This window comes from Vulpes vulpes, unplaced genomic scaffold (assembly GCF_048418805.1).
Source record: "Vulpes vulpes isolate BD-2025 unplaced genomic scaffold, VulVul3 Bu000000770, whole genome shotgun sequence".
NCBI lineage: Eukaryota > Metazoa > Chordata > Mammalia > Carnivora > Canidae > Vulpes > Vulpes vulpes.
The window spans coordinates 95-72,183 of record NW_027325721.1 but is presented as its reverse complement, the minus strand read 5'-3'; the positions used below and the strand labels follow the sequence as shown (position 1 = coordinate 72,183).

Genomic DNA, 72,089 nt, shown 5'->3' with positions numbered 1-72,089 from the left:
CTCCCTGCAGGGCGCCCAATGCAGGACTTGATCCCAGGACACTGGAATCGTGACCTGTGCCAAAGGCAGATGCTCAACCACTGAGCAACCCAGGTTCCCCTGATTTTTTTTTAATTTTGCAAAACAAAATGTGCTTTTCATCGACTCGTCCTCTATAAATCTCTTTGTTTTCTCTTCTCATTGAATAAAAAGATTTGTATGCTCCAGACATCAGGAGATGGAATAATAGACACACTGAAAGGTGGAAATGCCTCTCAGCACTCAGAAAAAAAGTTCACAAGGACCCAGCTCTTGGTAGACTCTTATCTAAACTTCGTGGGTGTGTGAATTTCAAGTCTCAAGCTTTGTGAGAACAGATTGAGGCACATTCTGGTATTCCTCCCCAGTGGGATCAGAAATACCCATGAAGAAAGTTTCTCATGTACTCTTTGCCAAACTATTTGCTCACTCTAAACTCCCACAATTTATTTTTCTGCAGTGAATTCTAATTTGCTTCAAAAGAAAAATCCAATACTAACATAGAAGAAAACTCCTTGCTGTTCAATGACACTGTCAGACAAAATCAAAATGATATTCAAAAATTAGTAGTCTGGAAGATAATCTCTTTGGCAATTTGATTCTTATTGGAGAATATAGCTTCTGTATAGAGGAAGGGTTGTTTTTTTTTTTTTTTTTTTTTTTTACTTTCCCACTGGATGCCTTCTGCAGGAATCTGTCACAGATTTTAGAGGCAACAGCTATCTTATTTCTAGAAAATGTAAATTCTGCTTCCTTTACATATATGCACAGAAAAGGAAGCATCCAAGCTTCCCATTCATCTATATATCCGGTAGTCCTGTGCTTGAAGACACAAATATACTAAATGACACTTATCCTTAAAATCTAAAAGAAGTTAGACCCAGCCCAATGGAAATCAGAGGCATCTCACAGGAATTCAATATACTATACTGATTATTTCGATGTACTTTTTGATATGATTTGGGGTGTATTAGATGAAAATTCTAAAAGAATTGTTGTAGTCACATGTTTATAATTTTTAGTCTATTAATATGAGGATTAAGGAGAAAAGGGGGGAAGGAGATATTAGATATTGTTGACAAGGTTAACGCAAAATTAAAAATAACAAACATAGCCAATTTTGCATTGTTTGTGATTTGGAAGGTATTTCCCCCAAAACAATAGGCTCTAGAGAACAGGATCAAATTGGTTAAGTGAGTCAAAGTGCAGTACAGATGCTGCTATCCAATCAGATATATTCCACCAATTGTCAGGACACTGGAAATGCCCTAAATCTCATCTTGTCTTCAATCAACCTAAGATTTCGATTGTGAAGAGGAGTTTTACTGTAAGCAACACCACACATCTCATCAGATTCTAAGAGTCCTGAAGAAATGGTATTAATGACAGGACAGGTCCGGTTCCCATCAGCATAGAACTTCCTTGTCCAGGAAAAATGGACCACGTGAGAGAGTGCCATAAGAGTGTTGGGGCATTGAACGTCTCAGTTGAATACAGAACTTATTTTAATTAACTGACTGAATCCCTTTCTTCATGATTTTTTTCCCATAAATCTAATAAAAACCTAGAAACTAACTTGGTTATTTTGTCCACAATTTATAATGAGTAGTGGACTGGCCAAGATACTTTTGGAAGAAATAAAACAAGCTAAAGAAAAAAAAACCCTATAAAATATATGAAGTGGAATGTTGGTCACCACATAGGTAAGTGAGGGCTATTTCCTTTTCCAAAAACTACTACTGTTGAATAACTCTCTCCAAAGTTGACTTTCAAGCATCTCAGAAATGATACCTTTCCTTAAAATTTCTATAGGAGGTAACCCTTGACAAGTTAGGTTTTCCAGAAGGACCAGCTGTTGCAGAATGCACCCAAATAGCAAGACTACTTGCCCAAAACGTTGAAAGACTTCTGCTTGCAAAAACGGGATGTGGCCTGCGCTGTCCATTCTCTTTCCATGTGAATGGTGTCTCTAATGCCAGATGTCATTTGGTTAGAACAAGGTCACTAAAGAACAAAATCAATGAGGTTTCTCTGAACATGCTGGCATATGGTGTCTGATTGAAAATGATGCTTGCTTTATACCAGCATCCACTGTCCAGACTGTGGTTGCTTAAAGGCCAAATCGATAATAAATTTGGGAGATTCCTGGACTATTTTCACATTTCCTGTGTTATCAAATGTCCTCTTTACTCCACTCCTTCACAGACATACCTATAAGTGTAGATGCTCTTAAAATGGGTCCAGCTAAAAGAAAACAACTCTTTTTAGAAATGACCCAGGTCAGGAGGCTTCCTGGTTTTTATTGCCACTTCAAAGCCAAACCAGATAAACTAGCTTAAGGTACTACTTTGACATTGAACGGAATTTGATACAGCTGTCTGAGTCACCCGAGTTTTGCGATCATAGGAATTTTGCTTAAAAGTCTCGCCTCTCGCCCATATATGGTAGGGTCCCCTGTGCTCTCAGTGAATTTATGTCAAGAATTTCTCTTCTATTCCCTGACCCATCAGAATTGGGACTTCTGGTGGTTCTAAGTGGTCCATCCCTCATCATTACAGAAAGTCACATGAGAGTTGTTAGCTCTGATACTCAATTTAAACTGTTTATGTTTCCTTTCCAGTATGCTCCGACCAGCAGCAGGGACCACAAGTGGAGCCTGGCAGTTGGAAAGTTGCAAATGCCTGGATGCCACGTTTTCCATCTCTTTTAGATATCCTTGACTCATACATCCTGTCTGGGCTAATGTTGGTTTTCTGATTGCAGTGTGTCTAGAGTCTTAACAAGTGCCCAAGCCACCCTCAAAGGGTCACTGCTTGTTTCAAGTAGCACTTGTGCTTCCCCTGACCTCTCCGTCCCTCTCTGATTCCACTTAGGAGTCTACGTAGACACATTTTTGTACCAGAAAAATCATCCTTTACTTCAAGCCACTCTGTCATGTTGGTTTGCCTAGTACTTCAAAGATAATTTGACTAGGAAACGTCTAAGCCTAGATACGAGCAGATGATTTTTCTGGATGAAACAAGCTATAGTAGAGCTTTAAAAGGAAAACTTCCATTTCTAAAGAGAATAGGAAACTCATTCATATTCTCCTCAGGAAATGACCTGAGATGAAAATAAATGTGACATGCAAAAGATATCCACTGGTGTTTCTGGTTGCATCTGCAGCTAATGTCTAAGACTTTCCATTTTTCTGTTCAACTTCAAAAATAAATAGAGGGCTCAAGAGTCATCTCCTGAGAATAGAGCAAGAGATCAGTTCAACTGAGAACATTAGGCAACAGCAAGGAGCTGGAAGAAATATATTGATCTTTTTCTTTTGGATGCCTACAATGTAATGCCAGGTTAAAAAAAATAGCTAGAGGCTGAACAAAAAAGATTATCACATCCAAATGTCAAAATATTTGGATGATACCGTCACTATTTTTTAAACTGGTCATTTATAGAAACAGTTTTGCTCACATTCAAACTGTCATCCCAAATTTTTCATCAAAATTTCTAGCATGGAAAGTGTACACCTATGACATGTTTTCAATTGATCTAATATTAACAAAATTATAATTTGAAAAGACTTATGGCTCCCTCCCAATAGAAGATTTATTTTCTTATGTGCAGGGGAATATTTTTAAGAAAGTTTGGTGCATATAAATAGTCTGCCCAATAACCAAAACTTGACATCAACTAAATATTTGCAAACATTCCAGAAATTCAGAGACATCATCATGTTTTGGTTTTTTTTTTTTTTCCTCCTATTTTTCCATCGGTTCCAGCACTTCCTGCCCCAAGTTGTGACAGGAAAAGAAACTATCAAAATACAACAGGAAAAGCAGTTACTATCCTATGATTTAATAATTCATCTAGAATATCAGGAGATATTAGCAACTTCATAGGCTCTCCTAATTGGAAAACATAAATGCTATCAAATGTTACACATGTAATAACCACCTCCCTTGAAGTTGGCTATAAGCAGTATTCAATCAAAAAGAAAAATAAACGTTTTAAAAGGGGTAATGAATTACAAGGACAGATGCTTATAGGGCAAGTTGATTTTGGTCACTATTAATTATAGAACCATGACAGTTATAATAGTTGGTTAGATTCTCCACCTCCATATGTAGATGGCCCACATAAGACATTAATCATGAATTAATAACTATAAATCAGGGTAGATTTTTCATTATTAACTTATAATTCATATTGAAGAATAATCTACTCTTTAAATAAATCTAGAGTACAGTAGTATGATTCATTCTTAAGGCTGAATTTAATCATCTAATTATTTGAACTTACACTATGTCAAAGACATTTCACCAATATGTCAATTTCCCTTAAAACTTTTAGGTATTTACTATTTTGTCTTTCCTTATTCTGCCATAACCTGAAGATATTCAAAAGAAACTCCTTCCAGAAAGACAAGCACATTTCCCAGGACTCACATATCTCTTCCAAGTTTGAATTTCCCCCTCTGATCTAAATGATGAAAACTGTATTAGAAAGGAAGCACTGTAGGCTCACACTTTAGAAATTAGGTTGTGCCATTATTAAGGTGTAAGCAGTAAGCCTTCTGTAAGCCAAATCACATCACCCTTTACTGCCTTTGGTCTCAAAGAAAATTTCAATAGATTTTTCAAAGGATGGAATATTTAAATTCACATGTTCATACTGCTCACAAAAGGAGACCATTTCAATTTTTCAACTAAAAAAAAAAAGCTTCCTATTAAGAAATGTCTGCATTAAACTAGAACTGAAAAAAAAATTACCTAACAGGAGATACATGATCATGTCACAAATGCTTTGAATCAAGCATTTTTTCCTGTTTCCTAAGTGACTCCTGATCATATTATTTTCTGACCTGTTCCCCTGAAATAATACTTCCATACCCATCTTACAGAACAAGCCATTGCTATGAGGGGTGATGGAGGATACATGTCAGAAAAAAAAAAAAAAAAACTACTATAACTTCCCCACTCATCTACTAGAGTATCTGAAATACCACCAGTTCAAAACCATTTCTTTCCGTTTCTTCCTTTAATGATCCTTCAGCAATTCCAGCAAATTAAAGTGACTCACACAAGTCCAAATCACATCTATTTTCCTGCCAGGACAGATCCAGAATTCTCTCAGAGATTCAAAGAAACTAATCCTGAATGGAGCTGAAACGGTACAGAGAAAGAAGTAAGAGCTGCTACAGAGAAAATGGTTAATGTTTTAGGGCAGAGCCTCTCTGCAATGATAAATTATGTCTTCTGCTCCTTAAATTCTCTCTACATTTGGGATCCCTGGGTGGCGCAGCGGTTTGGCGCCCGCCTTTGGCCCAGGGCGCGATCCGGGAGACCCTGGATCGAATCCCACATCAGGCTCCCGGTGCATGGAGCCTGCTTCTCCCTCTGCCTGTGTCTCTGCCTCTCTCTCTCTCTCTCTCTGTAACTATCATAAAATAAATAAATAAAAAAAAAATTAAAAAAAAAATTCTCTCTACATTTTATCTTTTCACTCTTCAATCTCTATGCCTAAACTGCTTGCCCTCAACTGTAATTGCTTCTATTGCTCCTTTATGAGTCATAGTAGATTTAGCTAGTCCACCTTGGAAAATTCTACTGGAAAGAGAACACCTGATAAAGTGATATCTCAGTGAATTACTGTTTCTCTTCCCAGCATTCCTATCCATATTTGGACTCTGTAGTCATGGCAGAGCCATTTTTCTTATATTAAGAACACAGTAAAATCTTTCATGTAATACAATTATTCTATGGTTAAATCATTCCTTTCTTAGAAAAATGTCTGCTTAGAAAATGATATATTCGATATACTACTTTGGAAAATTTAGGGGCTGTGAGAGATGATTAGCAGGCTTTTCCCTAGCTCATCATGAAAGTGAAGGGGGGAGGGGGAGAAAGAAACCCAATGAAAAAAATGTGCTTGGATGAAGAATTTAACATCCCAGTGGAAATTCTGTAAATCTCAAGACATTCTGAATGATGTTTAACAGGCCCCTACCTACCTCTGCTAAGGAAAAGAAAAGAGCGGGGGTGGGGGGGGGGGAAGGAAGCATGCACTTGATCTGTGATGCAATGCTTAAAAGTCTTTAAAAAAAAGGTCTTTCAAACCCTTTCACCTACAGTAGTTGAGCTCAGAGAGACAGCGCCTTTGTATCCTGTTCTTGCCCACTAAGTACATCAGGGACTCCAGGAAGCAGGAACTGGGTTCTGAGTCTAAGAAACTTAAGGAATCCAGTATATTCTGAATTGTACTGATCTCTTCTCTTGGCTAGAGTAGAAATGTTCCATTGCACTTTACACACATGCTCCTTTATTTATGTGATTTTAGGGAGCACTTTGGCTCACCTTAGAATATTATTTATGTTTTGCGTTTGCTCTGAGGGCAAGAACACTTTCACTCCTCCCAAACATGCTGCACTCTTCTTTCTTGTAGTTTTAGCAGGACTGCTGCCCAACAACAACAACAAAAAATCATCAGGTTTCAAACAAACAAACAAAAAATACAAATAGTGGACAAATATTCTCACATTAGCGAAAAGGGGAACCAGGAAAGAGTCCCTGTGGTATGAGATTACACTAGCCCAAGAAAGCACTGGCAATCAGGGAAGATAGCCCCCAAGATCACAGAACACCAGGAGTGATGACATTTACACATGCACATGTGTTAACATGGTGAGAGGTAGGCGTGAAGCAATTTTACCATTTCCTGTTTCACTTGATAAGCATTACATTCATCACTGGAAGCTGCCCAACATCTTTGAAATATAATATCCTTATATGTTGGATATTATGAGTCCACGTTATGAGTCCCTCCATCCCAAGGAAAAAAAGAGAGAAAAAAAAAAGAAACCACCCTCACATCTTTGGGCTTCTTTGCTGCACAGAAACTAAGCCTTCCAGTCAGACTTACCTAAGTGATGCTTGGATTCCTGAGTGAGACAGTACACAGAGATATTGATCTTCCAACAAGCATCTTTGGAGATATCCAGTTCTTCAGGGTCTTTGAGGGCACGGCTTCTCGTATCTGGACCCAACTATCATGAATGTAGCAGTAGTGTTTTCATTTGAGAAGCCTCTACATCCCAGTTGGATGTAATTTTTGAATTATACTCAACCAGGCTCTCTGGTCATCCTGCCAATAACCTCTAATAGACTTTTTTTTTCTGCTTAGATTATTCAGGATGAATTCTGGTGTTTGTAATAAGGACATCAAGTGACACATCACCCAGGATTTTTCCATTCCCCTTTAGCTGATTATTATTTGATTTTGGTTCAGTATATAAGCTTGCCCTGTCTGCCCCACCCCAGTTATGCCTTTCAATGCTTCATATTTATGGTGATAATAGAAGAAATCGCAAACTTCCTCCTTTAATAGAATCAATAAAGTTGTGGTAAGAGCTGTGCAAAGTGAGCCAACAGACCCAATTATTTCTCTATTGAAGATTACACCAAGAGACATAATGACAAAAGAATGATGGCAATTATATAAGCACCACTGGGTATGTGGCGGCTGTAAATTAATTTATAGACAGGGACATTTATGGGAATAGGTCTCAGGATGGAGGGATCTTCTCAAATGGCTCCCAATGACTCTCATCTCTTAGTAGTCACATCCTTCTAGACTTCCCTCCATTTGTGTGTGGGGTGACATCTAAGGAATAGAATACAACAAATGTGATGAACTGTCACTCCTGAGATTAGATTATAAAAGTCTATGACTTCTGTCTTGGTTGCACTTTATCTGTTCTCCTGTCTTTGCTCTGAGGAAGTAAGCTGGAAGTACACTGCTCTGTCAACTGTCCCAAAGAGAAAACCACTTAACAAGGGGCTAAGGGATGCCTAAGGCCAAAACCCAATAGGAACTGGAGATGCTGACTCCAACTGCCCTCAGGTGCCAGTAACCACCTAAGCAGGAATGGAGGTGGATCCTTTCCCAGTCAAACCTTAAGACAATAGCACTTCTACCTACACCTTTACTTTGGCCCTGTGGACACCCTGGTCACAGGGACCAGCTAAGCTATGTCCAGATTCCTGACCCCCAGAAAGTCTGGGCTGCTAAATGTTATTTTGAGGCACTAGCTTTTGGTATAATTTGTTGTGTGAAAACAGATAACTAAACAAAAATGAAAGCTATATCTCTTAAAAATATAAATTTGGGGAATTAAGGCCTTCAATAACATTCTTAAAAATGAGAAGCCTTGTTTGACTTTTCTTTAACTGAGTAGTACAGTTGAGGTCAGAGACTTGAACAACAGCATGATACATTATGGCTGAAATGGTGCAAGAGGCTTGCGAGGAAGAGGAGTCCCTGGGGTGGGTGGGGTCCTCTCACTGGGAGAGAAACTTTGAGTGGAAATGTTTAAAGGTGATTTGGGAGAGGATGGTTTTATAGGCAGCATGAAAGGTAAACCTCCTTTCCTCCCCATGAAATGTTCAGTAAACTCTACATTATTCTTTAAAGCATTTCAAGTTAAACTTTAGGAGAAAGTGAGATAATAAGACCTCTTTAGGAGTTTCTCAGACTTGGAAACTCAGGCTAAAATAAACTGAGAGCCTCCCTTTCATTAGGGAGTGATATTTCCATAAACTCAATGTCTAAGAAGTGAAAATGGGAAAGAATAATTAAGATCATTCTTTGAAAAATAAAATATATGTATATGTCGGTCATTACAATGTAATCAAGAGCATTTTAGTGGCCAAATGAATGAGATACATTAGTTTGTGCTTTCAGAAGGAATTATGAGGAAGGACAGGAATACTTTGGAGGACAGCCTGCTACCAGTTTAAAAGGGTAGGTCATCATATAATTCATATAACTCATCCATTTATTTTCATGGTTGGCAATTACTTCACCTGGCAATGAGGCAGTCTCAATTTTCATGCTAGGAGATCAATGTTCTAAAGAGGTAATAAATCTGGGATTATCTGAGAAAAGTAAAAAAGAGGATAGCAAATACTCTTTGGAAAACACAGCATAATATATGAATTATAAACCCTGTGTTCATATATTTACTCACAATAAGATGCTAATGGACTCAAGAGAACATCTAGTTTATTTCTCACTGTCTTGGATGAGAACATCCAATTAACCTTGATAGTTATCTATTAAAACCTCACATATCTCCATGAAAGGTAATTCGACAATATTTTTATTAGCCCATTTCAGAGGCAAGTATATCTGACAAACGTCGTAAGTATTTTTTATCACATTTCACGTCAGTTATTGGACACCTTACCATCCCAGGCTCAAAACTGATCCTAGAACTGTTAACTTGCCAGAGAAACCTTTCTAAGCCCTTCTCCTACTTAGTAATTCTGTTAATCCTTCTAGAACTTAAACATTTCCTTTCATTCTAACCCTGCTCCTATTAATCTCTAGCTAATCCCATTTTCTGGACTCGTCAGTTGCCTTCATTTTCCCATCAACTACTTACTGACTGCTCACTTTGTTGCAAGGACCCTTGAAACTGTTATGAATTACAGAAGGGAATGAAGTACAAGACTTATATAAGCAGTAAAAGATCCAATGCAATCAAATGCCGAAACGTCTAACTATGTAACAGTTTGGGGAAGGGGAATGGTCAGTGATGATAGAGTCCATCAAGATTACTTATATATACTTATACATACATGTACACATATGCCCCCTCCCCAGCATGTGGCCTGCAACAAATTCCATCAAGAAGCATAAAACCTGATGGTGGAGGGGGGGAGGACATTCCCCAGAGTAACACTGAGATACCATACTCCATCATGAGAAAGAAACAATCAATCTGAAGACCAAAAGTCAATGAATCTTTTCCACTGCCTCTAACAAAAACAGCTCCCCTGCTGAGGCCCATGCTAGTTGGCCATTCTGTTGGCTATTCTTTCCTCTCATATTCTAAGTTTCTCTTTCACAAGGGACTTTGTCCCTGCCTCAAATTAAATTTTACCCCAATGAAAAAACTTCAGCATCCATCCATCACTCACTGAGCCATGCAGCTCTCCTGACTGCAACAACCTCTACTCCTACTTGAGAACACTCTCTGGAAGCTGTGCCTCGGGCATTACCATTATCAGGGGTACTCTGGCACCAAAGGTTTAAATCTTTCTATCTCAGAACAGCCACATGGAACATTCAGCTCAAAAATCACCTCTTCCTGGATGGCCTCCCTCAACCCTTAGACTGCACTGACTTCCCTCCTCTGAGATCCCACATCAACTATAGCCACACATTAATATAACCTGTGTCACCTGATAGTTATGCAGGATCTAGAACCTAGAGATGACTTGAGAAATATTTATTAAACTAAACCCATTTTTCTCTAACACTCCAGTGTTTTCATTACATGTACTCAACCTCCAAAATTTCTCATCAGACCTAAAGCTCTCTCCTAGCAATCTGTCCTTACTTCTCTCTCTTATTGTAAGGCGCATCACCCACTCTCTTTCTGTTCCCTCAATGATACTCCACACGCAGTTTGGTATAGAAATCTCAATTTCTGCTATGGTCCCGACATTAGCCAATGATCATTCCTAGCTATTAGTCATGTGCTCCTCTCTGCAAGAGGTTATTCCAACTCATTCTTACTTTCTTCGGTGCTTCTGTCCAAACTGAGTTCTATTACTTTCAGTGTATGCATAAACTTTTTCCTTCTTCTACAACACAAAGAAAAGAGAAACTCTTTCGATTTCCTGTATTTCAACCCTCCTTCTATAAATATTGCAACATTTAAGCTCATCCTTTACAAATGGTGTAGGTGTCTGTCTTTTCTGAGGCTATAAACCCTTAGTAATGGGGTGATAATAAGGGCAATGACTATGACTTATTCATAATTGTACATGAGTGTAAAACAGTGCTTGGGACATACTATTAATAAAGACTTCTAAAATCTTTTTTTTTTTTTTCATTTAGAGAAGGAAGTAAAGAGGAGAAAAACAACCAGGAAGACAGTTAAATTTGATTTAATATTAATATGAATTAGCTACTGATTTAAATGGTTTTCCTTTATAACATGTGGATACAATTAACTTCTCCTATTAACAAAGGAGACCATACGATTTGGGGGTGTTCTATAATCATTATCCAGCTCCCAAGCAGCAGGGCTGGGATTGATCTCAGGTACCTCGGTGGCAGGGACCTTATCAGCATTTATTGAATGCTTCCCAAGAAAGCATAGGATGCTAGCACTTCACATGTATGATATGAAAAGCTTCAAGCAGGAGTAGGAGGGGAGAACACAGGAACAATGAAACCAGCAGATTTTACTAATTGTAGCAAATCATCTCTGTTGAAGAGGAGAAAAAAGTTAAATGAAAGAGGTGATTTCAAATGGCTATGAAGAATGAAATACATTTCATTGGCAGTGGAGTACCACAGGGAAATATAAATTCAAAAACTCAATCAAACATATTTCATATCTGGAATATTCCAGGATTATGATAAAAATTATGGAAAGAGAGCTGATTGAAATACATAAAACCTTAAGAACTAGGACTCTGTAGGGAAGATATATCTGAATCAGAAGTATCTGTAATACAAGATAGAATATGATTAATGTAAAAACAAATTTATTTATTTATTCATTCGTTCATTCAAATTCATTAATTAATTCATTATACTAGATATTTTTCTTATCTCCATTCTACAGATAGGGAAATTGAGATAGAGAAAGGCAAATGATTTGCCCAAGGTCAGACAACCTAGCAAGTGGCAGAATGGGGATTTGGCCCTTTCTCCACATCTTACCAACACCTGTTGTTTCTTGTGTTGTTGACTTTAGCCATTCTGACAGTGCAAGATAATATCTTTGTTTTTTAAGATGTTATTTATTTATTCATGAGAGACACAGCAAGAGAGAGAGGCAGAGACACAGGCAGAGGGAGAAGCAGGCTCCATGCAGGGAGCCTGATGTGGGACTCGATCCCAGGTCTCCAGGATCACACCCTGGGCTGAAGGTGGCGCTAAGCCACTGAGCCACCCAGGCTGTCCTAGTGCGAGGTAGTATCGTAATATCTCATTGTATTTTTGGTTTGCATTTCCCTGATGATGAGCGACTTTGAGCATGGTCCCATGTATCTATCAGCCATCTATATGTGTTCATTGGAGAAATGTCTGTTTGTGTCTTCTGCCCATTTTTAATCAGATTATTTGTTTTTTTGGTGTTATCTAAGTTCTTTATATATTTTGGATACTAATCCTTTATCAGATATGTCATTTGCAAATATCTTCTCCAATTCCTTAGGTTGCTTTTTAGTTTTGTTTGTTATTCCTTTCACTGTACAGAAGTTTTTTATTTGTATGTAGTCCCAATAGTTAATTTGGGGAAAAAAAAGAAATTTTTAAAGATGATAGAGAGACACTTTATGAAAAGTAATGTTTTATAGACATTAGAAGAAAAAAGAAAAGACCTGGAGCTAGAAGAAAGTTAATTCCAGGTGGAAGACACAGCTCAGCAGAAGGGTTGAGGTGGGAAAGCATTGGCAAAAATAAAGAGTACGCAATCTATAAGGGCAGTAGTGAAGACACTTAAAAAGCTCTGGGCTCTCTCTCCTTTGCAAACGCCCTTTATGCATCAGATAACGGGATGCACTCCATGTTTGTTAGCTGGAAAATCATATTATCATAACTGTGATTGAAAAGACTAATCTGACAGTGCTGTGTGGTGTGAAATAGAAACATGATGACTTGATAGAAGGTGTTCATGAATAAAGTAAAATTGATGGAGCATAACACCTAACTGGATTTATCAGATAAAGGAGAGGAGAAAATAAAAGTCAAAAGATATTTCAACATTCCAGTAGTCTAGTAAAAGATCTTCTGTTTTAGGAAGATTAAATGGGAGGAAGGGTCAAAACAAAATGACCATAAGAGCCTAGCAAGGAAGATAGCAAAATGAATCAATAGAGAGATGCTAATGAATGCATGACTTGATAAAAATTCTGAATAAGTAAGTGGCAATAGGAAGAGAAACGAGGAGCTAGAATATATTGCCAAAGAAGAATTAATAGAAATTAGCATTATGATGAATACAATGAATAGAATTCACAGAATCAGGTCGAATCTAAGATTTTTAAGCTGGGGAAATTTGCAGTCCATTGACCGCAGTGAGGAATTTACTATAAGGAAAAGTTAGTTTGAAAATGGGGAGAGATAAATTTAAATGTGGGCATGTCGAGTTGTATAATGCAGTCACAATTAACCTCAATCAAGCATTCCTAAAGTTATTTACGCTCACTCATACACTTTCTTTTTCAAGACTGTACTATATAAGAAGACACATGGAGCTTTCTATTTCAGATTTTCAGCTTCTGGAAACTCTCCAGACATTTGATACCTCTAAATATGTTGAGTAACCATTAGCTTATGTTTTTAGTCTCATGACATACTACTATAGCAGAAGTAGAGAGAATGGAAAAAACTGTTGGTTTAATTTTTCTATGCTTTAACTCTGATTATGTAGGAACCAGAAAATGTAGTCACAAATGAAATGGATCCTCACATCTGTCCATGATGTCCTACTTATCCATTGGTATGAAGGCCCAGCAATAATGAATCTAAAAACATTTTTATGTATATAAAAGTTACTTACTTCAAGAAAAATTGTCAGATGACTTTCATCTTCCTGTTTGGGGATATGAAGCATACAGTCGTATAAAGGGCTGACCGATTAAGGTTGCTTAATTAATAAACCAAATAAAACTATCAAATCCCATTTTATTAGAAAAATGATCAGAAAGAGTGATAGAGTTAATATAAGTGGGAAAAAAATGTCCTGCACATTTTTAAAGTAGGTTCATTCAATTATTAAGCCATAGTTAAATGGCCCCCAAAATGTTTGAAACTATTATCTACTCTATATCCCACCCCAAAAAGGAAACCGTTTCTCAACACATGAAGACTGATGCTGTTCAACAGAATAACTTGCTCATAGAAATCGTAAAGTAGCAATATCCCGGTGATATGACCTGATGTAATAAAGAACGTGGATAAGCAGTCAGTGTTCAGAAGATCAAGAAATAAACATCCCCCTTACCTAGATATTCCCGCACACTATAGTCACTTGTCGGTGACCCCTGCCAATCATATCTCATGTTGAAAGACGTCTTCATCTAGACAAAATGTCTCACCCATAAATAAGGTTAGCAATGTTTCTTTCCTTAACAGAGACCCTAAAATTAAGATGTTTCAGTATTTTCAATGATATTTATATCCAGCTCACCTATTATAATCTTTATATTCAAAAATTTAAAGACAATTTGTTTTAAATTGGTGGGTTCTGCATTATGTATTTATCAACGATTAAAATGATAAATAACAGAACAGACATAAAGAGATTGGTTAATTTGCGTCAAAAATAGTTCATCAGAAATAATATTTTTTCAATAAATAAGAGTGCTTTGCCTGTGTCAACTCAATAAATCCCTATATTAAGGTTGTGTGTGTGTGTGTGTGTGTGTGTGTGTGTGTGCGTATGTGAATATGAGCCCTGAGCTAACTATTTGAAATCTCTTCACTAGGAGAGAGATTTAGCTTGAGATCGGTATAGCAATTCAAACTGTGGAGAAGAAACCAAGAAACTTAACCAGGGTTTCATTCATTTGAGAGATCTCTTCACAATCTGCCTACAGGGTTGAAACAGACTCTGCTGAATGTGGCAGAGGTCTCTGTCCCCAGACATCCCCTTCTCGAGTTACAGAGCAACTGCTGTAGCCTTCACCACAAAAACAGAGCACACCGAAATGCACTGTGAAGGACAACCTGCTCGCATTCCTTCTTGATTGAACAATATGTTTCTGCATCTGACCAAATGAATATTTCTGATAACATCAGCCCCCAAATTCAAAAACTTTCTGCAGCCAGACATTTAGTTCAAAATCTCCCCTAATTGTTGCCAACACGGCAGCTGCCAGCAGCTCAAACCTGACCAGCAGAGCATTTTCCATTCTCCTACCACTAAGAGGGTGAGGAAAGGAGATCTTCCCTGGCCATGACTATCTGATCTGGCACAGATTGGGGCAAAAGTTGGGGGAAGGGGAAAGGGAAAAGGTGAAAATAGTTGGCTCTGCTAGGATAATGAGAAAGTCCCAAAATAGCCTCTGAGCTCTAAGCGACTTTGCATCTTTGTTGGGGATAACAGAAATACCAGAATATGTGCAATCTTATTTTTAGTCTAATTCTTTGGAAATAGTTGTATTTCACCAACTTCAACAAGTTCAGTGAAAGGATAAAGAATAAATGTACAGCTCATGAGCATGCTGTTCTGCTTATTAGATGAAATGAATTGGATGAAACGGATGATTTATTTCCCACTTTTCTAAAAGGAAAGGGAAAATATGAAACATTGAAATCCATCTAGGCAAACAAACAGATTACATTTAAGCCGTGACTACCCAAATAATCCAGACTGGTGTGTGCCAGTGGGATTCCCCTTTTTATTCTCTTTTGATTTGTTGAATAAAGGAAAGGCAGGGATTATGGTGGTTAGAACATTTTCAGAAATATTCTAGTCAAAATCTCTAGCTCATGGGTGGCTGGATTAACACTGAGCAGTTCTAAAGGTCTGGGCCTCACAAAACTATAATAGCCTCTGTACAGAAGGACTTCGCGGAAATCCAAAAATCCTTCAGCTCTGCAGAGAGATTTTTGCCAGGACACAGGTCATTGCCAATAAGTCCCAGAGGAAAGAGAAATTCCACAGTAGAGACATGAACCTTACTTAGTAGCTGTTTAGCAACGAGGAGCTACCATTTGCTAAACAGTGTGGTAGGCCCTAGATAATCTCCATCTTCTGGGTAATTGTTGCCAAATTGGATCTTTAACGATGGAGTGTCATGTAATAAGCACTATAAGTGACAGATCCACAACATTTTGGGGGAATTGAAATGAAAACCAATTCATTCAGCCTGAAGAAGTCAAGTCTTGAATTATGAAAACAAGATTACATGGAGATTTACCCGGAAAGACTAAGGAGAGATAGTAATTTAGAAGTGAAAATACTCACACCAGTGAGAATGGGGAAAATTAACAAGGCAGGAAACAACAAATGTTGGAGATGATGCGGAGAAAAGGGAACCCTCTTACACTGTTGGTGGGAATGTGAACTGGTGCAGCCACTCTGGAAAACTGTGTGGAGGTTCCTCAAAGAGTTAAAAATAGACCTGCCCTACAACCAATGCAATGAAACGTCGGGACACCTGCACCCCGATGTTTCTATCAGCAATGGCCACAATAGCCAAACTGTGGAAGGAGCCTCGGTGTCCATCGAAAGATGAATGGATAAAGAAGATGTGGTTTATGTATACAATGGAATATTACTCAGCAATTAGAAACAACAAATACCCACCATTTGCTTCAACGTGGATGGAACTGGAGGGTATTATGCTGAGTGAAATAAGTCAATTGGAGAAGGACAAACAGTGTATGTTCTCATTCATTTGGGGAATATGAATAATAGTGAAAGGGAATATAAAGGAAGGGAAAAGAAATGCTGGGAAATATCAGGAAGGGAGACAGAACATAAAGACTCCTAACTCGGGGAAACGACCTAGGGGTGGTGGAAGGGGAGGAGGGCGGGTGTTGGAGGGGAATGGGTGATGGGCACTAAGGTGGACACTTGACGGGATGAGCACTGGGTGTTTTTCTGTATGTTGGTAAATTGAACACCAATCAAAGTTAATTAAAAAAAAAAAAAAAGAAGTGAAAATAGCAGGCTCAAAGGCATAGAAGCGTCAAAGGGAGTTTATTCAAAATTCTGGGAGTCAAATGAAATAAACCAAAAATGTTATAGGCTGGGAAGGGAGATTACAGAACAGGCTGCAACTTCTTCCATCATTGTCTGTGCACCCAACTGCAATGGGACTTGGCAAGAGGTAGATTCTCATTCTTCACTCATTGCATCCGGATTTAGCCGTGTGACTTGTTTTGGCCACCAGACCTCATCAAAGATGACACAGACAGAAGTTTGAAAAGCACTTACACTTTTTACAGGGGAACGAACCAAAAGGCCTACTATAAGCACATGCCTGCACCACACCCATCACTTGCCCACAGCGCTGCCAACCACTGATCATGTGACTAAGGCCCTCAGAAACCAGCAAGGCCGCAGGTGATCAGCCAAGTAACCCCACCCCCATAAATGAGTCCAGGTAAAATTAGAAAAAAATTTCTGACTCTGAGAGGACTGAGCTAAGAAATTATTACTCTCTTAAGACACAAGTTTTTGGTCTGGTGGGTCACATTGCTAAAGCTAACTGATGGTAGAAATGTTATAGAAGAGTATTATTAGGGCTCTTAAAAGTGAAAATGTAAAAAGTGCATAGCTGATTCAATCTAGTTTACCAAAGAAAAATCTCATTAAATAAAGAATTAAACAGTTCATAGACGCTCCAGAAGAACCAGATGATTAGACTGTGGAGCCAAAAGCAAAGTCCAAATTACCCTGCAGCAACTTTCTCCTGGATGCACCACTGCCTCCAATACAGGCTCCAGCCACACAAAATTGCATCTCTCGCTTTGGATGCTGAGCACTTGGTGCTCTTGGTAGCATCCCTCCAACTTTTGGAGACTCCATGATAACTGTCGCCCACCTCATCATGATAAATTTCATATGCCACCTTTTTATTTGCATTGTTCCCTTCCAAAGTAGAGTCTTCAGTAGGTCGCCATGATTCGCACAGTCAGGAAATATGCCCACCTCCAGTAATAGAGCAGAGTACTGGGAGAGTGGATCTGTGGTGTTGACTTTGTGGAAAAATTGGTTTATAAATTAAGAAATGCCCTAAAGGGCAGCCCAGGTGGCTCAGTGGTTTAGCCCTGCCTTTAGCCCAGGGCATGATCCTGGAGACCCGGGATCGAGTCCCATGTCGGGCTCCCTGCATGGAGCCGGCTTCTCCCTCTGCCTGTGTCTCTGCCTCTGTGTGTGTGTGTCTGTCATGAATAAATAAATAAAATCTTAAAAAAAAAAGAAATAAATGCCCTAAAATACAGTGTTCAAAGGTGCTAAGCAGCCAAAGATAACTTCTAAATGTCATTAGAGTCTACTTCTTCATCTATACACCTCTATTACTTAAACATACAAAAACAATAGGAACAGATATATTCCTCCTAATATAAGTCAACCATCACTCCACAAATAAAAATTTCCTCCTACTCCCCAAAGGGAGATGTCCCAAAGTTTCATCAATACAGCAAGTATTGCCAAATCTAGGATCTCCAAATGACATCATTATTCTCCTAGGGCTATCATGATCCTCTCTTGGTGCTCAATATTTTGGCCAGAATGTAATGTAATGTATACATAAAAGAGGAAAAGAACAAGAGGGGATATTTTTATTAGAATATTCAAATGTATACATGAGACATGACAGAAAAAAAAGATATTCGAAATGGTCAGGAAACTTCATTAGATAAAGCACTGCTCCCCCTTTATCTAGACCATATTCCCTTTGCCCTCAACCAGGTACTCAGTAGGTGAGGGTTCTCTACCTAATGAGATAACCCAAACCCCTATTCCTAAGAGATCTGAGTTCAGAGGTCCTATCTTTTGGTTCTAATCTTTAATTAATTTTTTACACTGGTCCTAACAATCCCATGGTACACCCTGTCCCCACTGTATACGAGCCACACTAACAGCAGGTGAAAAAAAGGTCCTTTTGCGAGACAAATTTAGCAGAAAGTAATTGGTAATATAGGACAAAGCCAGTCCACTATTCCTATCTCCATGAATTTGGAATTCCTTCCTTTAGAGCCTAGATGAAGGACCAGCAACCTTTCCCTTAAAGGGCAAGATGGTAAATATTTTAGACGAGTCGACACAATCAAGAGCATAATGTGGGTACTTGTATACTAATTTAAATTGATACTATTTAAAAATATAAAAACCAATCTAACTTGCCAGCCATTAAAAAATAAAAATAAAACACAAAAACAGGCCATGGACTAGATTTCACCCCCCCCCCCCCGGGCTATAATTTGCTGACCTTTAGTCTAGATTATACAGGTGTTTTGGGCATGTCAATTTATTTTGGCTTTAGTAACCAAGTCCAGATTCCAATCAATGAACAATGTAAGCAATCAGGACCACTCCCAGCTACTGGTGTGTGAACCTATATCAGGGAATTCAATCTAGTATAAGATTATCCACCGCTTTTCTTGATCTACTACCCACAGAATCTATTCTTGCACGTCGACTCCCAGTTCTTCTTATATAAAGTAGCAAAATTGTGCCATCCTTAACTGTAAACCTTATCCTTTTAGGTTTTATTTTACAACTACCTCTACCCTCACCCAAGGACACTGATTCTAGTTATAGATCTGGAGATGCTAGGGTGCTTTTAGGGAAAATGATGTTATTGGGAGAATTGCCTCTCCCCTTTCAAGTTTATTGCTTTAGGCAAAATCATTCTAGATTCATCAAGCAAGGCAGAAATAGTCTCATTAGACAAGAAAGAAATCTCAGCTTCTTGCAAAACCACAAGAAAATTAGCTATTTTAGGGAAATAAACCTATTTAGGGCTGTTAGTTAGCTTATCACTGTTCCAGGAATGCTTGAAATCTATACAGCAAACCATAAGACTCAAGGCTCAAAAGTCACTGGCAACACTGCTTCTCTTGAGACAACCCTATTGCCATGGGGCACACATATCACAAACGCCCAAGCTCTTATCCAAGTCAAACTATGGATGCTATTGCTAGAACCTCTGCCACAACATCTGGAACCTGGATGCTCCCAACTGCACCAGAACCAGATGCTCCTGCTTCTTTCTGTCACTAGCTTCCAAATCATAGGCCCAAATCAGTAGTCAGATTGGCAAACTCTGGGGTATATCTTGTACCCTCAGTTATAAAAAATATATGAATATTAGAAAAGCTATATTCCTGGCTTCTACCATGAGGAGGTACAGACCTAAGCTGCTTAGTTCCTGGGAAGGTAAATAAAATAACGAAGTTTCAAAGATGTAAGGTGACTTGCTCATGAGCATTTAGTTAAGAAAAGAAGCTGTCTATTCCCTGAGCTCCAGCTCCTCACCGCCACACAACGGCCACTCTGTATAAATGGTAATCACATATAAGGGTATACATAAAATTACTAAGACATTGTGTGAAAGTAAGACAAGAAGACGACTGACAATGAATCATTAGCAACTCCATATTATCACATGTGGAAGAAGAGACTCATCTGAAGGGGACTGAGAAGGGTCAGGGAGTTAAAAAAAAAATAGGACAGTATGGGTGTCAAGGATGTCGAATTTTCTTTTTGAAGAAGAAGATGAAGTGGCAGGGATGGAGTGGCTGGGGATGTTGAGAAATGACTGGAACATCGGCCACAGACACTCTAGGAAAAACCAAAAGGGCATTAGAGAGAGCCATGCCCAGGCTTTTTCTGCTTTCAGATTCCAGCTAAGGCTTACATCCATGAGTCTGAAGATGCTTTCAGAAGTCCTTCTATAAACCCAAAGGCAATGGCCATAACAATAAGGCAGTTGGGGTTACAATAGAATGTAGCATAAAAAAAAGGAAGCGAAGAACGTTAGAGGGGTCTTCTAAGTAACAGATCAAGAACCTATGCTGGATTTGTTAGAAAGTGATCTGAGAGAGTTGCTAAATAATATGGGGGTTTCAAGAGCCTGGAAGTTTCTATGCAAAAATGGTTTGTGTGTAAATGAAAGTTTTTCATCAAAATAGCAACTGAAGAAGACAGAGTGAAAAGCATGTGGGGAAAAGAAGAAAATGAGGGGGTAGAGAAGATGGAAAAAGGAGCCAATCAGACTGAAGCTGAGATTTGAAACGAGCTTATTTGAAACAGATGCTGGAAGCAAATAGCCCCATGATCCTTTCCCTAAGCAATGACATTTATTCCAGACTCTAAAATTACGCAAACACTTTCTTCAAGATCAATGACTTGATAAAGAAGAAAGAAATATTTTCTAACTTCTCAGAAAACAGAGCTAATTTTTTATTTATTTTTTTTATTTTTTGAAGACAGAGTTCAGAGAAACATCTACCCAGGTACTATGACTCTTGTAGAGAGCAAAATCGATTTGATGATGCCACATCCTAACACCCACATAGAAGAGGGACCATGTTATTATCATGTATCACAAAACATCTTTTATTATCTCTAAAGATATGTAAAATATTAAACTATGAAAGTAAAACATTCAAACTCTTTCATTCGGTCACTCAATTAGTATTTATTATTTTTCCTAAATACCAGGAACTATGCTAGGCATTTGGAATACAATTATGAACAAAAAATCTTTTGCCATTCCTGTGGAGCTTACAGACTAGTAGGGAGACCTTAGTGACTTAACAATGGCATAAATATGATTATAGAGTTTAGTAAGCATCACGATGTGCAAATAGAAAATGCTATAGGAGCGCATGCTAAAGGAGACTCTAAAGTAGTCTGGAGGGTCAGCTAAGTCTATAGTGGCAGTAATGCTTTATGAGTGCAAGGGAATGAAAATTTAGAGGTGTCAGGAAAAGAAGGTGTGGTCCAGGTTGAAAATCTGAGTGGGCACCTGGGTGGCTCAGGGGTTGAGCATCTGCCTTTGGCTCAGGTCATGATCCTGGGGTCCTGGGATCGAACCCTGTGTTGGGCTCCCCGCAAGAAGCCTACTTGTTCCTCTGCCTATGTCTCTGCTTCTTTCTGTGTGTCTCTCATGAACAAATAAAAATTAAAAATAAATAAAGAAAATCTGAGACAGAAAGGACTCTGGTGAATTCTAGGAACTGAAAGATGGCTAGAGGGTAAATTATTAAATGAAAAGCAGTCCGTGATAAACTAGTCAGAGGAAGGAAGCCCAGATCACATAGTTAGTAAATAGATATTATGGCCACAAAATCGTAAAAATGAATAAATAAATAAATAAATAAATAAATAAATAAATAAATAAATTTAATTAAATCTCCCTCAAAAGCTAGCTATCCATGAATAGTTTTGAGAAGGAAAGAGACATAATCAGATTTTTTGTATATTTTTATTGGAATTCGATTTATTAACATATAGTATAATACCCAGTGCTCATCCTGTCAAGTGCCCCCCTCAGTGCCCATCACCCATTCACCCCATCACCCCGCCCACCTCCCCTTCCACTACCCCTTGTTCATTTCCCAGAGTTAGGAGTCTCTCACGGTTTGTCTCTCTCTCTAATTTTTCCCACTCATTTTCCCTCCTTTCCTCTATAATCCCTTTCACTATTTCTTATATTCCCCGTATGCATGAAACCATATGATGATTGTCCTTCTCCGATTGACTTACTTCACTCAGCATACTACCCTCCAGTTCCATCCACGTCAAAGCAAATGGTGGGTATTCATTCTTTCTGATGACTGAGTAATATATTCCACTGTATACATAGACCACATCTTCTTTATCCATCATCTGTCGATGGACACCAAGGCTCCTTCCCCAGTTAGGCTATTGTGGACATTGCTGATCTAAACATCAGGGTGCAGGTGTCCTGCGTTTCACTGCATCTGTATCTTTGGGGTAAATCCCCAGCAGTGCTATTGCTGGGTCATAGGGCAGGTCTATTTTTAACTCTTTGAGGAACCTCCACACAGTTTTCCAGAGTGGCTGCACCAGTTCACATTCTCACCAACAGTGCAGGAGGGTTCCCCTTTCTCCACATCCTCTCCAATATTTGTGGTTTCCTGTCTTGTCAATGTTCCCCATTCTCAGTGGTGTGAGGTGGCATCTCATTGTGATTTTGATTTGTATTTCCCTGACGGCAAGTGATGTGGAGCATTTCCTCATGTGCTTGTTCGCCATGTGTATGTCTTCTTTGGCGAAATTTCTGTTCATGTCTTTTGCCCATTTCATGATTGGATTGCAAATGACATATCAGATAAAGAGCTAGTATCCAAGATATATAAAGAACTGGTTAAACTCAACAGCAAAGAAACATAATCAGATTTTTTTTTATTAATGAACCAGTATCTATTGAATGCATAGAAAAGGAAAAGAGTAGAGGTGGTTTCAAGAGTCGATTTTGTTGCTTTAACCAAAATGACAATATTGTAGTGGAGAGAAGTGGATGCTTTAAAGGATGTGTAAGCACATGGATTAGAAATTCCAGGGAAAGAGGGAGGAAATTACAATGGTAGTTTTTCCCCTATTTCTAGCTTGCACAAGTGGATAAATGTTAATAACAGCACTGAGACATGAAATCTTAAAGGACAACCAGCTTTTAGGTGAAAAAAATAATGAATTTTAGGTATATTGAGTTTGAGTGAAAAATGAGATACTTAGAAAGCAATTGACTTCAGTAGCCCACAGGAAGATTGACTGGAGGTACACATTTGGGACTCATTAGTTGTGCAAACTATACATGAAGCCATGAGCACGGATGTGATTTAAATCTGTGAAGAGAATGGAGAGAATATCTACAGAGTGACAAAAAGGAAATAGCTAGGAGGAAGTCTTAAAAACATCATATCTAAAGTCAGAGGACGAAGGAAGACACCTTTCTGAAAGAAACTGAAAGAGGTCACCCAGGGAGATAAGAGAAAGCAGAATTGCAGAATTATGTGTCCATGACAACAAGGAAAGAGGATTTCAAAGAGGAAGAGATGTTTGAGATTTTCAAATGCTACTTAGAGGTCAAGTAAGATACACTGAAAAATGTTCATTGTGTTTAGTGACATGGATCCTGAGGGTTCTTACAGACATTCTTTTCATGGGGTGATAGAGTAGAAGTCAGAATTGGAGTGTATGGTGTGAGGATGAGTACAGAGAAAAAAGAAGGATTGGAAGCAGACAATTTATTTCGAGAAGCTGAGCAGGGAGGGCCAGAGGGAAAAAGATGGACTTCGCTGGGCCTGTCCTAAAGAAGAACTCATCCAATTTGTTTTTAATCTATACAATTAAAAAAATAAAATTTAATAGAGCATTTAAAATTGGATGATTTCACATAAAAATCCAGCTGTCCTTGAAATGTCCACTAATCTGACTACACAGATTTATATTACTGCCTCTCATCTGCCAAAAGAGAAACAGTTTGGAGAATTTAAATAACTTGCCCAATATCCCAGCTAGGAGGGGTTGAGGCTCGGCTGAAACCATGTCTGAGGATTTCAAGTCCTGTGTCCTTTGTATAATTCCACCCCTGATTCCCATGAAGCTTTCAAGATCACAAAGTGTGCATTCCAGGGCAATTCTGGAGTGATCAGAGGCACCCATTTCAGACTTTTCTTTATTTGACCCTGACCTGGAACCAATCTGCACTCTTACATGTGCAGGGTGAAATCAGAGCCCTACTGTCTGGGGTTCTCTGCCCTGGCTTCTGCAATTTCTGGGACTGAAAGAAAGTTCCTGTTTGATATGGTCAAAAGAAAGCCGTGGAGATCCCTGGAGACATTTCTCTAAGGATCAATGACTGCAGATGTGCGTACACACTGTCAGTCATGACTCACTAAATGATGAGAGTCAGAAAGAGTCAAGAATCCAATAAGAAATAAAGTACTTGGCCAGCTTCACGTTTTATACTCACAATGGCTGCCTTCCAAATGTCTGGTCTCTGGGATGGAAAGATCTTTCCTTAATTCTGGTATGGCCCTCAGTTCAGGGGGAGCTACTGTTCCAGAGATCAATAAAACCCAACGTGAAGACTATACTTTCTGCATTTACTAGGGAAACTCTTAGCTACTCTTTTTTTTTTTTTTTTTTTTTTTTTTGTGGGAGGGGTAGCTGTTGTTTTATTCAAAGAACCTACATTTTACTTTAATTCTGTGATTCTTACCTGCTACAGAGAAGACATAATTAATGTAATTGGTTATAAAATTAAATGTTTCCTTTCATAAGCATCAGAACTTATTTGTTTTTTAAGATTTTATTTATTTATTCATGAGAGACACAGAGAGAGAAAGAGAGAGAGAGGCAGAGACACAGGCAAAGGGACAAGCAGGCTCCATGGAGGGAGCCCGATGTGGGACTCGACACCGAGACTCCAGGATCATGCCCTTGGACCAAAGGCAGGCACTAAACTGCTGAGCCATCCAGGGATCCCAGAACTTATTTTTTAAAAACTTTGTTTTTCTATATTGTAAACTCTGGACACAAATGGAAGAATTATTAAATGCCTTTTGTTTTCAGGATTAGTTGGGTGTTTATTTTCCTTCTTCTTTCCCACCATCCCTTCACCTTTCTGCCACAAGCCTGGACAATGCAAGAGAAAAATTACTCAGCCTTCCATTTGCAGACCCTCAGGAAATGTCCTGAAAATGGCAAACATTTATTAAAAAGGCAATCAGTTTGAAATTTTCTGTCATCTTAATGAGAACTTAAATCAATAGTTTAGAATACTAGAAATATATTTAACAATAAATAAATAAATAAATAAATAAATAAATAAATCTACAAGATATAGAGAGAAATACATTATTTTATTTTGAAAGCAAGAGAGGATGTATTTTAGTTTTGTATCCTTCTGAGAAGATAGCGAAGCATTATCACCACAAGAAAATGTATCCTCCAAAATGAAAAACTGTATTTCAGAAATTTAAATTAGCACAAATTCATTGCTGATGAACTAATAAACTATAAGCAATTAAGTGTTTTCATTAGATTTATGTATTAGTATCTCAGGCAGTGAAAGTAAAAATGATTTTATTTCACATGACCCACTATTAAATTTTCTCTGAAATACTTCCACATAAATAATTTAGGCTAATGCAATAAGATGTATTTCTTCCATGAACCTAAAGGAATTGTATTTGAACACACTTAAGAAAATAAATGTGAGGTACCTGGGTAGTGCAGTTGGTTAAGTGCTCAATCCTTGGTTTCAGATCAGGTCATGATCTCAGGTTCCTAGGATCAAGGTCTGCATCAGGCTCCATGCTCAGTTGGGAGTCTGCTTGTCTCCCTCTGCCTCTGCTCCTCCTCCTGCATGTGCTCGCTCTCTCTCTCTCCAAAATAAATAAATCAATCTTTAAAAAATTAAAATAAATCTCATCCTTAAAAATTAGCCATCCCAAATTTTTATCTGACACATCAAAGAGTCAAATAACAGTACATACTTCTTGCTTATTTGTGAACTTCTTGAGCATAATGCAAAAACCATGAAGGTTACTATAATAGCCTGGCTTCCTGGAGACCCACTCTGAGGTGGAGGTCAGAGGTTAGCATGCAGAAAGTTTATCAGTGAGTGTCCTAAGAGTCAACACCTGAGAAAGGCAAGAGAAGGAAGGAAGAGTGGACAGAGGGAGGTGATGGTTGCCCTACAGTCTCAACAAAGGCCTCAGTCAGCCTAACACTGAATTCTAAAGCTGAGATGACCCTTCAGAGCTCTCCTGATTGACACAAGGGACCTAGATTTTTAGAGCCCATGTAAATCAATACTGGACATAGACCTCTCGGGGATGAGAATATGACCTTGCACCGTGATGATTCTGTTAGTAATCTTCAACCATCATTCCACAATGAGGCCATAAGAGTCCCATTTTAACAAACTGATCTATAACATTTGGTATTTAAAAAATAGATAAGGAAACCATACATATCAATCATCCAGGCTTTTACGAGACACGAATTATACATGTTCTAGCACTTATACAAGACTCTAAAAAGACCCTGACTTAAATCTCTCGTAGGTCATGTTCAGCTGGTATCTTTAGTGATACAGTCAAACCTCACTTGACAAATTTAGGTGACTGAAGTAACTTACAGAGCTTGCTTGTCAAATCAGAGTCAGAGAAATCAGAGATTTTATCTGGTATCCAATTTTACTAAACGATTATAAGGATGCAACAAGCACAAGGCTCAGTCAAAACAGCCATCTGAGACATCCATGGCAGCTCCCCAGATTCTGGCTCAGAATAAATTAATCCTCTAAGTGAGTTTTATGGGGTACCTCATACAGCTGGAACATTTAAATATGAAACAACTCCAAGGAGTGGTATTGCCTGCATTATCCAGGAATCCATGTCTTTTGGATCCTTGGTTCTATTTTTCCAGGAAATCCTTAGCTAGAGGCATCCTGCTAAAGGCATGTTCAAAGTTAAGGGCTTTTTTTCATAACAAAGAACATTAGCCAAAGGTCAAGTTGACAAGGAGATGAGATTGGGTCACTTACTTTCTTTTCTTTCTGCCAGGAACATTCCCACCATCCATAAAAGGGGGTGAGAGGATCTCTGAGCATCTGCTTTAACTCCTTCTCACAGTCACTTAATGTTAAAATGCACAAATGGGACAAAAAGAGAGTTCATTTACCTCTAGGATATAATTTATAAACCAGAGTGGTACAAGTAAAACAGAGATTCATGGGGTTATGCAAATGTAAATAATGGCATAAATATAAGGGAGAGTACATCACCTTGGGTAAAAATGGTGAGAGGCCATCATCCAAGATGAAATGGGGCACTATGGCAACAAAGAGATGGAAAGAGGGGTTGAGATCTCAAGACAGTAGATGCTCACCACATCCTCAGAAAAGAATTGGAAGGTCAAAGTAGGTCAAGGTTAAGACTAACAGGTTTTTAAATTATACTGTGGGTTGTCTATCCACCGCAGAGCCTACCACTTACTGAGTTTCTGAGAAGAGAAAAAAAATGCTGATGAGTCAAAAAAACAAAAACAAACAAACAAACAAAAAACCTTGAAAAAGTCTCTTGGGCAATTTGGAATGAAAGGTAAAAGGAATAAAAAGAAACAACCTGGAAACCGCATAATTCTGAGGCTATACCTCAAACTTCCTTTAACATGCTTCCAAAATACTACTTCTACTTCCTTTTTCTATCTCTTTCTACTCCTCCATCTACTCCTCACTATGTCTGAAGACCCTATCCACAACCAAGAAATGACCCATAGGCTTTTCAAGAAAATCTTTAAAATAATTATATGAATGTGCATAAAAACATCTGTCAGATCTTAGATCTGTGCACTTTCTCTCACCTATTTCTGAATATTTTTAAAGAGTGTAAGAATCAGTTATGGTCTGCCTTTCATTTTCCCTCTTTTTTTTTTCTTCGATGCAATCACAGACACAGTTCCTAGAAATATTAATAATATTCTCTTAAGGGAATTTTCCAACACAAGGTCAAAGATAGATATTTAAAAGATAAAAAACTGCTTCAGGATAAAATTATACTCCAAGTAAGTTCTGTGAAAATACTTAATGGAAAAGTCAAGTAATTTATTCTCTAAAAGATTTGTTTCCTGCTGTATAATCTATGAAGAAGTTACAAAAAAAGAAAGAAAGAAAGAAGAAAGAAAGAAAGAAAGAAAGAAAGAAAGAAAGGAAGAAAGAGAAAGAAAGAAGAAAGAAAGAAAGAAAAAGGGAAAAAAATGTGAACCAGCAGAAAATTACCAGAGAGGAAAGGTAGCAAATATATTTCAGGAGAAGCAAACTGAACTTAGATCGTTCATACGTCAGATACTTTTCAAACATCAGAAAGCACATGACCTGCTAGGGGGTATCAGCCGAGAAGACCCGCTGATTGGCATTTATTTGGCAAATAACTAAGAACCCAGGGTCGGAGCTTCAGGGGGGCTGACAAAATTGGAAAGCAGATGTGAACTCAGAAAATGGAGCTCACAAAATACTGATGACTGTGGCTCAGGAGCACTATCGCCACAGGCAGCCCGTAACCTAAGCCCATGCCAACCTTGCCACACCCCTCAGCATGACTTCGATTTCGCTTTAAGGATCTCCTTGTATGGAATCCTGCGTTACAGAAGTAGGTGTTAGGGAAGGTTTTGGAGGAGAGAGGGAAGAGGAGGCTTTACTTTGCACACCTACAATAATGTGTGCAAAACCTCTCCAGCAAACATACAATTCCTCTCCAATTTCTCTTTAGCACAACTAGCCGAGGAGCCTTCCCTCCCCTCTCACTCCTCCCTGGTATAAGGCCTAAAATTCAGGCTCAAGATTGTATGTTGCCTTGACAACTATTGAAATCCAGAGCGCATGGACTGGCCTTCCTCTGCTGTGGCAGCCTGGATCCCTGAGCCAAACAGCCCTCCGTGTCAAAGAGACCAGGTGTGGTCTCTGCTCGTCCCTGAATAGCAGGTTGCAGTTCCCTGCCAACCAGCAGAAGAATTCAAATGACCTAATGACACCCTCCCACCAGACCCAAGGGGCACCCATTCTGTAGGTACTCTGAAGCCTGCCTTCCACAGCCCCTGGGCTGTTCTGAATGCAACCCGGAGTAGCCTACATGACGTGCGGTGGCCTCTTCCCTGAGCTGTGAGCCTATGTGACTGATAAACTGCTCTTGTGATTTGTCCAGTAATCCCCATAATCTGGGGGCAGGAATCCCTCCACCACCAATGGGGTAAAGAGGAGGTAAATAAAGCCCTGTGCCTTCACCACATCAGCCTCAAGAATTGGCACTTCCAGTCTCCTTCCTTTCTTTCTTTCTTTCTTTCTTTCTTTCTTTCTTTCTTTCTTTCTTTCTTTCTTTCTTTCTTTCTTTCTTTCTTTCTTTCTTTCTTTCTTTCTTTCTTTCTTCTTTCTTTCAGATTTTATTTATTTATTCATGAGAGACAGAAAGAGAGAGAGGCAGAGACACAGGCCCAGGGAGAAGCAGGCTCCATGCAGGGAGCCTGATGCGAGACTCAATCCCAAGATCCCGGGATCATGACCTGAGCTGAAGGCAGACACTCAAACACTGAGCCACCCAGGTGCTCCTTCTTTGTGGTCTTATCACCTAAATGTGCATACCTCCACACTATAGTTTAGTCTCGGCATCCCCCTCCTCTCATTTTTACATTTTATCCTTTATTTTATTTTTTAAATTCTTAAAAAGATTTTATTTATTTATTTGAGAGAGGGAGAGAGAGAGAGAGAGAGAGATGAGCAGAGTGAGAGGCAAAGGGAGAAGTAGTGCCAGATGCAAGGCTCCATCCCAGGACCCCAGGGTTACCACCCAACCCAAAGGCAGACACTCAACCACTGTGCCACCCAGGTGTCCTTCCAGTCTTTCTTAAGGATGTAAATCTTTAGAAAGAGCTCTGTTCCCTCTAACCTTCAAATGTTCATTGCACCGTGTACCACTTGAAGAACAGGGTAGGCCAGTCGGGAGGCAGACTTCTTGAGCACAAGAGAAAGATCCTCCAGTCACCTGACTCCACCCTGCCTTACACTGCAGTAAAGATGTTAAACGACATTTTGTTGTTATTTTGCTTAAGGACTATAAAACTGAAGTTGGATTTACAATGTGAAATATAACTGCCAAGAGACTAAGCCACTAGTATGCTTTCACTAATGCTTTTTCTTCCTCTGTGCAGATCTAAATGAAAAGTCAAATTATATTTAGGATTCTTCGTGCATTCAGAAAAACGGAGATTATTTGTATGAATCGAATATCCAGTAGAAATAAATATAAACTTCCTAACAGTCTTCGATGTATTTTTTAATGTATTGCCTCACTTAGCCTTCGAAAAAAACAAATGAGCCGTTACACAGAGTTATGATCTCCGTGGCCCAGATGAGAACACTGACGCACAGAGATTGGGTAATTTGCCCAGGGTCACAGGGTGATGAATGATGGAGCAGAATCGGAAACCAAGACAACACTTAGAGGTTATTCTCTGCTTTGCTGTCTCTTCAATCATAGGTGCCAAGAAGCAGGTAAAGCCTGGGAGATCCCATAACACTCATCCTTATTTATTATAAATTCTCTAATTCTGTCTCTCCCAACATATTGTAATTTCTTTGATTCCAATCTCTTTGACTCCCTAATGTCTCACTCAGAATATGTCACGTAGTGTCTACGCATATGCCATAGAACATACAGATGACTAAGTGAACAAATATTTTAAAATGTCCATTCATCTCTACAATCATGCTGCAAACTGTCTGAATTCAGTTTATCAGGCTTGTATATCGGTGTGTTTCCTCAAGACTCTCACTCTATTTTCCTGAGATCTAGGTGTAACCAACGAGATATCAAGATCTCTGGTGTGGGAGGCACGTTAGTGGCTCAATTGGTTAAGCCGCCAACTCTTGACTTCAGCTCAGGTCATGATCTCAGGGTCATGAGATGGAGCCCCAAGACCGGCTCCCTGATTAGCAGAGAGTCTGCTTGAGATTCTTTCTCTCCACCCTTCCCCCCTGCTCATGCTTTCTCTCTCTCAAATAAATTAATGAAAAAAAAAAAAAAAGGGATCTCTGGTGTGGGATTCAGCCAAAATTATCTTTTGTGGGACATGAGTCGACAGCACACCTTTACATGATCTCCTCACTTCTCTACTCCCTTAATATTTTCAAGGATTTTTTCCTAATAAGTAACATGCCTATGAATCCTCATCTCAGGGTATGCTTTGGGAAACCCGCCCTAAAACACCATCTACAGAGTATGTTCTCTTTTTCAACATTGTAAAGTTAACTACTCTTGACCAGCTTTAAACACACTAACTTGGCCAGGCTTGTCTTGCTCTTCTTGTTTCTGGCACTAGAAATATTGCATGTTTATGTCACCTTTTGCACATGCCTAATTTTATCAGTTATGTGTTAGCTTTATAATCCAACTTGGAATTTTGGTGTTATCTTGATCCTGCTCCCATACTGTCTGCAACGGATGCTCATTTTATCCATGTAAAAGTGTAGAAACTCTTAGCATTTTCCAACTGTTATTACACTTTCTAATATTCCCAATAACTTGTATTTAAGCAAGACCATGATTATCCTCTCCATCTTGAAAATGAGAAATATTTGGCTCAAAGCAGAGGCCACTCGGCCACGTCCTTAGAGATAATGGAGCTGAGCCCCAGAATTCAGGTTTTCAGATTCCTAGACCAGTGCTCATTCACATATTTATCAGTCACTTCTTGAAACTATGTTTCGCCTACTGGAAGTCACTAGGATTGTTCTTACATGTTCTTAAAATCTCTTAACTCTGCCACTCTCTATCATCAAGTACCAAGTAAAACAACATGGAACATCAGAGCAGCCTGAGACATTTAATTCTATGCATATGTGTCAAATCATTACATACGCATACTAAATTTCCCAGCTGTCATTTGTATGCGGGATGAAGTCATGGGTAACTTGCCCAACAATGGTTACATCAGTCTGCAACAAAATCCAAAATATCCCATGGCGTGCATGTGAAGGTGTCTGAAAAGGAAAGAATCTTTCTGATCTGAAAACAGAATTTGGATCTTCAAATAAAAGTCTTGTATTGGATTGCACATCCTCTGCATTAAATCAGGTTACTGTGACCTCACACTTCAGAGTTATTTCATTTCTGGATTTTTCTCAGAAATTGCCAATGGCAGAGAAATGAGAAAAAAAATCCATATATTTTGGTAAAAAATTAAAATACAGTTATCTCGGCCCTTATAATATTATTTGATATGTTTATTCCTCTTTCTCATTCATTCTATGGGTGTTTCTTTACAATCTTAAAGTAAGATAATGTATTTGATAAAATAATCATAAACTACCTTATATTAATTAGAAACCAACCCATGAACATGTAGGAATTTATTGAATCTTCTCACTATTTTAAAACATTTTATGTCAATTTTCCACTGAAGATTTTAATTCAATTGCATTATTCTAAAATGTGATATATATATACATCTACATGTACCTATATATTGGTATTCATATATGCATATATGTAGTATTCAGGGGAAGATGGAGGAATTTTTTTAGAGTCATGATGCCTTTTCCTTCTATACAGAAAGTTCTTCTTTGCAAACAAGAAAGGTTGATCAGAATAAGAACACTATTGTCTTTATGGGGGGGGAAAGTCCGCTTGCATTCCACTCCAAAAGAGAAGTTGAAAAAGCTATTTATTTCTTCTTATTCTAATATCAATCTTTTTAATTCTAGCAATCTTTTTAATACATTTAGTTTTCAATGAGACTTTACAAATGACGCCAAATCAATATATTCAATCAAGTCAAAAATCTTTATTGAGTGCCTATCACATGCCATGCACTCTCCTAGCGTCTGAAGTTATATTAGAGAACAAAACAAAACCAGACTCGTGGAACTTTTACTTTGGTGAAAAAGTACAGACTATATAATACCAGATGGTGATAAAAAAAAAAAAAAGATGTCATAAAAAGATTAAATTCAGGTAAGAGGATAGTGTGTGATAGCGGAGATGAGGATAATTTAGGTAGAATGGCCAGAGCAAACCTTGCCTTGTGGAAGCCCAAAGGAATGAGTAAGTCAGTCATGCATACATCTATTCATGACTGGAGTAAAGACTATTCCAGGCAGGAGAGCAAATGAAAAGACTGTAAGGCAGAAATATGCCCAGCATGTTTGAGGAATAGGAAGAAGTCAGTGTGGCAAGAGAAGCTTTAAAAGATGAGTTTTGAGAAGAATAAAGGATGAGGTCATGTAGGAACTAGGAGTTCTCAGTAAGGACATCACTTTTACTCAAGATGAAATAGGAAGTTATTATAAGGTTTAAAGCTGAGGAGTGACACAAGCTGACTCAAGTTTTTTCAAACTTTTCTAACATCTGACTGCTGCGTTGAGACTCTACCTTAGGGGGATAAAAAGAGAAAGCTCATGTGGGAAGCTACTGAAATCATTCTGGGGAGAGAGAATAGTGGTAGGATGCATGAGCTGGGAAATTAGTTGATGCTGAATATACAGTTTGATGGAAAAGCTAACAATGTTCGCTGGTGGACTGAATGGGAGGTATGCAATTAAAAAAGAAATAAAGAGTAACTCACATCATTTTGCCTAAGCAACCAGTAGAATAAAGTTATTTTTTTTCTTTTTTGGGTAAGAAAGACCACAGGAATGGTAGGATAAATGAAGAAATGAACAGTTAGATTAGATACCCAAGGGGGTGAGGACATCTCCTAAGCTATTGGACCAGCGAGTCTGGAGTTGAAAGGAAAATCTGGGCTGGAGATAGGAAAATCTGGGCTGAGTCATCAGTGTATATAGACAGCGTTTAAAGCCATGAAATTGGAGATCACTAAAAGGACAGTGGCGACACAGAGACAACAAGAGGTAACTTTGAACTGCATGGTCTTTATTGATGTGTGTGTTCCCAACCGAAAGTCAACAGTATGACTTTCATGTGGGCTCCAAGACTCTATTCTTGTAGAATTGATACAAAACAAATTAAAACTGGCAGTACCCAGTCATCAAGGTTTCTCACTTTCTTGTGTGAGACTAATGTGCAGGTTGCAAAATACTCTAAGTTCTAGGGATCTCTACTAATAATGATTTGCTCACAAATTACTGATTGATTTTGATGCCAAAGAGTGATAAACGGCGAAAAGAAGAATCATACAGTGCCAAATCACATAACTACCGCCAACAATCTTTCCCTGTTTGATAATTACCCCCAAATATTTTTACATCTTTGCAATTTTCTTCCCCATAACTAATCATTTCCTTTTACTTAAGATGCCTTCTTTGTTTCTAACCATAGTGAACACATACATATACTGACAAACCCTGTGGGTGTGTGTGTGTGTTTAATACATTTCCATTTTAATGTGAAATCCTCCAACATTCTTTTTAGTTTGTTCAAAGCATTGATTTTGTAGAAACAAAACTTTGATGAAACACACAGAACCACAGGAGATTTAACATGCTATGGTGGTACTTTAGGAGAAGTGGCATTTGGTCTAACACAGAGAGAGACAGAGAGAAGGTGGGAGAGAGGAAGAGAGAGATCTTTAATAGAGAGACAGATAATATTAAAGCAATGTTAAACCTATTACATAATACTAAAATTTAACCAATGTACTCAGTTCATTATCTTGTATATTTTAATGTATTACATTATATATAATAAATATATATATATAATAGTTGTATGTGTATATATATATTAAGTTTAGATTGTGATATATTTCAAGTAGGCACTATACACAAAAGCTCTTCTTCCAACAAAACTTTTTTTTTCCTGGCACTGATTTGTCACACCAGCAACATTTCAGCATTCTTAAACACTTGGATAATTAGATGAGAAATAATTTGTTGTTCATATGGTATCCAAATTCTTAGCATCACAATACTAGAAAGAAAACAGAGTATGTTGATAAGAAACAGTGTCAAATCCAATAAACCCTGCTTTATATACTTTGTGCAATGAACATTTATATTCCATTCATCCCCAAGATAGTTGAAATGATCTGCCAACAACAGCTGTTACGAAAAAATGACTGTGTACCACTTGACATCAATATGGCAGATGTGTGTACTCGCTGCAGCTGTCAGGCTACAAAAGAAGGAGCAGCAAAAACCTACCAAACTGTGCCCACAAACAAACAAAAATATTTCACATTATATGCAGATTAGAAAAAAGAAATCCCAAACACAAGGGACAGAAATGAGGTAAGATGGCTGTTTTGCAACATGTGGACTAAACTAATAAATAGTTCATGTGCTCCTCAAGATTGTTTTGGCATCATGAAAAAGAGACATATATCTGCTTCATATGTCTATCCGTTGCTTTTGCGGGATACTAGGTTCCGGGGTTCACAGCACGACAGATCATTTGCTTTTGCAAAGACCATCACCACGGATCCACCATTCACTTGTCCTGAACCTTACACACAAGCACACACCTGTAAGCATACACGCAATAGCACTTTACAGCAAAAGACAGCAAGACACATTTAACCGTATTATTGATAAATCCCCCAGAAAGCTTTCCCTGGAGCACATTGCAGCCAGCAGATCTGACTGTAAATGATAAGTCAACCCCTTAGCAATTACGGTGTCGGTTCTTGCTGTCCATTTAGGATTGCTTGGGTTTACCATTTAGGGTTTTTTTTTTAATCCTTTTATGGGTATCTCTGTTCAAAAGAACAAAATGGAATGCATGCGTGGTTGTTCTAGTGATGGGTTTGGTGATGGATTCCATCAAGGTAAACATTATTCTCTATGGACTCCAAATTCATCTTTCTTGTCTTAATGTGGTTAAGGAAGTGGCCAAAAAATGCAAGGAAAGCAATTGAGACTATTTGGTGACTCCTATTTCACCAGGGAAAGGCAGAAGGCAGTCAGGAAGCACATCATACTTGGGAAGAAGGAACTAAGCGAAAACCCCCGCAAAGCATCTTCCTATAGCAGAAATCAACGCTACACTCTAAGTGACAAAAGCTTTCCAAGCCCAGGACAGTATGATTCCAATAAATGTATACAAATAATAATAAACAAAGATTACTGGTCCGGGAGAAAATACAGAAATTAACATTTTAAGTCTGCACATTAGAGTTGGGAGGTATTTAACGAAAATCCAGTTTTTCCAATAGATTTTAGTCTATACTAATGTAAAAAAGTGAAAAACTTTAGAAGTGTCTCCAGTCATTCCAGACATTTTTCACTGATAAAAAATCAAAAAGGACAACTTCCAAGTTTGTAGAAATTGGCTGGGACTCGGCAACTGGCAATTGGCGGCAGATATTCATTCCCTCCCCCGTACTGAGCCTGGTTTTTGAGCCATAAACCCTTTGAAGTCCATGGGAGTTCTACATGCAGAGGTTGTGTCTGGTGAATCTGGCCTTTGTGTTTTTGCTCCCCACCCCGACACACATTTAATAAATGTTTAGTGCTGAACTAATATATATCCATGTAGCATCTTCTGCTTTTCTTCATAATATATGAAAGTTGTATTTAAATTATATAATCCAGAGAAAATATTAACCTGTATGACTTTCATAAGCAGAAATAATTCAACTAAAATTACAAATACGTACTATGCATTAAGCAAATAGTGCTTAAATATGTACTATAAGTACTACATAGAATGGGAAAGTAAAATTTTAAAATTTTCATTTTAAAATGAGTAAAAAATGTATGTATAAAAACATTTATATATGTGTATATATGTATATATATGAATGATCCAGAAAAGTATTCCAATTAATTTATAAATTAGCTTTCGCTCTCTCTGTCTCACTCCTCCTCCTTCCTTCTCTCTTACCCTCTAACTCAATCTCTCTGCTCCGTGTCTCTGTCTCTCTCTGTCTCTCTCTGTCTCTCTCTCTTTCTGTCACTCTTTCTCCTAGTTAGAAGACTTTAAAAGTTGAATCATTTGGCCTCAAATTTTCCACATTAGTGTCTAGGCTAAAATGGAATTTCTTTTGAAGGCTTAAGCAAAATCCACCTAGTTATTTGTGAGTTATGTGAAAAATAGAAGAAATATGTTTCTCCAGTTATAAAAAAAAATATTAAGATTTTTCTTTTTGCTCATGTAAGTCAATTGGAGCCAGAGGTACAAACTTCAACTTGGAAAGATTTGAATCCTATTAAGGAAAGGAAACATCTGAATTCAGTGAAAATCTTCTAAGTATTTTTATTCTTTATTTATGGAATTTAAAAGAAAGCTGGTTTGAGTAAACCAAGTAAAACATGTCTATCTAAAAAGTCACAGAATCATTTCTTAGGGTAGTCATGGTGCATATCTGCATGCATGAGCTTGTGAACTCTCTCTCTCTCTCTTTCTCTCTCTCACTCTCTGCTTCTCTGTCTCTATCTCTGTCTCTCTCTCTACCTTCTAAAGCTGAGAGAAATTAAGTGAAAAAAAAACATATTGCAAAATTAGAGGTAAAAATATTAAGAACTTCAAGCCAGGAAATGACTAAATGAATTATTCGTGAATAATGGTAGACATAAGTGAGGGTTGTATATATGTGTAAAACATTATTAACAAAACACTAGGATTATGTTGGGATTGCACTTCGAGTTTTTCACTTCTTAATTCATAGGTATCACATGCAATCCTGTGCCCTGCTCTCATTCCAGATTAATCCAGCCCTGCTCCACCCTCTCCCTCAGCCCTGTTTCCATTTCCAGATGCTTTTAGGTGGCCTCTCCGGCCGCTCCAATCCTATGGTTTCAAGAAACCCTGTGTACTACAGTTTATAAGCATCTTCTACTTTATTTCTTTACATGGTTCAAGAAAGACCAGTTTTCCCAGATTTTTTACATGGAAACCCCATCTTCTCTCACTGTCTTCTCTCTGAGACATAAGTGAAAGGGTCAACACTTAGTCTCCATTTCCTCTTTCTAGCTCAAGGCACTGGCTTTGACTCCTCACCATCCTCCTCCATCCTTTGCATTCTTTGGACTGTAGATCACTCCTTTATATTAGTAACATGTTTGCAATGAGACTGAAAGTCTCTTACAGACTTTCCCCATCCCTTCCCCCCTCTATTTCCCTCACATCAGAACTGCATCATCATTTCTATGGATGACCGTCTCCATGTCCTGGTTTTCCAGCTCCCATACTTTAGTAAAATGTTGGCCTCGGCCTTTTGATTCCCATGACACTACCACAGACCAAGCTCTCTTCATTTGCAACCTATAGTATTGCCATGGCCCCCAAACTAACTTCTGGGCTCGGGATTCCTCTGCCTTTCTTCAATTCATTCACCATCTTGATTTCTAGATGCAACTTTAACTATCTACAAGCACTTTAATGCATGGTTTCTCAGGGCATGACTTCCAAATAACCACATAATCAGATTTCACCACTCGAGCTTAGTCTGTAAACTGCGAAGTTTATCTGACTTACTGCTATGGAAGGTAAAAATCAAGGAGCACCTGGGTGGCTCAGTGGTTGAGTGTCTGCCTTTGGCTCAGGTCATGATCCCGGGGTCCTGGGATCAAGTGCCGCAGCAGACTCCCCACAGGGAGCCTGCTTCTCCCTCTGCCTGTGTCTCTGCCTCTGTGTCTCTCATGAGTAAATGGATAAAATCTTTAAAAAAGAAAAAATAAAGGTAAAAATCAGACACTTTTCTCCCCCCACTCTTCTTTATTATTCATGTTATTATTTTTTCTTACTTTTTAACTTCATATACAGTACTTATATACAGGAGCTTTACAGAGTATTTCTTAAACAGTTATTCCAGAAGAAGAGAGATGTGAAATTATTACTTCTGGAGAGTGGAACAGCTTATAAGGCTTTTGCTCTTTATTCTGTACCTCCCAGTCTAGTTACATGTCCTTGAATTGCTTGCGAAATAAAAATAAATAAAACGGATGTTCGATCATGACATTCACTTTCAATGACTGTTGATTTTCTCAAAAAGATTAGCCTTTCTATAACTCATCCTGTTGAAATTCAAGTGTACCTCTCCCGTGTAACCCCCAGACCTCAGGACCTAATCTGTTTTTCTGCTTTACAATGTTATTCCCTACTTGTCTTAACAGTTTGTCCCCAAACTGTGCAACTTGCCCAGAACTATGCCCTCACACTGAGGGCGGGCTTTATTCACCAACAGGCCACACACATCCAGCATGTCATGATGCTGTGCCCCCTATACAATTCTTGATTATTCATCATAGCAAATCTGTCCAGAGGAAGATCAGGTGTGTCGCATCCTCTAGCTAAGGCACAGTGAACAAAAGCCCTCCATACGGCCAGAATTGTTTCTTGCACCCTAGCCTTGTCCCTGCCAACCATACCCTCTTCCAAAGAATTCCCTCCTACCAGCAGCAGCAGCCACATAGGTAAAGCACAGACTTACACAGGGACAAACTCACACAGATAAGGACTTGATGTTCAATTTCTCTGTTCCCTCCAGCTCTTCTTGGCAAGATTGTAAGTAGCTGCAAGACAAGAATTTTTTTTTCTTCATGAAGAAATGATTTAAGCTGAAGGAGTCAAGAAGAATTTTGACAACTAACAATATGATGGACTCAAAAACCTGCAACATACCTCATTTTAGCACCACTCCCTACTTTCGTAAGTAAATGTATACATTTGTTTTTTTTTCCCCCTAATTCAGCAGAGTTCTCATTTGAGGGAATATCTTTTCTTGCATGCTTTATTCTCATGTTTAAATAAAAAGAATGTTTTCTTTCACCGTGTGTGTTTTTCAAAAGTGAACTTTCCATTTCATGTTATGGATAACAGTGGCCAGCCCAAGTTCCACGATTCCCTAGCAAGGGTCTGGTCCCCAAATCAGATGAGATGTACTCATCACTCAGTCTAGGCAGCCATCCGCCAGGTGGAAAGTCCTCAGGCTGCATGAGAGAAACAGCCAGAGAAAGAACCTCACAGCCAAGGAAAGAGAATATAATATTTTGAAATATTTCAAAAATGTCTTATGGAGAAAGGACAGTCTCTAAATTTGGACAGAAGAAAAAAGATGAAGAAAGCCACATTTTCCATTTTAGCAGCCTAAAATATGTGTCCCTAAGGGTGTTCTCCATCAAATAAGAATATCAAATTATTCCAGGAAAGTTTGTCAAATCTGCAACTTCAACACAGAATTTCTTTACAAGCACAATATTCTTTTTTGTAGCTGTCAGTCATTTGATAATCCTGATGCACCTTCTGTTCTCATCAAAGAGTCTGAAATAGCCATGAATCCTGTCTTTGATGATTGTGGTAGAACCAGAAAGGAAAACAAAACATCACCTAGTTCTGCTTTCCTCTGCTTTCTGTACTCCATCCACATCAAATCTTTTATTCCTTTCAGTTCACCCTACCTCTTCTATCTCTGAGCCAATGAACTTGCTGGTCCCTCTTCCTGGAACAAGCAACCATCCTCACTTATCTAAAGCCAACTTACCAAGTACATCTTATGTATTATCCGTTCACTCTGCAAATATTTAGGGCAGGCCGACTAAATACCCAGCACTATTGGAGACACAGGTATTACATCAGTGAGCTCCTGGGCTCCACATTCCAGGAAGGGGACAGAGGCAATAAATAAACAAATAATATGAAGCATCTCAGATGGCAATCAGTGCTACACCGGCAGCAATAAGTCAGGATGAGAAGAAATGGGGTTCTGAAATAGTGGTGGTGGCTCATGGAGTGTGGCCAAAGTATAGCTCTTCAATGACATTTAAGAAAACATCTGAAGAAGATGAAGAATGAATCCGATGTGTATCTGGGGCAAGACTATTCCAGACAGAATGATCAGAAAGATTCTGAGGGGCACCTGTGTGGCTCTGTTGGTTAAGCAGCTGACTTGATTTTGGCTCAGGTCATGATCTCAGGGTTGTGAGAGCAAGTCCCAGGTCAACTCTGTGCTCAGTGGGGAGTCTGCTTAAGACTCTTTCTCTCTCTGTCCTTCTGCCCACCTCTCAAATAAATAAGTAAATCTAAGAAAGAAAAAGAGAAGGAAAGAAAGAAAGAAGAAAGAAAAAGAAAGAAAGAAAGAAAGAAAGAAAGAAAAAGAAAGAAAGAAAGAAAAAGAAAAAGAAAGAAGGAAAGAAAGAAAGAGAAGAAAGAAAGAAAGAAAGAAAGAAGAAAGAAAGAAAGAAAGAAAGAAAGAAAGAAAGAAGAAAGAAAGAGAAGAAAGAAAGAAAGAAGAAAGAAAGAAAGAAAAAGAAGAAGAAGAAGAAGAAGAAGAAAGAAAGAAAGAAAGAAAGAAAGAAAGAAAGAAAGAAAGAAAGAAAGAAAGAAATACACACACGATGTTGGGTATGTTTGAGGAGTAGCACAGACACCAGAATGGCTGGAGCAAGGGGTCAAGGAGATAGGAGTCATCAGAGGATTTTGAGCTAAGCAATGGCATAAACTGAGTCCACATTGGAGTTGTGGAGCTGTGTTGGGAACAGGTAGTGGGTGGAAGGGGACAAACAAGGACAGTCAGGAGACTTGCAATGATCCATGCAAGAGATGATGGACACCTGCAGCAGGTGGTGATAGTGCTGGTAGTGAGACATCGCAAGATTCGGGATATTTTGAAAGTACAGCCTGACAAGATTGACTGAGGAACCGGATGTGAGCCTCATGTTAAATGTGACGTCCTCAAGGAAACCTGATGTCAGGCCAGGTTAGGACGTCCTGCTATGCACTTTTAGGCAACTTGATATCTGTCCTTGTGAACACAGTGCGCCCTCTCAGTGTTTATCTTTATACTGGTTGTTGTTTTTTCCCTGTAATCCCAGCTGCTTTCATGTACTAGATGCCAAATAAATACCCTATGAAATTATTCAGGGAATGAAAAATTATAGCATTTGTACATTCCTTTACCACCACTTTTAATGATTTCTTGAAACTTGGTGACCAAGAAACTCCCATTCGCCCATCAAAACCCAATTCACATATCACCTGAATCCTTCCACTTCTCCTTTCCCAAAACAGAATTAATCACTTCCTCCTCTCTGGTTTTGTATCTTATAAGATCGCACTTATTGCCATGGATCACAATTTACTTTGGCAGTGTGGTGAAAAAAATTTTTCAGTAGATATGCTCTTAGCAAACTAGGCTGTCTAATGGACAAGGATTTCTATTTCTGCAATGTAATAAACTCTCCTAATGTACTCTGGCTTCCAGAGTAAGTGCTATGCACACAAATGCTAGTGTAAGTGACTGTTAAAGACGACAGCAAACAATATATTGAGCATTTATGACGTCACACTCTATGATCATTATCTGCCTAAATGATCACATGTGCTTTTCACAAAACACTATGAATTAAAACAATCATTACTTCATCTTACAAATGGGAAAACTGAGTCTGAGGTGCTTGGCTGATCTCCATAGGCAATAACTATTATAGCCAGACTTCAAGATTGTTACCGAACAACCTCTGTGCTCTGCTGTCTCTACAAGGAAAAGGCTTGAGTTCCATGTCCACCCCAGACACAGTAGATTAAAATTAAGGTAAATCAAGTGTTCAAAAAAAAAAAAAAATCAAGTGTTCAATAGGAATAGGAACTCGGACCCCAAAGCTGAAGCCAAAACTGGCCATGTTGATATATCTCCCAGAAATTTCCAGAAATATGAGAGGCAATCAATTTCCCTTGAGTTATGTAGTGAAAGCACTGACTCTACCAAATTTCAGTTCCAAAAGATACACTATTCCTCAAGAGGCACTCGTGCTACATTTATTTCTTATGCTTACCTCTTTTAGAGCCTCCAGTTTCCCTGAAGGAAGGGCTCCCCCTATCCATTTTGATGATCTGCTACTCAGCAAGGTCTTATTTAGCTTAGTAGGAAAGATTCATTTGAATCTTCCTTCTTTTGTGGGGGGAGTCAACTCAAAGCTAAAGCACCTGAATGACTGGACCACAATCATGCAGGTCATTTTGTTTTTCCGTAATAAAACTTTACTCTTACACAAATCTACACCTTTTAAACAATAAAGAGGAAGGCCCACTGATGCCTAGGAAGAGGGCATGCAGGTCATTTTTATCAGGTCCCTTGATTCCTGGTCTAGTGCCTGATATCAATCACCACGTTGAGAATCATAAAACAGAGTCATGAACAAGAGAATTCAGACACAGGAAAGAAGAAAGTGAGGGAGCATTTGTTTTCTTAAAACTTACAACAAACTCGAGATGCAGGTTCGGTTACATTTCCCATTTAGCAGAGAAGCACCTTCTTACGGATACTGCAACGTATATAGCTCCTGGGTGGACATTATCTTCATTTAGTAATACTTTTTAATATGATTTCTGCTCCATCCGTAAATTCTCCCATTCAAGTCCGGTGGCATTGGGACAGTATGGTCATTTGTATTCCACTGAATGTCTATTTCCTAGAGTGTGACAGAAATAATCTTCAATATAAATGACTCGATAACTCATTATCAGATACTTTGCCAGCACCCTACCTGAGGCTGACACCTTAAAAAAGCAGAACGGAAACATTTTATAGCCAAGAATGAAATCGAGAACCAGTAAAGTATGTACATATTATTAAAAAATAATAATAATAAAGTAAAGCAATAAGCAGATAAACTGCAATGGATTTTCAAACATGATTTTTTTAAAATGCAGAGCTTCGAGGGATGCTTGGGTGGCTCAGTGGTTGAGTGTCTGCCTTCAGCTCCCCACGGGGAGCCTCCTTCTCCCTCTGCCTGTGTCCCTGCCTCACTGTGTGTCTCTCATGAATAAATAAATAAAAATCTTTATAAATAAATAAATAAATAAATAAATAAATAAATAGCTTCAAGTTCTGGCAAATTCTTGTAATAGAATGTATCTTACAATTTATGGACACTTTCTTTCAACATCTACTCCTGCCACAAGCGCAAAGCTCTCTTGATATCTTTCTTATGCCCCTTCCCTTCCCACATGTCCACACATATTTGGTAAAATTCCTTCACATGTGTTTTTTAATTAATAAACTTGCAGTTATATTTTCCTTAACACCAAGTCTTTGCCTGAAACAGGCTAGACATTCCCTACAAATGGTTATAAGTTGAATTAAATTTAAGCATTAAATTAGTTCAATGCACTAACACTTCCATGAGGACTTCTTGTTTTATATGTCTGGTCTGGAGGTACAGCATTGAATAATGAATTTCTTTATGTCCTCAGCTAACCTCTGAGATTGCTTTTTGGCTGCAACCCCGGCTGTTAATCTCAATCATATATTCTTTAGTTGGATATAGCACTTTTGTGTCTTCTGGTAGACTATTTAGGGAACAATCCTGAACATCTATCATCTTAAACTCTGTTTCTATGTTGTCTGGGGCTTCCTAATTATGTAGATCAGCCTGTGCTATACTTGCCACCAATTTATCCCTGAGAGAAAAAAAGCTCTAAAGCACTTCTGAGAAATGACTATGGGCATAGTCACTGGTGTCCTTTTTGGGCTAGTGCCTCATAGGTTCGCCCTGCTACCCCAGAAGAAAGCCAGAGCTATACCATTCAAGAACATGTCTGAACAAGTGACTGAACCATGGCTCTTTTAGGCCAGCTGCACTCTAAATGACTCCTTCCTCATCTCAAAGAGGTGGAAATTCTAGAAGAGGTGGGGGGAAATAGGTGATGGGGATGAAGGAGAGCACTTGTGATGAGCACCGAGTAAGTGTATGTGAGTGTACATAAGCAAGTGAATCTAAGCTTACGGAACTGTTGAATCACTATAATGTACACCTGAAACTAATAGTACACTGTATTTTAACTAACTGGAATTTAAATAAAAACTTTAAAAAAAAGACGTGGTAATTCCAACCAAACTTGATAACTTTATTCGCCAAACACACCGGTAGCTCTTAAACCTTAAGAGCAATCAGAATCACATGGGGAAACCCTATTAAATACAGATTCCTGGCACCAACCACTAGAGGCATCAAATCAAATGGTTCAAAATGATGACAAGAAATCTAAATTTTTAACAAGTACCCCATATTTTATTGAGACAGGTGGTCTTTGGGTTATAATGTGGTGAAAACTACTGGCCTTCCATCTGTGTTGCATGCCATCATGTTTCTATTATCTCAAGTTTATTATTTCTGTGAATTAAGGAGATGAACAGAGACTCCACCAGCAGAGACTCAGTAAAGCTTTTGGTCTCCACTCGCTAGAAAAGAACACTGTGGAGAATTCATTTCTGAGGGTACCTTTCTCTGCTGTGAGCCACATCAGCATATATACTGGCAATAACTTGTTTACTGGTATTTACTTTCTAAATTCTATAGCTATTGTGATTTTATGATATCTAATCATGCCCATAATTAAGTCATATCCCAGCAGGTAAATTTTTTCAAGAGCACTAATTTGCATAGTAAAGTCCAACGTAATCACAATATAGGATAAGCCACAAATACAGAAGAGAAATAATATTTGGTAGGAAAAAAATATGACTAAAATCATAAGACATTGAGGAAAAATGATATAACAATTTGGCTTTTCCCTTAGATGTTAACCTGATCTCAGTCTTACTCTGTTTCACTAAAAGTAAGTGGCTTCTCAAAAGCTTATTTTCTGCTTTCATATTATATCCAAGTTACTAGGTCAAGAGATACACAGTGAGTTAGAGAGGAAGGGCCCCAATACTGAGACACACACAACGGCAAATCTTCCAAGAACCTCCAGAATTTACCGAGTCTGCAGGATAGCTTTTGTGATCTTTTTGTGTGAAATCCAGTACTGTGTCAGCCTCCTAGGGTCTCAAGTGCGCCTTTCTTAAAAGACCTCAAGATTTATTCACCCTAGCTTTGAATGAGTGAAAATGTGTTTTGTTGAAACTTCCCAAGAAATAACTGCATTTACTATGGAATCTTGTATTGTTTATGGGCCTGATGAAAGCATTTGGCATTTAATGATTCCCAGACTATTTCAACTTAAAAAAAAAAAAAAAAGGAGAAAGAGAAAGAAAAAGAAAGAAAGAAAGAAAGAAAGAAAGAAAGAAAGAAAGAGAAAAGAAGAAAGAAAGGAAGAAAGAAAGAAAAGGAGAAAAGGAAGAAAAAGAAAACAGAAGAAAAGAAAAGGATGGTGGAAGCCAAATGTTTTCAATGCTAAAAGCAAAATATGTGGTTTCTGAACACCTTACAAATGAATTAATGCAATGATTTGCCTCAGATGTTGTGAAAAATTTTAATGACGGTTGACTTGTTCAAATGAGGAAAATGAAACATGAGAAGAAGTGACTGAGAACAAGCTATCCAGGTGGCCCTCTGAAATTCAAGTCTGTTGCTATTAGCTCTGGTTTAATTATCTTCCACTCCCTCACAGTTTTCCCACAAATGCTAATACTCCCTTTGAAATCTCAGCCCCTGCTTCAATCTGCCCATTTATCGACACCCTAAGAAGTGATGTACTGTGCTTATTGTCCAGCCAATTAGAGGCACCACACGTAGTGTAGAGTAACAAAAACTAGATATTGAATGGCTACACATACTTTTTGGAATTTCTTATAATTAAAGAAAAAAAATTACCTTTCTGGTTTTCACCAGCTTATATACGGGGAAAGAAACCAATGTGAGTTTGGCTTCAGAATATTGATAAGATAAAGGTAACAACTTACATGAGAGAAACACCTAAATCTCATTACTGAAATTAAGTTATCTCAGAACTGTGGAGACACAAGACCTTCCACCGAAGGACTTTCTCATCTAAATATGTCTTCAGATGTAAGAAATCTGTCAGTATTGATTGCAATACCAAAGGTTTCGTTTTATTGAGTGGGAAAGCCAACAGAATTTATGCACTTGCTTTGCCAAAATTGCTTAAGTTTCGAGGAAGTTAAAACAACAAAAAAAATTCTGGAGCACAGCGTCACAGTGGACATTCTTTTCATTCCTGATTTTACTATTTTCAAGTCAGAGAAATATTGAACTCTAAATGCACAAGCTATGAAGGCTCATTTATGGCTTGAAAGTATCTAAAATGCAGTGATAGCAAAACATAAAATTTCCCTGGAGCTCTTTCTAGCAACATGTTGGTTATAGCAAAGTTAGATTTTCACACCTCTCACCCCTCGTTGCTGCATGTCTTCTCTTCCTCCTGGCACCCCAAATCCAAGGAGTGTCTCCATATCCTAGCCTAATGTCTTCAGGGTTCCCAATGCAATGGCCTCTCCAGAAACGCCCTCCCTGACAATAATGTATGCTCCAATTAACCTCTCCCTCCAACTCTTCCAGTCTTTCCAATCATGGAAACTCTTTGGATCTGAGCCAGCATTTAGCTAACTTTTGGGGATTAAATACCTATAGTAGTAAGAACTCTTTTCTTTTCAAATAGTGAATTCCCTGATCAACTAGTTTAAGCAAAAAGATAATTTATTGGCTGCTTTCACTTAGAAAACTAAGTGGTTATAAACTAGTCTTTAGACACAACTGGATGTAGGATTTCAAATGACGTCATTAGGAATCTCACACCTATTTTTCATATGTATCATTTATTTTTAGGTGGGTTTTGTCCATGAAGAGCAAAAATGGATCCGGAAAGCTATAACTGTATATACTTCATACCTACAATCACAGGAAGATAAGGACCCTTTTTCTTAAAGCATGCATATCTTTCCCCTCAAAGGGGGCCTTGATTGAGTCGGCTTGGATTATCTCACCAGACTAAACAGTCCCCAGGTTCAGTAGAATGGGCCTATGATGAATCGGTAAAGACCAAGTCCCCACTCTGTGGCATGGAAGAGGTGTCCCGATTGATAGCCCACCCTCCGAGTGAGCGAGGTTCACAAAAGGAAAAGAAAGGCCATTCTTTTTCATGCCACTGAGGATTGAATTCATCGCTAGAGGTGTTTTTATTCTTAAAAGATTCTTAATACTAAAACTATTTTCTAATTGGTGGGATTGCTGGTAGGGTGATCAGGATGTTGGAAGCATTATTTTACTAAAGAAGCCTTCCAGGGTCCCCTTGAGGATGTCCTATCTTAATTTGCTTTTTATTTCGCGATCAGGATGACCTAATTCCCCAGGTGTACTGGTCCTTGAAAATATATGGGCATTTATCCCTTTCTAAAAGACATTTGAGGAGTGAATCAGGGGTCAAGGTACAAAGATACACACGTACTTCTAATCTACTCTGTAATCCACACAAACAAATTTACTGAGGACTTTGTCTCCAGTTCCATTCTGAAGCATTGTTATAAACAAAATCATCCTCAGTAAATGGAGAATCATATTATTGTTGAAGCAATCAAGTAAAAAGGAAAGGAACTGTGGAGGATAGATTTTTCTTCTCAAAATATAATTCTTCAACTTCAACCTTGATACCTCTGATGAAAGATCATCTTTACTTACTTTGTTATAAATTAGACAGAATCTTGGAATTACCTCTTAACAAAACTATCCTCGAGGCCTCTTTGAACCTGATATAATTTAGATTGTATTTATTTATTTGGATACCTATCCCGTCATTAAAGATAATGAATTCTTGACAAAGAATCATAGCTCGCAGGCATAGATCATTAGGTAAAATCCTGTCCAATTTTTTTTTTCCTAAAAGACTATGAAATCTGGCATGGAACACCTATGGAGGTGCTATGTTTACAGCTTACAGCTGCAGCATTACAGAGAAAGGCTGGAAATGATGCGCTGCCATTACACGATAAAAAGTAGTAAGAATTTATTGTAAGATAATAGAGTTAAAACATTTCAATAAATAGATTATGATATTTATAACTTGAATTAATATGGAATGCTAAAACTCAGTACTCTGCAGATTCTATGAAATCACAAATTGTCCATTAGTTATTTCAAAAACTAATCTTTTTAAAATGCCCGGGTAGTGTTGAAATATGCCCAATTCATCTAGAGACTCTCATTCATTTCTCACTCTCTCTTTTTTTTTTTTTTGTCTCTCAATCTCCATGTATGTGTACACACACATACACAGATGGATTTCCATTGTATTTAATGGAAATTGTCTTCATCACAAAGGGACTTGAGACAATCCCTTGCACAACTGAATGAGACCTGGGCCTTGATGTCGCATGGGTCTAAAACTCAGTGTGAAGCTTCCCAAAGTATTGTTGCTCTTTAATAATCCATTCTCCACATAGTTGTCAAAGAGCCCAGGTAAAAGAATGCTGTGGCAGTGCTTGGCCTTGGATTGTCCATAAAATATTTGACCATATGCATAACATAGATGAAAGCAAGAAGCCCTGGCAGCTATTGTAAAGCAAGTTGAAATGAGGCAGATCATAACTTTTAAAGAGTCACTGCTAGATAGCCTCAAACAATGAGGCATAAAAGTGGGTGGTTGGAAACCACAGCAACTGCCAGATCTTCACATAGCTTTAAAAGAACTAGTTTGGGGGGGTGGGAGGTGGGGGGCTGAGCAGACTTCAGGCTGTCTGGAAATCCTAAAAAGAAAAAAAGTAAAACTTCAGGTGATAGGGGAAAATACTAAGTAAAGAGCATATTATATGTGCTCTCATTTCATTATTGGGCAGTGGTGTTATGTTTTTATCTCTATGTATAAGATCTTAATTACCAGTCATAGTTCCTCCAAAACTAAAATGTGACAACAAATAGTCAAAGGCAAGTACGTATACATGCATGTATATGCACAGAAAATGCATGATAATATCTAATGTAATGAAAAATATTGAGGAACTGGTTATTCTACTCGAGTGAATAGACAATAAAATTGAGTCTCTTCAAGTATCAATAATTTTTTAAATAAGTTTTCCTTTTTATAACCAAAATATTATGTACATCACATAACCAAATTTGAAACAATTTTTAATGTAATTTAATATATTCTTAATGGCAGATTGATTTTAAAATCCTTATTGAAGTCTAAAAATATTTTTCAATGTACTTTTGTGTTCCCACTGTTATTCATAATTATCTTGCCATAGTGTCAAAACTTTCACGTGTCTGTTTCTGGCAACAGTCCCCACTTGCTTCTACTTAGCCCTTCTACCTGTATGGGATGATAAACAAGCTCATCAAGCTGTTTTAAAGTGTCATTTGAGAAGAGTTTCAAATAAAAAACAAATACAGGCTGGTCACCCTGAAGGCAGCTTCTCCCAACTTCCCAAAACACTGCCTATGAAGACTTAGAAAAATGCAAAACCCCAAATGAAAATTAGGACAGTCAATCCACAATCCAGAATAGTTTCTATACAACATGAACCAGATGGATTAAACTTCAAGGAAGGTGGGAAGAACATTTAGCTACCTTGTAACTCTGCCCTCTGAATCAGGCTACACAAGATACATATCGACAAGGAAACAGCACTTGCCCCACTACTAAATAGATGTCACATTTTGATTACTCTAGAGTGCCATCCTCACTCAGCCTCAATCCAACCCTTTTACCACAATAACCTAACCCATGCGTACACACACACACACAAACACACACACACACACACACACACACGCTACTTTCTTCATCCTTTTAGAAATTAAAGCTTAAAGGAATGAGAGGCATGTAGGGATGAGAGTGCTTGATCCCATTTTGGAAAATGGAACCCCTGAGTAAAATATTGTAGAGGGCAGGAAAAGCATTAATAAATCCAAAAACATAGTGATTATAATATATTCCATTGATTTTTTAAAATTTTTTATTTATGATAGTCACACACAGAGAGAGGCGCAGAGACACAAGCAGAGGGAGAAGCAGGCTCCATGCACCGGGAGCCCGACGCCCTGGGCCAAAGGCAGGCGCCAAACCGCTGAGCCACCCAGGGATCCCTCCATTGCTTTTCAATGTAATGGTTATAGCCAGATAAGATATTAAGAGTCTGAAGAGAGGGCTGGGGACTGTGCACAATAACGCAATGATGGTGTTGGAATAAATGCCTAGGACATACGTGAAGAACAGGAGCAGTCAATACAGCCTGTCTGTGGAAAACACTAGTTCTGGAGAGATCTCCACTCATTCAGGTAACAGTGAGAAAAAGAAAACCATATGGGTCTTGGAAAATATTGCAAGAACAAGAAAAAAAGTACCTCTTTCTAAAGAGTAACTAGCTGAGCAACCAGGGAAACAGAAAATAAGGCATTCTCAAAAAACACAAAAACATGAAGATGAGGCCCATGGAAAACAGGGGCAAAAAAACCTCAAAATGCTGTTTTTAAAAATATGACATTTTAGGGTGCATGGGTGGCTCAGTGGTAGAGTGTCTGTCTTTGGCTCAGGTTGTGATCATGGGATCTCGGGATCAATTCCCACATGGGCCTCCTCGCAGTGAGCCTGCTTCTCCCTCTGCCTGTGTCTCTGCCTCTTTCTCTCTCTCTCTGTCTCTCATAAATAAATACATAAAATATTTTTTAAAAAATTTTAAAAATCTGACATTTTAAAAGATCTGCAATCTATTAAAGAAAGTAAAATAAGATTATAAAGGTAGTAATAAAGTACATATTGAAGGTAACAAAAAAACAAAATTGACAAAAAATATAAATAAAACCCTAACATGTAGAGCAAGCTAGATACACTTCTCAATAAGCCAAAGGAAAAATAACACAAGGAAAGTAAGCAATAAGTAAAAATTCATAATTATGAAAGACAGAAAAATGACAATGCAACCAGAAATTAATAAAGTTACTGTGAATGAATGCACAATGTCTAAAGCAGAAGCAATAATGAAAGATTTAATGAAATACAATTTCCTATGCTAAATAAATGACCGACATAAAGATCAGAAAGTCTCAGTAACCTTTGAACCCAGAAAAAATCCTATAGACTCATGTTGTGGTATATCCAGAAAAAATGGAGTTTGGATGGTAAAGAAAAAATAACAAAAGCATCTGAATATTTCTTAATTTCATAAAAATCAGTTTAGTCCTTCTTTAAAAAGATGAGTGGCAGAAAAATAACAGATCAATTTCTAGAGCTTTAAGACAATAAAAAAATTATCCCCAAATGGCATTCTTCACTAAAGTTGTCTTTTATAAGTGCAAGCCGCAAGAAAGCAGATATTTACAATATAGATATCACAAGATATTTACAAGTAAGCAAGAACTCAGAAGACATAACGCTAACATGCATGTAGCTTGAAAAAAAACAGTATTTTAACAGCTGCAGATTAACCAAACATAACTTTAAAATAGGTCATAAAAATGCTGATAGTGAATATTAAATATGGTTTACTGGCATATGTGTAAATTTGAAATATTTAAACTTTTTTTAAAAACACCTTATGTAAAATAAATATTTTAATAATAATCCAGGTGGAAATCTCTAGATTAGTGATCATAATTTTAAGTGACCACAGGGCTTGGGGACCAAGGCCGATAAACAGAGGTCCAACCTTCGCGAATAGGTGTGGTGTGGACCACGCTATCCCAAAACAGCAGAAGCTCCTCTTCATTATCAGGCAATATGAGCCAGATCAACAAATTTCAAGAGAAGCCAGAAATCTATACATAACGTTGCAATTTCTTTTAATACACCCGGAATCCAACTATCAAAAAAAGCACTGAAGAGTGCCAAACGAAACATGTGTTTGAGATTTGAGCCATCGCTAACCAAGTTTTAACCTAGACACTGAAAAAAAAAAATTGGAAAGTTTTAGAAATACAAAGATAAATAAAAGACCAGGGATCATATGTGGGAAGTTTGGGGGATAGAAATGTCTTGCCTTTCTGGGGATAAAAGAAGTTTAAAAGAAAGATTGGATTGGAAAATTAGAAATACATAGGGTATCAGTGTTTAGGAAAAAGTATACTAGCAATATTTTATACTTGATCAAAGAAGATAAAGCAAACAAAGCATTGCAGCATAGTGATGTCCTGCTGTGCAAATGACTGTGCATTGCAAAACCAAAGGACCCTTAAGTGTCAAAAATAAAATGGTGCTCAATGATTTACTATACAAATACTAAAAAGGAAACAGAGGGAACAAACTTATTATGAGACCTACTGAAACTGCAGGTAAAATGCAGTAAATAAATCAAAGTAGGTTACTCTCTTTTGAAATATGATTTAATGAACCGTAAATACAGAAAAATGTACTGTTACAAAATAGAAAGTAAATTTAAAAAAAAAAGAATAAATTAGGGGCACCTGGGTGGCTCAGTGGTTGAGGGTCTGCCTTCAGCTCATGTCCTGATCCCGGGGTCCTGGGATCAAGTCCCACATCGGCTCCCTGCAGAGAGCCTGCTTCTCCCTCTGCCTGTGACTCTGCCTCTCTCTCTCTCTCTTTGTCTCTCATGAATAAATAAATAAAATCTTTTTTTTAAAAGGATAAATTAATAAAGGTACAAATTTTGTAAGTAATTTTAGCTTACTTTTATTTATTTTTCATTTTTATTTTTTAGTAATCTTAACTTATTTTTAAAACATCATATATTTAAATAAATATAATAATAATATAAATACAAGTGTCTGACACATGTTTAAACATATGCAATGTAACCAAAGTTGTAACCAGGGGCAAACGTATACCCTTAAATGCTTCTTAATATTAACAGAAGAATAAGAATAAATGAAATAAACATTCAAAGAAGGGGGAAAAAACTAAAGTAGACAAAATGATGAAGACAGAAGAGGGAAGAAATATGGCAAGGATGTTAAACTAGATTTTTAGAGCTGATTATAAAAAACAGACTTAAAACCTAGGGCCAATCAAATCATAAGACATGATGAGTAGTATATTCCAAATTTAAAATGAGATAATTAACAATGAGCTCATTATATTTAAAAGATGAAAATATGTGCATTTCTATGCTAATTAACTTGAAATTCTTAATGAAATGGATGCTTCTCTAAGAAAACCTAGATTATCTAATGGTTGAGTTTCCCAGAAGTTGAGCCTCAGAATAAACAATGATAAGTAAAAATTTTGCAGACAGAACACAAGAGTCCACACACCCGCACTCCAGCTCTGCCACTGTCTGCTGGGTGACCTTAGACAAATCAACTCACTTCCTTGACCATCCCTTCTCTATCACTAAGAACTTTGAAACGGGTGATCATTGGAGTCTCAAATGTCTCAGCATCAAAATTCCTTTATTTTCCTACACAATAGTTACACACAGGCATGCGTGAGGAGAAGGATAGTAAAACATAAGAGAAAGTAAAACCACAAAGAATAATCATATTTTAGATCTACTCTCCTTGCTTCTTCCCTCATTTGTGTATCTGCCCATATCCATTTATATTAATTCAAATGGCATAGCTAAGGAAATAGTAGCCAAAAAAAGTTTATTCGATATTCTATTCATTCATTGGCTTGCCCTGAAATTCTTTCTTTTCTTCCCGTGTCTTAGGAATATGTATTTTTTTTCTTCCAAGTATCAAGAAGTCATATGTGGTCTTTTGTCCTTGAACTCCTGGGGGTGGCTTCCAACACCTAAGTCTCCCTCCAAATCACACTTCAGTTTTGCGGCCTCTTTTTATATCGTGTCATGGAAAATAGCCAAAGTGAGCATCTGCGTTCCTATTCTTCCAAAACCTCCACATCTCACCCTTTCTGTGTGATTTCTCTTTGGAGTTTCATATCATTTGGCATCTCTCTTTTTTAGTGAGGGTGACACTCTAAATCTTTTGTGATAGCTCCAGGATTCAGATATATTGACTCCACTCCCGCTGCCAATGCATCAAGTTGATCAGATTTTGAAATTCCATCTGGTTATGATTTGAGTGTAATAGGCCCTATAAGTAAATCTGTTCATCGGATTTATTTCAAAATTATCTTCCTAACTAATTGCAGGTTATTAGAATAGCCATGAAGTGAACCAGAACAAATAGATTTCCTTGTCTCTGGAGCCTGAGGAGGATGGGGAAGGAAGAGAGGGAACAGAGGAGGGTTAACTCAAATATATCAAAAGCTTACATGGAACTACTCCACAGTTCTCACTCATCATTTCCCCCCGTTTCTGATGGTTAATCGTATTACCAATCCTGAGCTGCTAGGGCTCTCCTTTGTATCTTTTGAGATTAAATTTTCCTTTATCTTTTACATTTGTTTGTATTCTCAGAGAAGCAATTATATGACAACATTGTGCTGTTAGATGTGCATGCAGTTATCTATGTGTGTGAAGGCCTAAGGTACTTACCATGGGTAATATTTACTAGACACTTACGATATACTATTTTCTCTGATAGGTAATTTCATGCACTCTGCTTGAAGCTCAGAGAAGAGAGGGTCCAACACTACACCCATGAGCCAGGAAGGGCATCCACCAACACAAGGTGGGCTCTCAATAAATAATATTGCGTGAATAAATGAAGGCATCATTCATTTACTCTTTACAACACAAAACGGTAAGTGCTGTAATCCTCCTTCTTACACATAAAGAAACTAAGGCTTGGTGAGGAGGGTTACTTGCTCACAGTCACATTGCTCGTAAGTAGCTGAATTAAAATGTAAACCCAGTTTGGACTGAGTCCCGAGCCTTTGCCATGTTACTACCCTAAATCGATCACAGGTATACTAAAAGTCTGCATTTGCTTCTGTTAAGGTGGGGTAGATTGTACTTGAGAAGTATCTCATTGTATATTCAGAGCATGTCCCAAAATTTCTGGAACAATCTTAGATGTGTTTGAGCCAGAGAGCTTTTTGGGTCTAAGAAATCCTAGAAGAGAGTCACAAAGGCTTTGCATAGTTTAGACAATGGCTTCTGATCGTTATTTAACATTCATGAGTAGTGACAAATTCCCTGGACATTCTAAGGAATGTAGGCCATCCCCTATGCCCTAGCTAGAAAACTTTTATCTTTTTGACTAAGAAAACAAAACAAAACAAAAAAGCCAATCTAAACACAGATGAGGTTGATATTGTTATGGAAAATCTTTACCTATTAATAATTATAAGCAAAAATTCAAATGGATTGAAAAATAGTTTTAAATGATTTAAAAATCAATCAGAGGCTTGTATGTTTCAGAGCACACACACATGCGTAGAAAGGACAGAAAGGAAAAACCAGAAGCGAAAGGTAAAATATGACTCAGCTGATAGTATTACGTCCTGGGAGATCACACTACAGCAAATAAAGTCTTTGTAAATATTCTTCCCTCTTAAAAGTTACTAGATGCTATGTAATAAAATAATTAAAATGTATTCTAATGCTAAGTATTGCCTTTCTTCAAGGTAGATATTATGCATTTTTTCCATAGGCAGAAGCCAATTATGTCCTAATTACTCTCCATGTTATTAAGGATTTTTAAAAATCCCCCTTGGGAAATGAACAAGGGGTGGTGGAAAGTGAGGTGGGCGGGCAGTGGGGGTGACTGGGTGACGGGCACTGAGGGGGACACTTGATGGGATGAGCACTGGGTGTTATGCTATATGTTGGCAAATTGAACTCCATTTAAAAAAATATGTAAATAAAAAAAGAAAAAGAAAAAGAAAAAAAATCCCCTTTGGTCTGATATAAGAGTTATTGGTCATTCATCGTGACTTCATAGTATATCCGAGAATAGTTCTGTGAAGAAGAGTTGTTATGTTGTTATTGACATTACAAATGTATGGATATCTTTTCTTCTAGAAAGATCAGAACAACAACAAAAAAAAAAGATCAGAATATGCTACGTTCACATATGATTTCACAGTTTATGGTACTGAATCATCCCAATAGTTTTGCCATCACGCATTAGTCAGTTTTTTTTTAGTATGACAGTGGAATAGACATTTTGTCTTCCATTAAGTAAATTGGATTGCTGCAATAAAAATCTAAGTACACATTAGAAATGAAAGTAAAGATCTCTAAGTTACAATCAAGGTCTAAAACCAGGCAATTCACAATCCTACTTGGATTTGCTGTTTTATAATTAATTTCACTGCTTCAGTTTCTTGGTTTATAACCTTGATAATGACCAAATTAATGAGTTATTAACAAATTTGCTCCTCACTTGTCCAGGTAAAGATTGATAAAGTCTAGGAGTAACTGCATTTGATGGACAAATCAAAATTGAAATTAAGAATTATTTTCTCTAATTTTGCTTGCCCTAAAAGCTATGCTACCCATAACATAAACTGACCAAAGATTAGCACTCAGCGCTTCCCTAGATCACATATAAATCTGAGCCTTTCATTTTTGGCTCTCTTTACTAACCATTCAACATAACTGTGAAAGTTAAAAAAAAAAAAAAAAAGAATCATTCTTAGCCTATTACTGGAGAGAATTTGATGTCAGTCCACACAAGCAGAACTCTGAGAAAAGGACTCTGGAGTGACTCTAGTACCAGTCACCAGCCTGTATTTCTCTTGATCTTGGTCTTTGAAAGAGTAGATCCTGGCCAAGCCAAGACAATTGATGACAACCTCCCAGCTCTGTGGGTGTTCCCCAAGTAGAATTTCCAACATTCCATACTCAGACCTAGCAAACAAAAGCCAAAAGTATAAATCTATTGTCATGGAATGCCCATTTTCCACTGAGAAATTTGTTAAATTGCTAAAATTGCTCATTAGAATTTGGAAGTCCTCTAAGACCAGTTAGAATTGTCATTTATCTGTTTAAATTCAAGCACCGGAGAGAATGAAATATTACCTAAAGGAGGGTACTTCATGGTGAAAAAGAGAAACTCTGGCATTAGACAAACTTCTGATTCTGATTCTGCTTCTCACTGGCCATTCAATCCTCACTTCAACTCATTGAACCTCAGTCTTCTCATCTCTAAAAGGAGGGCAATCGCGGTCTCTCAATGTCTACATGAGGTTATCTGTGAGAGTTAAATGAGAGAATAGACCTAGAGCAAGGACTCAGTATAGTACCTGGCACATAGGAATGACTCAATAAATACTATTTATCTCTCTCAACACAAATATAAAAATCACTTTGATTTCAACAGTATTAATTGAGCATCGCTATGTACTAAACATCAATCTAAGCACGAGCTACATCAGTGAACACAAGAAAGATCACTACCCCATCGAGTAGGGGGAGATGGGAAATAAACAATGAACATTATAAATTAACTACTATAGAGTTTTAGAAGGGGGATAAACAATGAAGAAGAAAAAAAAAGTAAAAAGAGCAAGGATGACTCAGAGTTGAGTGCTAAGAGCGATAATAGGGTGGTTGTGGTGAACCTGTAAGGTAAGATTTGGTTTACTGAGTTCCTCAGAGTTTAATAATTGTTAAAATTTTATTATTTTTTCCTTTGTAAACAGCACGCAATAAAATAAAAATTCCTTTGTCAGTGTTATTTGGCAGTATGCATTTTTCAAAATCAGAAGTTTCACCCTATGTCATCATCCTTCCTCCTTAAAAATTGCTAGGTTGACAATTGCAGAATCAATTGTTGACAACAGATTATATAATCATCTCTAAAGTTCTGTATAAATCAGCGCTGTCACAGAAAGCCCCTCTCTGTGATTTCATCATAACCTCTCACACGGACTGCTCCCATCCAAATCTAAAGCTGTTTTCTATCAGCGCTGTGAGAGCTCTGAAATATTCACCTGGCAAACAAAACCCTCCTGCTTTCAAAAAAAAAAAAAAAATGTGCCCTCACTGTGTTCCAAAAAGTCTATGGAAATCTACATGTTAAACCAATAAAAACCAGGCGGTAGCATATGGAACATTTTTCCAATTATTTCCTCCCTAAGAAAACTACTTTCTGCAGGTTGAATCTCAGGTGTTTTGGATATTGCAGATTCAATAGCTCTTTAAACTTTTAATTGGTTCATGGGCCAGTTCTGGAATAAATAACAAACCTGAGGAAGACTTACTGACAGTTTTTAAAATAAGTTTTCTGTGGGGAGAAAGAGGATTCCTTAGGTAATAGGACTTACTCCTTTGGATTCTGAAATCAAAAAAATCACAAAGGGTCTAAGAGGATGGTATTTTGAAAATGGATATCTGTTCCAGCTGAGTGTGGAGAAATGCTGGTAAAAATATCTTTTTAGAAAAATAAAATGCATGTATCTACTGTATTTTTCTTCTTCTTCTTTTTATTTTGTTTAATCATTCACTTCTTACTATACCTTCTACTGAAAGGGTTCATGATTCTGAGAAATAAAACGCAGACAAGTTTCCACTAGAAACATTAGCTTCTCTTATCAAAGCAAATATTTTGGAAGTCCAATCCTAACATTTACTTTCAAAGAATACCTTCTAGAAATTACTTCACTTTTTAACTGTTTTTAATTAAATGTCTCATTCATAATTTTTATTTTGTTTATTTATAATATGAATACAAATATTTTCTGTGGAATTACAGAAGAGTAAATGAAAATATGGCTACCTCAACACTCAATGATTTTCCAATGAAGTGCTTCCCTCCGAATATGATGTTTGATCCAGAAATAATAAAGGTTTTATTTGCATAAGCTCTGACACTTGGAATTTTCACAACTTGTATTTACTAAGAATGACTATTCTGGAAAAATGGTTCTTCAAAATTTATATCAGCAACTTTTCCAATTACTCTAATCCATTTCCTGCTTGCATTCTCCTCTTGCCCTCAACCAAACACAAAGCACTACTTAGAAGCAATATAAACACATATGTGTACACGCACACATACGCACACACATGCACACAAGCCGCTTGGTTTCCTGACTGACAACCTTTGGAAAATGATGTGTTTTTGGCCTGAAAATATGCATTAGCAATAAGGTTGGTTACATGTTAGCCAAAAGGGGGGAAAAAAGCGCAAATGTAATGGTAGGAGGTTTTGCTAATGGATCTGAGTGCCACCAAAGAGTTCTTGAAGTTTCCATAGCTTTGGTTTCTGTAATCTTTTTGGAATTTGCTCAGATTCTCTAGAGACCTACAAATACCAATTTAAGAATCATTGTTCCTAAACATTCCATGTAGTCAATAGGGTCAGAAACGTCAGCTTAAGTTTCTAGAAACTAAGTTCCCAATCCAAATTCCACTAATCTCAAAAGAGATCATTGGTTAAATTTTAGCCCTGGGGCTTATGAATAGATTATATTTCTTTTTGAAAATGTACACTTCTGCAGTAATCTATAGTCTGCCATCATGAATGACTCTTTTCAAAACGATGCATTATTTAGAAAAGTCAGATGGATGGCTAGAAGTTTCATCGGAAAGCAGCTGATCACGCGCAACAATTTCTGTTAATCTGACACACATATAAATGCAAGTCCTTCAAGTGTGCGGAGGGTTCAAATCATTAGAGTAGAGAGTAGGAGTGAAAGAATATGTTCGCTTTCCTTGTCTCATACAGGCAGATATGCTGTTATTCATCCTTCAAAACCAGTATTATTCCCTTAAATAAGGATTCCCAAGGAATTTATTAGTGAATTCCTCCAATGAGAAGCCAACATATCTCTATTTTTTACCACAAATCCCTAGCCTATACAAAAATCCTCATGAAGTTATATGGGATAAAACCATAAGCATTTCTTATGAGTATGTTCTCACATTCACACATAAAGCTGTCCAAAAGCCTAATATGGTTTAGTTTCCACAGTGCAGGATCTGCTAATTGGATCTGCCTATGTTTTCCAACTCACAGCATCCTGCAGTGCTAAGTATCTAATATAAACACTCCCCACTGAGACTCCTCATAAACCCAGAATTTTTTTTCCCTCCTTGAAGTAAGCTAGTGAATTTAGATGGCCTAAATACTAAAAATAAACTTGTGTTTTAATTCCTTACCCACATAATCCAATCCTGCACGTAGAGTTTAATAACGATTATCCATTTTTTAATCTTCCCCAAAAGACTAATGCAATGTTGCTGCAAAAAGTACAAAGAGAGAAGGGCAGGACAATGTTTTGGCAATCTCAGACATTACCTTCAAGAAATGAGGCCATTTTCTCTTCACAATTTCTTGTGGCTGTTGGTTTACCTTTAATGCTTATTGAAATAAGAATACATACAGGAGAGAATGCAAATTTTTTTAAGATTTTATTTACTTATTTATTTATTGGGGAGAGAGAGAACAAGAGAAAGAAGGCATGAGCTGGGGGAGGGGCAGAGGGAGAGAGAATCTGAAGCAGACTTTGCGCTGAGTACAGAGTCGCATGGTGGTGGGGCAGGGGGCTCACTCCCATGACCCTGGGATCATGACCTGAGCTAAGAACAAGAGTCAGATACTTAACTGACTGAACCACCCAGGTGCCCCAAGAATACAAATCTTAAATGTGTACTGTGATGAAATTTTATAAGGTTATCACACACATTAACCACCTAGATAAAGGTAAAGAACATTACCACCTCCCGGAAACCTTCCTTATGGCCCCCCCCCCATCTAATCTTCCTCCATACACAAAAGTAACCACCACATTTACTTCTATCACCATAGATTAGTTTTGTCAGGTTTTTAACTTTATAGGGTGTCATACATTTCGTATGGCTAGGCATTTATCTTTTTTTCCTTGTCATTATGTAATTATGAAATTTACCCATGTTGGGATACCTGGGGGGGCTCGGTGGGTTAAGCATTCAGCTCAGATCATGATCCCAGGGTCCTGGGATTGAGCCAGATCATCAGGCTTCCTGTTCAGCAGGGAGCCTGCTTCTCCCTCTCCCTCTGCTCCTCACCCTCCCGTGCCCCAATCATGCTCTCTCCGTCTCAAATAAATAAAATATTTAAAATATAAAAGAAATGTATCCATGTTATATACAGCATTTCACTCTTTCATTCTTGTATAGCATTGCATTATATGAGTAGCTTCAATTATGAACTCAATTTCTTTAATAAACAGGAGCTTTGAGATTTTATGTTTCATCTTATGTCAATGTTTTTAAGTTTGTATTTCAAGATTTGTCCATTTTAACTTAAATGGCATTTGCTTATCTTTTCATATCTGTGAATCTATAGTAATATCATCTATATATTCTTTATAGTAGTAAAGGATGTTTGTTTTCTGCTCTCCTTTTCATAATTTGTATTTCTAAAGTGTTCATCAATTCTATAAATCTTTTCAAATAATGACATTTTAATTTGCTGTTTGTTTCTATTTGTTTGATTTCAGGATTTTATTGATTTATGTTCCTAATTACTTATTTTTTCTCTTAGGATTTTTAGCTTTAATTTGCTACGGCTTCTGTTGGACCTTGAGAGGGATGCCTAAATAATTATTTTCTTAGAATTTCTTTGTAGTTAATTTATGCTGTGGTTTTCCTCTCAGCTCTTGTTTAGTTGTATTCCACAAGTTTTAATATTTTTAGCTAAATGAAAATAACATTTTCTAACTGCTGTTATGATTCATCTTTGACTTACATACAATTTAGAAGAGCACACTTTAATTTTCAAACATTTGGAAGATTATCTATTTTTACTCTTGTTATTGATTTCTAGATTAATTCCTTTGTGACCAGACAATAGCCTATGAATATTTTCAAACTTTTGAATTTTGTTATGATTTACTTGATAGCACAGCATATGGTCTAAGTTAGCTAATATCGTTGGGAGATGATTTTCTATGGGTCTCTTGTGTTTCTGTACATCTTTAGAGCAGAGGCCCTGACTCCCCTTATCCTGAATTATATTTTGAAGGATGTTTGTATAACAATCATCTTTGGAAGACAGAGATAGTGTCTCCCCCAGAACAAAAGGCAAGTTTTCTTACAGACTTTGAAGACTGTGTCCCTCTGGACCAGCCAGCAGGCCTGCTTTCTATTCAGTGTGAGAGATAAAGTTTCTAAGCTCATTTGTCTTCTTCTGCAACACAACTCAGTGCATGTACAGATATTACATGACCTTCTTCAAGTCATCCTGTATGAACTGCAGCTTGGAGAACTAACACCAAATATGTCGTTGCTTGTGCAGCTTACTATAAGGTGGGTAATAAAAACTAGTGTCTCTGATTCAGGACCCTCATTTCTTCTGCCAGCCTCCATGAAATCATAGCACACTGACATTTTAGATTAAAAATAAGGTGAAATTGGGATGAAGTCAGCAAGGTGGCAGATCAAGAAGCCCTAGAAATTCCTCTCCGCCCCGCCCCCCCCCGCCTTGAAGACACTGACTCAAAATTATTACATGAACCAATTTCCCTTGTAGGAGATCCAGAAACCAGTTAAGAGGCTCCTAGACCCCAGGTAAGTGCAAAACCAGTCACATCAAAGCTGGTAAGAAAATTCATAGTATTCATTCACCATAGTCCTGCCCGCCAGCTCAGTGTGGCATTGTGGGAGGAAACAAACAAACAAAAAAAATCCCAGCTTCCAGATTCTCCCTAGGGAGAGGAAAAAAAGATAGAAACATAGATCTAACATTCCAACTTTCTGGTGGGCAGGAGCTGTGCAGTACACTGGTTTGTGTCTTCCCTGTCTCAAAGTGTTGAGCTCTGGACGCTTGGAAAAGTAAGAACCCAGGAGAGTTGAGTGGCATGCCCTTGGTCCAGAGGACCTGCAGTATAGCAGATAGAGGCCAGTGCCATTAGGGAGCCTCTCCCTCAGGCAAACATAAGTCCTTCACTATCAAAAACTATTTTAAGTGTAAATTGATTAAACCCCAATCAGAAGACATAAAGTGACTGAATACATTTTAAAACAAGATGGAAAGAACTATGTGTTGTCTACAAAAGATCCACTTTAGATCGAGGGAGAAACACAGCCTGAAAGTGAAAGGATGGAAAAAGATGTTCCATGCAAATGCTACATGGTAACAACCAAAAAAGAGCATAAATGGCTGTAATTATGTCAGATGAAGTAGATTTTGAGCCAAAATATTACAAGAGAAAATTTATATAATAGACATTATATAATTATAAAAGTATCAGTTGATCATGAAGCTGTATCATTTATAAATATATATTCACCCAACATAAGAGTATCAATATATGAAGCAAACATTGACAGACCTGAAAAGATCATCTGTCTGGATTTTCTGTCTGCTATTGAAAGTGAAGTATTGAAATACTGTTCTCTTATTATTTTATTGTCTGTACACCAAGAGCAACCAACCTAAAAAAGAATATCAAGAAAAAATAACATTTACAAGAGCATCAAAAAGAATAAAATATTTAAAATTAAAATTAAAGAGAAAGATCTATACACTGAAAACTACAAAATATTGCAGAAAGAAATGAAAGAAGACACACTTAAATGAAAGCTATCTTGTGTTTGCTGATTGGAAGACTTATTGTTAAAATGTCTACATATATTCAAAGTGATCTTCAAATTAATGTAATCTGTATCAAAATCCTAATGCATTTTTTGCAGAAATAGAAAAACTACATGGAACTTCAAAACCAAACAATCTTCTGAAATACGAGCAAAGCTGGAAGCCCCATCAAGTACTTCCTGATTTTGCAACATACCACATAGCTACATTAGTTAAAACGGTATGGTACTTGCATAAAAACAGACTTATCAAACAATAGAACAGAACAGAGAGCCCCCAAATAAATGCATGCATACATAATCAAGTAATCTTCAACAGGGTATCAAACTACGAAATAAAGAAAGGATAATCTCTTCAACAAATGGTTTGGGAAAACTGGATAGTGATATGAAAAAGAATAAAACTTGATCCTTACATCATGCATGAAAACTAATTCAAAACAAACTAAAGAATTAAAATGTAAGGCCTGAAATTCTAAAACTCCTAGAAGAAAACATAGGAAAAATGCTTTATGTTAGTCTTGGCAATGATTTCTTTGATATGACGCCAAAAGCACAGGCAACTGAAGCAAAAATTTACAAATGGGACTCTATTACACTAGGAATCTTTTGTATAGCAGAGGAAACAACATAGGGAAAGGTGACCAGTGGAATGGGAGAAAATATTTGCAAATCATGTATCTGATAAGAGGTTAATCTCCAAAATATATAAGGAACACCTACAACTGAAGAGCAAAAAATACAACACAATTTAAAAATGAGCAAGAGATTTATATTGACTTTTCTTCAAAAACATACAAACAACCAAGGGGCATGTGATAAGATGCTCAACACCACTAACCATTAGTGAATTATAAATCAAAGCCATAATGAGATGTCACCACACACCTGTAAGGATGTCCATTATTAAAAAGGAAACAACAGAAAAGAACAAATGTTTATGAGGAGTCAGAGCAATTGATGGTACTGTTGGTGGCAATGTAATATTTTGAAGTCCCCATGGAAAATGGTATGGATGTTCCTCAAAAAAACTACAAATAAACTGATTCTTCATGATCCAGCAATCCTACTTTTTGGTATTTGTTGAAAAGAATTGAATACAAGATCTCAAAGAGATGCTTGCATTCCCATGTTCATTGCCGCACCAAACCCATAGATTCAGAAACAAATATCAATCAGTGGACAAAAAAATAATGAAAATGTGTATATACACATAATGAAATATTATTCAGTCTTTAAAAAGAAGGAAATACTGTCATGAACAACCATATGGATGAGCCTCAACAACATAATACTCTAAGTCAGTCACAGAAGAATAAATTTTGCATGATTCCACTCATATGAGGTGTCTAAAGCAGACAAATGCATGGATGCAGAAAGTAGAATGGTGCTTGCCAGAGGTTGGGGAGATGGAAAAATTGGGAGCTACTGATCAGTGCATATAAAGTTCCAGTTACACAAGATGAAAAAGTTCTAGAGATCTGCTGTACAACAATGTCCCTATAGTTAATATCGTACTATACACTTAAAAAATTGCAAAAAAAAAAAATGCTAAGAGGGTAGATTTCATGTTGTGTGAATTTTATAACAATGATCAATTAATTAATTAATCATGAGAGAAGTTATTGATACAGACAACAATTCAGATGAATCTCTAGGAATGTATTCTGAATAAAAAAATCCTATTCCAAAAGGTGCATACTGTACAATGCTGTTATTTTTTTTAAGATTTTATTTATTTATTCATGAGAGACACACAGAGAGAGAGACAGAGACACAGGCAGAGGGAGAAGCAAGCTCCCCGTAGGGAGCCCGACGTGAGACTCGATCCCCAGACCTCGGATCACACCTTGAGCCAAAGGCAGACGCTCAACTACTGAGCTACCCAGGCATCCATACAAAGCTGTTTTTATATATTGTTTTTCAAATGACAAAATTTTAGAAATAAAGGAGAGATTGTCAAGGAGTGGTTGTCAAGGTTAGAGACAAAGGGAAGAGAAGGTGGACGTGGTTATAAGAGTACAACAGGAGGCACCTGGATGGTTCAGTGGTTGAGCATCTGCCTTTGGCTCAGGTAGTGATCCCAGGGTCCTGGGATCGAGTCCTGAATCCAGCTCCCCACAGGGAGCCTGCTTCTCCCTCTGCATATATCTCTGCGTCTCTCTGTGTGTCTTTCATGAATGAATAAATATAATCTTAAAAAAAACAACAAAAAAAAAAGAGTACAACAGAAGGCAGTCCTGGGCTGATGGACTGCCCAGTATCCACATTTGTCATAAAGTAGCATAGACCAAAATACATAAACACATACACATGAGTGCAAATAAAACTGGGAAAATCCAAATAATATCAATGAATTGTATTAATTTAAATACCTTGGCTGTAACATTATCCTATAATTTTATAAAATATTATCATTAAATTGGGAAGAATGTAAAAGGAATCTCTGTGTTATTTCTTCCAATTACATGTGACTCTACAATTATTGCAACCAAAAACTCCCGAAAGAAAAAAATGTCAAGTAAAATCTCAGACCCTTTACAATTATTGACAATGTTCAACATACTTTTATACAACGTGTATTACACAGTTTTGGGATTCGATATTTATAAATGTTTTTTAGATCAAGTATGTTAATGGTTCTGTCTCCTAGATCTCTACTGACCTTTTATTTGTCTTTTGTTCTAACAGTTATTAAGACGATTTGCCTGTGATGTAGATTTTTTTATGTTTCTTTTAGCTCAGTCAGGTTTTCCATTTTATATTTTGAGGCAACATTAATAGTTATATGCATTCTTAATATTACTATATCTTCCTATTAAATTAACCTTCTATTATTATAAAATGTTGCCCTTTATATTTTACAATAGTTGCATCATTGGATTTTTTATTATTTTTATATTAATGTAGTTACACTAATTTTCCTATAGACCAACAACCAGCAAAGCAGAGCCGAAGGTCAAATCTGGCACACAGCCTGGTTTTGTATAGCCTGTGACTAAAAAAATGGTTTTATATTTGCAAAGAGCTGCAGCAACAACAACAAAAGAATAATATGCAACAGAGACCATACGTGTTTCACAAAGTTAAAAATATTTACAATATGGGCCATTACAAAAAGCTTCCTAACCACCGCTTTAGATAGTGTTTGCATGATATATCTTGTTCTATCACTTTAGTTTTAGTTTTTCTGTGTCCTTATGCCTAAGGTATGCATCTTACTTTTAATCCAATCTGATATGCATCGTCTTTAATTGATGAATTCAAATTATTTACTTTTAATATAAATATTGATATATTTGAGTTGAAATATATCATCTCGGTATCTTTCAAATCATTCCATCTATTCTTTGATCCATTTTTCCACTTTTTTGCCCTCTATGAGAGCAACCAAGTTTTAGTATTATTTAATATTTCTCCTTCCATTAACATCATTATATTTATATATTTATGTGTTTGTGTATTTATGTATGTATATATGTATTGGTTTGTTTATTTTAGTTGTTAGCTTGGATATTATAATTTGCATTATGAATCTATTGAAGTCTATTTTTTTAAAGTCTATTTTAATTTAGTACTTCTATCCAGTCTCAGACAATACACAAACTATGTTAGCTATATTAGTCTGCCCAGGCTGCCATAATGGACTATCACAGACTAGATGGCTTCAACAACAGAAAAGTATTTTCCCACAGTTTTAGATCTAGAAGTCAAGGGTCAAGATGCCAGCAGTGTTGGTTTCTGACTATGCTTCTCTCCTTGAGTTGCAAAGAGTTGCCTTTTGTGTGTCCTCTCATGGCCTTTGCTCTGTGAGTGCATAGTAAGAAAGAACGTACTAGTGTCCCTCCTCTTCTCATAAGGACACCTGTCCTGTTGGATCAGGTCCCCACCCTTATAATTTTATTCAACTTTAATTATCTCATTAAAGGCTTTATTTCCAAATCCTGCCACATTTCTGTATAGGGCTTCAACATATGAATTCAGAAGGGATACCACTGAGTCTATAACAGACTCTATAATATTTTAACTGCAATTACCCTTCCTCTCAAATTTATGCTACTTTGTCATATATTCTAGTATTAAGCCCCACGTGACATTAGTATTTATTTTTTAATGGACAGTATCCACTTATGGTTATTCCCTTATATTTATCCTTTCTTTTGTTTTCATTTCTTCTCATGATTCAGGTGGGCTTCCATCTGCAGTCATCCTTCTGTCAGAAAAATATCTTTAATATTTCTTCTAATGAATGCTGGTAAACACAAAGTATGGGATATTATTCATATAGCCAAGATTTGGAAACAATCTAAATGCTTACTCATGGATGAATGGATAAAGAAAATGTGGCACATACATACAATGAAATAGTATTGAGCCTTCAAAAAAAAATCCTGCCATTTGTGACACAGATGAAGCTAGAAGACATTATGCTAAATGAAATAAGCTAGTCACAAAAGGACAAATACGGCATGATTCCACTTACATAAGATATTTAAAATTGTCAAACTCATAGATGCAGAGGACAGTGGTGGCTGTCAGGGGATGAAGAATGGGACATGGGAAGTTATTTTTCAACCAGGACAAAGTTTCAGTTACACAGACGAATAAACACTTATTCTTCTGCATAACATAGTACCTATAGTTAACAATACCGTATTGTCAACCTCAAAATTTGTTAAGAGGCTAGATCTCATGTTAAGTGTTCTAACATAGATAGATAGATAGATAGATAGATAGATAGATAGATAGATAGATGATACAATTTTAAAATTCTCTCATAAATAAAAATGTAATTTTACTTCTTTTGGAAGTTGGGTGGGTAACACAAGCAGAAAGAATAGAGAAGGAGCTCTGCCTTATAGAATTGTTTAAAAATCCAACACATTTTAATCTTTGAGTCTCACTGAATAAAGGAATGGTGTGCTTTAGAATTTATCTTTTATTTTGAAAAATAGGGGCGCCTAGGTGGCTCAGCCAGTTTAGCCTCCAACTCTTTATTTCAACTCAGGTCATGATCCCAGGGTTATAAGATTGAGTCCTGCCTTGGGCTCCATGCTGAGCATGGAGTCTCTTAAGATTATTTCTCTCCCTGCCCCTCCCTCAATCTCTACCTCTAATTTTGAAAAAACATTTTTTTCTGAAAATAGAAATAATAGAATAAACAAGGGGTTTTTGTCCCCAAAACTTTGTTTACATTGTTATTCTATAGTGTTTATTTCAAATATTTTTCAGTTGTTCAAAAATTAGTACCATCCTATCCCTGGTTTTTTAATGAAATTTCTATGGCAAGTCTTTAATAAAAATACAGCAGAGAACTCATGGGAGGCATGATAGCATCGCCAGGATGAAGCATCCTATTTCATTTATAAAGATGTGTCTACTATGAAAGTCTCTAGGCACATAGAAAGCACATAATGATTAATAAGTCAAAAGAAAAGCAAAGTCACATTCCTTTTCCATCCCCTGCCATTCTAGAAAGGCCAACAATTCTGCATTTTGCCTATTCCATTTCCATATGTTTTTTCATTCCCTAGAAGTGTATGTTAATCACTAGGGAAAGGGGGTAAAAATAAGCACTAGGAACACTATTTCTGTTTTAATTTAAATACTAAAATTCAACAGTAGCTACTTAAACCGGGGTCATATATCACCAGGATATATTACTGTAAATACTTGTGATTACAAGTACATACTGTCAGAGGATCATACAAAAAGAAGACAGAGGAGATTCCCAGTTAACTAGGGGTTTACACTAAAAAGTTGACAAAGTTACAATTAAACTCTTAGAATCTTTCTGAATCAGAAAATAAAAGGCTCATTTGAAATGTTAAGGAGCCAATTACTTTCGTGTTCATCAACACGTGTCTTCCCTTACAAGCGTCTTCTTAAAATTTCCAGTGCAGTCTCAGTAGGCGAGCTCTATTATTCCAAATAAGGAATAATTGATTCCAATTTGATTGGTCACCTTGCTTTCTAATCTTTACCTTCTATCAAAGAGTTTCTCTTATTAGCAACCTGATAATTTGGTGAATCTAGAAGTCTATTAGATCAGGTGTTTAGAATAATTTGCACTGAAGAAATGGTTTTTAAGTTAAACACTTGAAACTCCTCTTTCAATAAGTTGTGTGTGTGTGTGTGCAGAAGGGGAGAGTGTTGCACAGAAAAAGAAAACATAAGAACAACACTACAAGTGACCATAACCTTAGACTCTCTTTGACTAAGGCCCCTCGAGGTTCAATCGCTTTAGGCTGGATATGAGTGCAACCCTGAGACCAGAAGTTTGCTACTGCTCCTGGCATTTCAAGACCTCGGAGGAATAACATCCTGCAGAGCTGAGACTCGAACCTCTATGGAGGGAGCATCGGTCAGCTGGCCCTGACACCCCTGAGCCAGCAGGATCGAACTCATCCTTGGAGGGCAGAAAAGGCTGGAAACTGGTAGCAACCATTACTGAAACCAAATGCTGAGGGTCCCGGGAGTGGCTCAGTGGTTGAGCATCTGCCTTCAGCTCAGGTTGTGATCCTGGGGTCCTGGGATCGAGTCCCAGATCAGGCTCCCCGCAGGGAGCTTATTTCCTCCTCTGCTATGTCTCTGCCTCTCTCTGTGGGTCTTTCATGAATAAATAAATAAATAAAATTATTTTTAAAAATGCTGGGATGAAGGGCCACTATGAGAGAGAGCAGTCAGGAAGGAGTCTCCTCGATTCCTCCAGACTGCAGGTTAGTGCACCCTTGGGAGAACTTACCCCCGGAGTCCTCTAGGAAAGATAAACTCTAACCTCTAGGCTTAGCAGAATCCCAGTCGCAGGAATCCCAGAGCAAAGAATAGATAGAATCCAGGGATGGGTTTGGAGCTGCAAGACAATGCTTACCAACCAGCACTCTTAGGGAGGTGCTTAATTTCCTAGAGGGCACTGCCATTTGAGATCTAATTAACATATGCATTGAAAAAGTGAATGGGAAGGGGTACCTGGGTGCTCAGTGGTTCAGCTTCTGCCTTTGGCTCAGGTCATGATCTCCAGGTCCTGGGATCGAGTCCTGAAGGGAGCCAGCTTCTCCCTCTGCCTATATCTCTGCGTCTCTCTCTGTGTGTCTCACATGAATAAATAAATAAAATCTTTAAAGAAAAAAAAAAAAAAAAGCCAGCCAGCCAGAGTGCCTGCAGTAAACACAAAATGTAGAGATCAATGCAGTTCAGTCACAGAGCTGGCTGGGACACAAGCAAATCACAGCTCAAGAGCCAAAAGTGATCAAAGAGGAATTTCATTCTCTGACCTCTTAGATGACATGAAAGTGACTGAAATAAATACTCTTTAGAAACACCCATTAAAGTGCCTTTTGTTCCCAGTCCACTTTTCTCATAGGTTTCTTTCTTAACCCTGCACCCACCCCATCCAAAAGGGAAAAGAAATCTTCCTCTATTCCCAGTCCCTGAGGTTTCTTTCCTCCTCCTTCCCACTGTGTCATTAATTATAATTATATAATTTGGGCATTCATTATAATTAATTATCAACTCGATTCTTTCCCTCTAACACATTACTATTCCCCTTGTGATCAATTGATTGCACTAATGATCTCAGTTCTTCACCCTTTCTGTATTTATGGTCTTTGGCACAAAACTCTATAGCCCCCACTACCTGCACACAGGTCGTGGCCATGGGATTTGTTTTGGCTACTGAAATTTTGGAAAGTGGGACCCAAGGGCTTGCCAAAGCATTTGCCCAACTGGATTTGCTCTCATTCTTTCTCTTTGACACCACCATAGGACTATGCCTGGGCTAGCCTGCTGGAGGGTGAGAAATACTTGGTCAAGAGATTTCTGCTATCCTAACTGGTTGCCAGTCTACATCAGACTTGTACATAAACCCACTCAAGATCAAAAATAGCCCCACCAAGCCCAGATGAAATCTCTGATCCTTTATTGGTGGGTTAAATAAACTATTATTACACTAAGTTCCTGAGATTTGAGGTGATTTGTTACACAGCATTATCATGGCAGCAGGTAATCATTATACACTTTAACAGGAGCAAAATAGGGTTGGCAATTCTACTATTCACTTTGATTGTTTGAGGAAAGAAGAAATTGGGTGAAAATTTATTCATTA

General features: G+C 37.6%; 1 long non-coding RNA gene across 3 annotated transcripts; it reads right to left on the bottom strand.

Annotated features, from left to right (window-relative positions):
• Positions 1-22,029: 22,029 nt before the first annotated feature.
• On the bottom strand, positions 22,030-71,116 carry LOC140596714 (uncharacterized). 3 transcript variants are annotated; one of them, XR_011998610.1, is made up of 5 exons: positions 70,955-71,116; positions 63,724-63,826; positions 43,177-43,388; positions 25,750-27,364; positions 22,030-25,218 (listed from the first exon to the last, which is right to left on the bottom strand). It is a non-coding gene; the product is annotated as an uncharacterized lncRNA (long non-coding RNA). The 3 variants fall into 3 exon arrangements; XR_011998611.1 differs by having other exon boundaries at positions 22,032-25,218; positions 25,750-25,911; positions 70,955-71,107; XR_011998612.1 differs by lacking the exon at positions 63,724-63,826.
• Positions 71,117-72,089: the final 973 nt, after the last annotated feature.